The sequence below is a fragment of the Salvelinus fontinalis genome, chromosome 25 (assembly GCF_029448725.1).
Source record: "Salvelinus fontinalis isolate EN_2023a chromosome 25, ASM2944872v1, whole genome shotgun sequence".
NCBI classification, from domain to species: Eukaryota; Metazoa; Chordata; class Actinopteri; order Salmoniformes; family Salmonidae; genus Salvelinus; species Salvelinus fontinalis.
In genome coordinates this window covers 33628399-33700487 of record NC_074689.1, presented here as the reverse complement: position 1 = coordinate 33700487, position 72089 = coordinate 33628399, and the positions used below count along the sequence as shown (strand labels likewise).

At 45.9% G+C, this 72089-nt stretch overlaps 2 protein-coding genes, 1 long non-coding RNA gene and 1 pseudogene across 4 annotated transcripts; 1 reads left to right on the top strand and 3 right to left on the bottom strand.

Moving 5' to 3' along the window:
• Positions 1–19226: 19226 nt before the first annotated feature.
• On the bottom strand, positions 19227–25254 carry chrnd (cholinergic receptor, nicotinic, delta (muscle)). Of its 2 annotated transcripts, XM_055882051.1 has the most exons (12): positions 25129–25254; positions 24300–24445; positions 22500–22544; positions 22264–22373; positions 21997–22152; positions 21692–21801; positions 21368–21568; positions 21150–21261; positions 20866–20980; positions 20487–20697; positions 20249–20367; positions 19227–19985 (listed from the first exon to the last, which is right to left on the bottom strand). In XM_055882051.1, the coding sequence occupies exons 1-12, from the start codon at positions 25184–25186 to the stop codon at positions 19803–19805; spliced, it is 1566 nt and encodes a 521-aa protein (XP_055738026.1). In that variant the 5' UTR covers positions 25187–25254; the 3' UTR covers positions 19227–19802. The 2 variants fall into 2 exon arrangements, with proteins under 2 accessions (XP_055738026.1, XP_055738027.1); XM_055882052.1 differs by lacking the exon at positions 22500–22544.
• Positions 25255–33503: 8249 nt separating this feature from the next.
• LOC129823347 (protein CIP2A-like) lies at positions 33504–37018 on the bottom strand (annotated as a pseudogene).
• Positions 37019–43586: 6568 nt separating this feature from the next.
• LOC129823201 (uncharacterized) lies at positions 43587–50341 on the top strand. Its single transcript, XR_008754581.1, has 2 exons — positions 43587–44036; positions 48781–50341. It is a non-coding gene; the product is annotated as an uncharacterized LOC129823201 (long non-coding RNA).
• A 1629-nt stretch (positions 50342–51970) lies between these two features.
• On the bottom strand, positions 51971–63001 carry LOC129823200 (SH2 domain-containing protein 1B-like). Its single transcript, XM_055882049.1, has 4 exons — positions 62526–63001; positions 53640–53703; positions 53344–53512; positions 51971–53206 (listed from the first exon to the last, which is right to left on the bottom strand). Exons 1-4 carry the CDS (start codon positions 62663–62665, stop codon positions 53166–53168), a joined length of 414 nt encoding a protein of 137 aa, XP_055738024.1. The 5' UTR covers positions 62666–63001; the 3' UTR covers positions 51971–53165.
• Between the last annotated feature and the right edge of the window lie 9088 nt (positions 63002–72089).

Here is a 72089-nt window from a genome sequence, read left to right as displayed (position 1 = left end):
GTGTTGGTGCGTGAGGCACAAGATCCGCCCGACAGAGCGTGTGCGGGATGTGAGGTTACCTGAGTCAGCTCTCCATGCTCGTCCTGATGTGCGTGCTACCCGTCTGGAAAGGACAGTCCCACGAACCAGGCCTCCTGTACGCCTCCCTAGTCCTGCACCTCCTATATTAGCCCTATGTACTAACTCTCCTGTGACGGTCCCCAGCCCAGTACAACCAGTGCCTCCTCCACGCACTAGCCTTATGGTGCGTGTCTCCAGCCCTTTACCACCAGTGCCTAAATTACGCACCAAGCCTCCTGTGTATACCCAGAGTCCTGTGCGTCCTGTTGCTGCTCCCCGCATTAGCCCTGAGATGCGTGTCCCCAGTCCGGTACCACCAGTTCCGGCCCCACGCACTAGGCCTAATGTGCGTCCCCAGGGTCCAGTATGCCCTGTTCCTGCTCCCCGCACTAGCCCTGAGATGCGTGTCCCCAGCCCGGTGCCACCAGTCCCGGCACCACGCACCAGGCCTACAGTGCGCCTCAGCCGGCAGGAGTCTGCCGTCTGCACAGCGATGACTGAACTGCCCGTCTCCCCAGCGCCATCTGAGCCATCCGTCTCCCCAGCGCCATCTGAGCCATCCGTCTCCCCAGCGCCATCTGAGCCATCCGTCTCCACAGCGCCATCTGAGCCATCCGTCTCCCCAGCGCCATCTGAGCCATCCGTCTGCCATGAGCCTGCAAAGCCGCCCGTCTGCCATGAGCCTGCAAAGCCGCCCGTCTGCCATGAGCCTACTGAGCCGTCCGCCAGACAGGAGCCGCTAGAGCCGCCAGCCAGACAGGAGCCGCCAGAGCCGTCCGTCAGACAGGATCTGCCAGAGCCGCCAACCAGACAGGATCTGCCAGAGCCGCCAACCAGACAGGATCTGCCAGAGCCGCCAACCAGACAGGATCTGCCAGAGCCGCCAACCAGACAGGATCTGCCAGAGCCGCCAACCAGACAGGAGCAGCCAGATCAGTCAGTCAGTCATGAGCAGCCAGATCCGTCAGCTAGCCATGAGCAGCCAGATCCGTCAGCTAGCCATGAGCAGCCAGATCCGTCAGCTAGCCATGAGCAGCCAGATCCGTCAGCTAGCCATGAGCAGCCAGATCCGTCAGCTAGCCATGAGCAGCCAGATCCGTCAGCTAGCCATGAGCAGCCAGATCCGTCAGCTAGCCATGAGCAGCCAGATCCGTCAGCTAGCCATGAGCAGCCAGATCCGTCAGCTAGCCATGAGCAGCCAGATCCGTCAGCCAGCCATGAGCAGCCAGATCCGTCAGCCAGCCATGAGCAGCCAGATCAGTTAGCCAGCCATGAGCAGCCAGATCCGTTAGCCAGCCATGAGCAGCCAGATCTGTCAGCCAGCCATGGGCCGTCCCTCAGTCCGGAGCTGCAGTCCCTCAGTCCGGAGCTGCAGTCCCTCAGTCCGGAGCTGCCATTCCTCAGTCCGGAGCTGCCCCTTACCCTGGAGCTGCCCCTTACCCTGGAGCTGCCCCTTACCCTGGTGCTGCCCCTTACCCTGGTGCTGCCCCTTACCCTGGTGCTGCCCCTTACCCTGGTGCTGCCCCTTACCCTGGTGCTGCCCCTTATCCTGGTACTGCCCCTGACCCTGGTACTGCCCCTTACTCTGGTACTGGTCCTTAGTCCGGAGCTGTCCCTTAGTCCGGAACTCCCCCTTAATGCAATGGGGTTAATGTGGAGGGGGGTCGTTTGGAGGAAGCCTAGGAGGTGGTTAGGTACTGTGGTGACGTGGGGACTACGACCAGAGCCGGAGCCGCCACCGTGGAGGGGAGCCTACCCAGACCCTCCCCTAGACTGTGTATGGTGCGCCCGGAGTTCGCGCCTCAAGGGGGGGGTTATGTCACGCCCTGGCCTTATTATTCTTTGTTTTCTTTATTATTTTAGTTAGGTCAGGGTGTGACATGGGGAATGTTTATGCTTTGTTGGTTTTGGGTGTTTATTTGGTAAAGGGGTTATGGGGTGTAGTATATGGTTTTGTGTTGAGTGTAGATGTCTAGTGTTGTCTATGTTGGTTAGTTATCTAGGAGAGTCTATGGTTACCTGAATGAGTTCCCAATTAGAGACAGCTGATTTCGGTTGTCTCTGATTGGGAGCCTTATTTAGGGTAGCCATAGGCTCTCATTGGTTGTGGGTAATTGTCTATGTAAGAACGTTAGTAGCCTGTATGTTTGTGCACAACGTTTGTAGCTTCACGGTCGTTTTGTTGTTTTGTTGTTTTGTTAAAGTGTTTTTGTGTCGTGTTCATCTTCGTGTTATAATAAAAGAAGATGGCTTATTTTCCAAAAGCTGCATTTTGGTCCATTAATCCGCCACACGATCGTGACAATAAAGGACAAACAATACAGCATCAAGACACTATCAAACATGTATCAGTCTTTCCGCAACAGAACCATCCTTATGTGTGAGGGTGCGTGTGCATGATAGTGACATAAAATATATGTCATAGTTTCCTTTTTCATGGTCACAATCTTGTGAAACCCGAACCCTCCAAGATCCCCCCACAGTTCCCCAATAGCTGTCCCTCAACCATTCGAGACCCCTCCCACAGCCCCTGCAGAAGAAAAAAAAATAATAATTCCAATCCCCCAAGAACCCCCCAATGTACCAACAACCAAGAGAATGAACTAAAGAGAAAAAAGGAAAAGACAGAAGAAAACAGCAAACAACAATGCAATTTTTTTTACAAAATAATATATTTAAAAAACAAAGGACAACTGAAATCATAACAGCGATGCCTACTGTATATGTTTGGGTGCATGTCTGGCACTATTACATGTATGTGTGAGTTCTTGTATGTGTTTATTTGAATGAGAGTGTGTGTATATACATGTGTACAAACACCTGCATCGCATTAGCCTCAGGCAAACAGGCATTAGTTGTAAAAACACTGCCACTTAGTGTCATTCAAATGTACTTTTATTATGTTTAATTTGGACTTTCCCCAACCCCCTTTATCTTAGGCTCTGTGTCATGTAATTAATGAGTACAAGGTACAAGGAGTGGAATGCAGCTGAACTGAGGGTAGCAACCAAGCTATCAGTTCTTGTCCAAGAGTTTGAAATGACTCCTGGCATGACTCTTGCCACACTGGATGGGCAACATTGTTTTACTTGGTAAACACCCAGATAAAAAAATACTATAGTATACTATGGTATAAATACAATAGTGTTCACTGTAGTATTTTTGCGAACTTTACTGTCTTATTCAATGTAGTGTTTTTGCGCACTAAATTCGGACAGGACTCACCCTGGCCCAGCCACACTCTGAGCTGAAGAAAGACTACTGCACCTTATTCCTCCCTCTTACTCACTCCCCTTGTCACGATTGACCATGGGAGAGAGAGAGGACCAAGGCGCAGCATGTAAAAAAGACGTCTTCTCTTTATTTAGGAGAAAACGAACGAAGCAAAACAACAAATAGACTACCGTGAAGCTAGAACCGAACGAAATGCAAACATGCAACCTAGACACAGACACAGACCTAGACAATGACCCGACAAAAACATGATGCCTATGGCCGCCTAAAATATGGCTCCCAATCAGAGACAAATGAAAGACATCTGTCTCTAATTGGGAACCACTCAGGCAACCATAGACATACCTAGAACATTCACTCAACCATAGACATACCTAGAAACATTCACTCAACACAAACCCATAAACTAAACCCAACACCCCCTTTTCCATATAACCACCAAAAACGAGACAAAACACAAACATTCCCCATGTCACACCCTGACCTAACTAAAATAATAAAGAAAACAAAGAATACTAAGGCCAGGGCGTGACATAACCCCCCCATTAAGGTGCGAACTCCGGGCGCACCAGCACACAGTCTAGGGGAGGGTCTGGGTGAGCTTCCTTCCACGGTGGCGGCTCCGGCACTGGTCGGGGTCCCCACCCCACCATAGTCACTACCCGCCTCCGTAGCCTCCTCCCAATGGCCATCCTTCCCCTTAACCCCACTGGATTAAGGGACAGCACCGGACTAAGGGGCAGCACCGGACTAAGGGGCAGCACCGGACTAAGGGGCAGCACCGGACTAAAGGGCAGCACCGGACTAAAGGGCAGCACCGGACTAAAGGGCAGCACCGGACTAAAGGGCAGCACCAGGATAAGGGGCAGCTCCGGACTGAGGGACGGCAGCTCCGGACTGAGGGACGGCAGCTCCGGACTGAGGGACGGCAGCTCCGGACTGAGGGACGGCAGCTCCGGACTGAGGGACGGCAGCTCCGGACTGAGGGACGGCAGCTCCGGACTGAGGGACGGCAGCTCCGGACTGAGGGACGGCAGCTCCGGACTGAGGTACGGATCCTGGCTGGATGACTCATGGTTGGCTGACGGATCCGGCTGATCCGGGCTGGCGGAAGGCTCTGGCTGATCCGGGCTGGCGGAAGGCTCTGGCTGATCCGGGCTGGCGGAAGGCTCTGGCTGCTCATGGCTGGCGGAAGGCTCTGGCTGCTCATGGCTGGCGGAAGGCTCTGGCTGCTCATGGCTGGCGGAAGGCTCTGGCTGCTCATGGCTGGCGGAAGGCTCTGGCTGCTCATGGCTGGCGGAAGGCTCTGGCTGCTCATGGCTGGCGGAAGGCTCTGGCTGCTCATGGCTGGCGGAAGGCTCTGGCTGCTCATGGCTGGCGGAAGGCTCTGGCTGCTCATGGCTGGCGGAAGGCTCTGGCTGCTCATGGCTGGCGGAAGGCTCTGGCTGCTCTTGGCTGGCGGAAGGCTCTGGCTGCTCATGGCTGGCGGAAGGCTCTGGCTGCTCATGGCTGGCGGAAGGCTCTGGCTGCTCATGGCTGGCGGAAGGCTCTGGCTGCTCATGGCTGGCGGAAGGCTCTGGCTGCTCATGGCTGGCGGAAGGCTCTGGCTGCTCATGGCTGGCGGAAGGCTCTGGCTGCTCATGGCTGGCGGAAGGCTCTGGCTGGTCCTGGCTGGCGGAAGGCTCTGGCTGCTCATGGCTGGCGGGCGACTCTGGCTGGTCCTGGCTGGCGGGCGACTCTGGCTGGTCCTGGCTGGCGGGCGACTCTGGCTGGTCCTGGCTGGCGGGCGACTCTGGCTGGTCCTGGCTGGCGGGCGACTCTGGCTGGTCCTGGCTGGCGGGCGACTCTGGCTGGTCCTGGCTGGCGGGCGACTCTGGCTGGTCCTGGCTGGCGGGCGACTCTGGCTGGTCCTGGCTGGCGGGCGACTCTGGCTGGTCCTGGCTGGCGGGCGACTCTGGCTGGTCCTGGCTGGCGGGCGACTCTGGCTGGTCCTGGCTGGCGGGCGACTCTGGCTGGTCCTGGCTGGCGGGCGACTCTGGCTGGTCCTGGCTGGCGGGCGACTCTGGCTGGTCCTGGCTGGCGGGCGACTCTGGCTGGTCCTGGCTGGCGGGCGACTCTGGCTGGTCCTGGCTGGCGGGCGACTCTGGCTGGTCCTGGCTGGCGGGCGACTCTGGCTGGTCCAGGCTGGCGGGCGACTCTGGCTGGTCCAGGCTGGCGGGCGACTCTGGCTGGTCCTGGCTGGCGGGCGACTCTGGCTGGTCCTGGCTGGCGGGCGACTCTGGCTGGTCCTGGCTGGCGGGCGACTCTGGCTGGTCCTGGCTGGCGGGCGACTCTGGCTGGTCCTGGCTGGCGGGCGACTCTGGCTGGTCCTGGCTGGCGGGCGACTCTGGCTGGTCCTGGCTGGCGGGCGACTCTGGCTGGTCCTGGCTGGCGGGCGACTCTGGCTGGTCCTGGCTGGCGGGCGACTCTGGCTGGTCCTGGCTGGCGGGCGACTCTGGCTGGTCCTGGCTGGCGGGCGACTCTGGCTGGTCCTGGCTGGCGGGCGACTCTGGCTGGTCCTGGCTGGCGGGCGACTCCGGCTGGTCCTGGCTGGCGGGCGACTCCGGCTGGTCCAGGCTGGCGGGCGACTCCGGCTGGTCCTGGCTGAGGGACTCCGGCAGGTCCTGGCTGAGGAACTCCGGCAGGTCCTGGCTGAGGAACTCCGGCAGGTCCTGGCTGAGGAACTCCGGCAGGTCCTGGCTGAGGAACTCCGGCAGGTCCTGGGCGTAGGGACTCCGGCAGGTCCGGGCGTAGGGACTCCGGCAGGTCCGGGCGTAGGGACTCCGGCAGGTCCGGGCGTAGGGACTCCGGCAGGTCCGGGCGTAGGGACTCCGGCAGGTCCGGGCGTAGGGACTCCGGCAGGTCCGGGCGTAGGGACTCCGGCAGGTCCGGGCGTAGGGACTCCGGCAGGTCCGGGCGTAGGGACTCCGGCAGGTCCGGGCGTAGGGACTCCGGCAGGTCCTGGCGTAGGGACTCCGGCAGGTCCGGGCGTAGGGACTCCGGCAGGTCCGGGCGTAGGGACTCCGGCAGGTCCGGGCGTAGGGACTCCGGCAGGTCCGGGCGTAGGGACTCCGGCAGGTCCGGGCTGAGGGACTCCGGCAGGTCCGGGCTGAGGGACTCCGGCAGGTCCGGGCTGAGGGACTCCGGCAGGTCCGGACTGGGTGGCAGCTCATGACTGGGTGGCAGCTCATGACTGGGTGGCAGCTCATGACTGTAGGGCAGCTCATGACTGTAGGGCAGCTCATGACTGTAGGGCAGCTCATGACTGTAGGGCAGCTCATGACTGTAGGGCAGCTCATGACTGTAGGGCAGCTCATGACTGTAGGGCAGCTCTGGCAGCTCCTGACTGGCTGGCGGCTCTGGCAGCTCCTGACTGGCTGGCGGCTCTGGCAGCTCCTGACTGATGGACGGCTCTAATGGCTCGGGACAGACAGATGGCTCAGAAAGCGCTGGGCAGACAGATAGCTCAGATGGCGCCGGGTAGACGGATGGCTCAGATGGAGCTGGGTAGACGGATGGCTCACATGGCACTGGGTAGACGGATGACTCACATGGCACTGGGTAGACGGATGACTCACATGGCACTGGGTAGACGGATGACTCACATGGCACTGGGTAGACGGATGACTCACATGGCACTGGGTAGACGGATGACTCACATGGCACTGGGTAGACGGATGACTCACATGGCACTGGGTAGACGGATGACTCACATGGCACTGGGTAGACGGATGACTCACATGGCACTGGGTAGACGGATGACTCACATGGCACTGGATAGACAGATGACTCACATGGCACTGGATAGACGGATGACTCAGATGGCACTGGACAGACGGACAGCTCTGGCCGGCTGAGGCGCACTATAGGCCTGGTGCATGGTGCCGGAACTGGTGGTACCGGGCTGGGAACATGCACCTGAAGGCTAGTGCGGGGAGAAGGAACAGGGCATACTGGACCCTGGATACGCACATTAGGCCTCGTGCGTGGTGCCGGAACTGGTGGTACCGGGCTGGGGACACACATCTCAGGGCTAGTGCGTAGAGCAGCAACAGGACACACTGGGCTCTCAAAGCGCACTATAGGCTTAGTGCGTGGTACCGGCACAGGTGGTACCGGGATGAGGGCACGCATCTCAGGGCGAGTGCGGGGAGAAGCAACAATGCGAACAGGGCTCTGGAGACACCCTGGAATCCTGGGGCGTGGTGCCGGAACTGGTGGTACCGGGCTGGGACGGGAAGGTGTTACAGGAGGTGTAGGACTAGGAATGCACACAGGAGGCCTGGTTCGTGGAACTGTCATTCCCAGACGGTTAGCACGCAACTCAGGACGAGCATGAAGAGCTGACTCAGGTAACATCACATCCCGCACACGCTCTGTCGGGTGGATGTCGTGCCTCACGCACCAACACAGCAGCTCCCTCTTTTCACTCTCCTCCAAACTCAATAAATCCTTAACAGTCTCTATATCCTTCCCATTGCTCACCTCCAGTATCTGCACAACGGGCTCTGGCTCCCTCCTTTCACGCTGCTTGGTCCTGAATGGTCGGGTCATTCTGTCACGATTGACCATGGGAGAGAGAGAGGACCAAGGCGCAGCATGTAAAAAAGACATCTTCTCTTTATTTAGGAGAAAACGAACGAAGCAAAACAACAAATAGACGACCGTGAAGCTAGAACCGAACGAAATGCAAACATGCAACCTAGACACAGACACAGACCTAGACAATGACCCGACAAAAACATGATGCCTATGGCCGCCTAAAATATGGCTGCCAATCAGAGACAAATGAAAGACATCTGTCTCTAATTGGGAACCACTCAGGCAACCATAGACATACCTAGAACATTCACTCAACCATAGACATACCTAGAAACATTCACTCAACACAAACCCATAAACTAAACCCAACACCCCCTTTTCCATATAACCACCAAAAACGAGACAAAACACAAACATTCCCCATGTCACACCCTGACCTAACTAAAATAATAAAGAAAACAAAGAATACTAAGGCCAGGGCGTGACACCCCTACTCACAGCACCACCTATTCCAGGAAACCCAAGCTGTATTTACTTGTATTGGATACTAAATAGCTGTGCTAAGTTCCTTGGCTATGAAGAGAATGTGACCATTCAGACTGTGCACTCACTCAGTATAACTTGTTCCTTTACCATGCTCCTTTTCCGAACGTCACAAACATTTTCACATTAATTAGAATAATGCAGTCTCCACCACACTGATTCAACTTACAATTGTGAGAACACACATACACACACACCTAATCCTACTGTATAAAGGTCATGTTACAGCCAATCAAAAACACTTGTTTTTCCTATGAAGATCGGTCACTCTGGGTGGATGGCCTGGCTTTGATATGTGTGATGTTCAGTCTATTGGTAATTTGGACTAACTACCGATTTCTGACATTTACATCTAAACGTTTGTTTTTAATAAATATTTACAACTGACGCACTTGTGTGTTTGAATACAGATACCGTAGGCAAATCCTGTGGTGTGTTTGAATAAAGATACCATAGGCAAATCCTGTGGTGTGTTTGAATACAGATACCATAGGCAAATCCTGTGGTGTGGTTGAATACAGATACCATAGGCAAATCCTGTGGTGTGTTTGAATACAGATACCGTAGGCAAATCCTGTGGTGTGGTTGAATACAGATACCATAGGCAAATCCTGTGGTGTGTTTGAATACAGATACCGTAGGCAAATCCTGTGGTGTGGTTGAATAAAGATACCATAGGCAAATCCTGTGGTGTGTTTGAATACAGATACCGTAGGCAAATCCTGTGGTGTGTTTGAATAAAGATACCGTAGGCAAATCCTGTGACGTGTTTGAATACAGATACTAAAGGCAAATCCAGTGTTTTGTGTGTGGTACTGTCATGATGAGAAAGATGGGGCCACTAGAGGGTGATGTTCAATTGTCTTTGACCAGAGACATCTTTGGGTTGGAGTTCCTATTAGACACAGATCTAGGGTCAGGACTGGTTTCCTTACCTAAAGTCTAATCTAAACCATGAAGGAGATACAAAACTGATCTCAGATTATTGTCGAGCAGAACCTTCATTTTACGCCAAATTTAGTACACATGGCCCATAAGGATGCAAGCCCCCTCCCAGAATTCAGGTTTCACTGACCAGTCTCAAGCAGGACAAAGGGTATTAGATTAGACTCAAGACAACACCAGTGGCTACTGGTTACTGGCAGGTTGCTATGGACCCAAGAGATCAGGAAAAGACTGCATTCACCTTGCCCTGTGGGCTCTGTAGGCTGGTGCAGTGGTCAATTGATTGTTTCAAGGACACACTTACATGATATTTAACTCTGTCTTTGTTAGTATTCTCAAAAAAGTATACTTTAGGAAAATGTTTAAATATATTTTTATGTTCAGTTCACATAAAAATAATTTAATACTATGCATTAAGGTGTTTGTAATATAATATTTCAAAACAGCGCCTATTATCTGTCATCTAGGGTATATTATTCACATCACATTTGTCATTTAGAAGACTACATCTTTTCACTCCAATATAATAAAATCCTGTAAAAACATCCTGTAAACATCCACAGATAATAAATACATCTAGAAAGTAAAACACAAGCGTTTAATATAGATCAATAAAAATTAAGGCTATTAAAATACCTATTTCTTGTACTTATATTTGTATTCGGTTTCAAGCATAGGTTTATAGTTCAGTAATTCATCATAGAGGTAGTGGAAAAATCATTATCAGCATCTTCATTATGATTGTCCAGCTCCCCGACCCATTCCCAACCACTGCAGAATGAATGTCAGTACTATGTGTCTGTGCTATGTGCAGTCAACAAACCAGTATACAACAAACCAGATAACTATACAATTAAGCAACAAAAGGAAATAAAATAATTTCAAAAAAGAAATACACAGTCATCAAATGTATCATATGTATAGGTTGCTTCGAGACTAATGAATCTTACAGTATGTCTACACAATATTTTTTACTAGGAACGGTTCCCATTTTTTTCACATACATCTGTAAGCGGTTTAATTTTATTGGTGATATTTATAATAAAATACATTTATTTCACTCTACAAGCCCACTCTTCCATAGCAGGAATGTCCTTATTAACCAATATGCTGTAGTACATGCCTTTGCTGCAGTTGCGTGTATTCATGAACGCTAAGGGAAGCCAGGCTTCCCCAAAAAATTGACTTTTTGTGGGTAAAATCACTAGGGAAGCCAAGCCAGAAAAAAAGGGGTATTACAACCTGTATTGCGATAGTTGCGTTGTTTGCTCTATAATGTTAGTTCATATACCTTGCCACCATGATATATAGGCCTAAAGCCGAGACAAGAAAACACAAGCTAGTTTTCCATCCAATTGGCGACAGATTTTCATGCGAATATTCATAAATACGCATAAAAACTGTATGCGCATTTTCCCACCAGAGATGTTTCCATCAAATTTACTTGTTGCAGATAAAACGCTGTACTTGATGATGTAGTACACATAAAAATCCCTTTTGTAGTAAAATGGGTTAAAAGTTCAATGGATTTCTATCACATTTTTTACTCTACTGATGTGTGTTATATAGCGAGTGTGCCCAGTCTGGTGTTGGCATGTGTGCTCTAGCCAACAGCGCACAGGTATCTATCTACACGCTGTTGGCTAGAGCACACATACGGCCTACGTGATGAGATTGCTATTATTATAACTATTATTATTTGTCAAAAAGCAGCCAAGCATTGATGATCATGTCACCAGAATAAGACGCTATACGCTCCAAAATGCAATGTGGTTTGAGGGGAACACTGACATTTTTCCTAGGTAGAGAGGAGTGGCCGAGGCACGCACACAGCAGGGGAGGCATTCATTCTGGCCTAATGACAATCACCAAATGTCTTTACAGTTGTTGGTGTTTTGTGTAACAGGTATCTCTTTCCATTCACCACTGTTTGAAGGCTGGAAATATGCTGCAAGTGGATGAACGTGCCCAGGTGTAACGTTTGTCTTGTGGTGCATGAACGGACCAAGGCGCAGCGGGTGATGAATACATACTGAATTTATTTAAATGACAGACGAAACACGAAAACACGAGAACAAACTACAAAACAATAAACGAAGGCAACAGACCTGAAACAAACGAACTTACATATAGACGAAGAACGCATGAACAGACTACCTAAAACGAACGAACAAACGAAACAGTCCCATGTGGAATACACTGACACAGGAACAATCACCCACAAACAAACAGTGAGAACAACCTACCTTAATATGGCTCTCAATCAGAGGAAACGTCAAACACCTGCCTCTAATTGAGAGCCATACCAGGCAACCCATTAATCCAACATAGAAAACACAATACATAGACTACCCACCCCAACTCACGCCCTGACCAATTAAACACATACCAAACAACAGAAAACAGGTCAGGAACGTGACAGAACCCCCCCCCTCAAGGTGCGAACTCCGGGCGCACCCCTAAAACTCAAGGGGAGGGTCTGGGTGGGCATCTGTCCACGGTGGCAGCTCCGGCGGTGGACGAGGACACCACTCCACCACTGTCTTTGTCCCCCTCCTTAGCGTCCTTTGAGTGGCGACCCTCGCCCCCGACCATGGTCCAGGAACCTTCACTAAGGCCCCTCCTACATAGAGGAGACAACTCAGGAACGAGAGGTAGCTCAGGCCAGAGAGGTAGCTAAGGACAGAGAGGTAGCTCAGGACAGAGAGGTAGCTCAGGACAGAGAGGTAGATCAGGACAGAGAGGTAGCTTAGGACAGAGGGACAACTCTGTACTAATGGCAGCTCCGGACTGAGTGGCAGCTCCGGACTGGGTGGCAGCTCCGGACTGGGTGGCAGCTCCGGACTGGGTGGCAGCTCCGGACTGGGTGGCAGCTCCGGACTGGGTGGCAGCTCCGGACTGGGTGGCAGCTCCGGACTGAGTGGCAGCTCCGGACTGTGGCAGCTCCGGACTGAGTGGCAGCTCATGACTGGAGGGCAGCTCATGACTGGAGGGCAGCTCTGGCAGCTCCTGACTGGCTGGCGGCTCTGGCAGCTCCTGACTGGCTGGCGGCTCTGGCAGCTCCTGACTGGCTGGCGGCTCTGGCAGCTCCTGACTGGCTGGCGGCTCTGGCAGCTCCTGACTGGCTGGTGGCTCTGGCGGCTCCTGACTGGCTGGCGGCTCTGGCGGCTCCTGACTGACGGACGGCTCTAGCGGCTCCTGACTGACGGACGGCTCTAATGGCTCGGGACAGACGGGCGGCTCTAATGGCTCGTGGCAGACGGATGGCTCAGAAGGCGCTGGGCAGACGGATGGCTCAGAAGGTGCTGGGCAGACGGATGGCTCAGACGGCGCTGGGCAGACGGATGGCTCAGACGGCGCTGGGCAGACGAATGGCTCAGACGGCGCTGGGCAGACGGATGGCTCAGACGGCGCTGGGCAGACGGATGGCTCAGACGGCGCTGGGCAGACGGATGGCTCAGACGGCGCTGGGCAGACAGATGGCTCAGACGGCGCTGGGCAGACAGATGGCTCAGACGGCGCTGGGCAGACAGATGGCTCAGACGGCGCTGGGCAGACAGATGGCTTAGACGGTGCTGGGCATACGAGCAGTGCAGGCGGCGTTGGGCAGACAGCCAACTCTGACCTGCTGAGGCGCACAGTAGGCCTGGTGCGTGGTGCCGGAACTGGTGGTACCGGACTGGAGACACGCACCTCAAGGCTAGTGCGGGGAGCAGGAACAGGGCACACTGGACTCTCGATGCGCACTATAGGCCTGGTGCGTGGTACCGGAACTGGAGGTACCGGGCTGAGGGCACGCACCTCAGGGCGAGTGCGGGGAGAAGGAACAGTGCGTACAGGGCTCTGGAGACGCACAGGAGGCTTGGTGCGTAATGCCGGAACTGGAGGTACTGGGCTGGAGACTCGCACCCCAGGGAGAGTGCGTGGAGGAGGAACAGGGCTCTGGAGACGCACTGGAAGCCTGGTGCGTAGTGTAGGCACTGGTGGTACTGAGCTGGGGCGGGAAGGTGGCGCCGGATATACCGGACCGTGCAGGCGTACTGGCTCCCTTGAGCACTGAGCCTGCCCAACCTTACCTGGTTGCATGCTCCCCGTAGCCCGTCCAGTGCGGGGAGGTGGAATAACCCGCACTGGGCTGTGTTGGCGAACCAGGGACACCATGCGTAAGGCTGGTGCCATGTACACCGGCCCGAGGAGACGTACTGGAGGCCAGATATGTTGAGCCGGCTTCATGGCACTTGGCTCAATGCTCACTCTAGCCCGGCTAGTGCGGGGAGGTGGAATAACCCGCACCGGGCTATGAACACGTACAGGAGACACCATGCTCTCTACTGCGTAACACGGTGTCTGCCCGTACTCTCGCTCTTCACGGCAAGCCCGGTAAGTTGGTGCAGGTCTCCTACCTGACTTCGCCACACTACCCTTTAGCCCCCCCCCCCCAATACATTTTTGGGTGAGCCTCTCGGGCTTCCAGCCGCTCTGCCTTGCTAGCGCCTCATAATGCTGCCTCTCCGCTTTAGATGCCTCCAGCTCCGCTTTGGGGCGGCGACACTCCTCTGGCTCTGCCCAGGGTCCTTCTCCGTCCAGAATCTCTTCCCATGTCCATTCCTCCTTGACCCACTGCTGCTGTCGCTGCTGCCCGTTAACCCGCTGCTTGATCCGGGTTTGGTGGGTGATTCTGTAGCTTTGGATTTCGGGAGTGGTTTATTGTATTGTACTGGGTTTGTCTCCCGTGTTTGTGGACAGGTGTTTATGACACCCAGTAAGTCCGTGTTGGACATTTTGTTTGCCGGTTGGGCATTAAAGAATCACCGTATTGAAGCTCTGCTGTTCCTAGTCTGATTTCACACCCCTCGACACCCAGGTCGTTACACCAGGTAGCCTACTAAAGGAGCCCGTTGAAGTGATTGTTTGATAATCAGATGAAAACATCATGACTGGTAATGTTTATGCCACAATAAAAGGTAAATCTTTATGAATAGGCCCACACAGACGCCGGCCCAGCCATCAGGATAACATACTGACCACATTGCCCACGTTGAGCCCACGAGCGTTGCAAAATAAATGTACACATACATGTTATTTAAATAATTTCATCCAAACTGCTCGCGCTAGTCAATGAGCGTCTGTGTAGCCAGGCGCTAAAATAGAACATGGATCAGAACACGCAGGTTGAAATATGAAAACAAACCTGGAGGGCGGGCTGGCAGCACCTAGCTGGTCGTGTCGGCCGGCTGGCCAGAGAGGTAGGTCTGGCTGGCCTGCCAGATAGGTAGTTCCAGCCTAGCTATGTGGCAGGCCGGAACTACCTATCTGGCCGGCCAGATAGGTAGGCCAGCCAGACCTACCAGACCTACCTTGTCCGGCTGCCACATAGCTAGGCCGGAACTACCTATCTGTCCAGCCGGGCAAGACCAATCTGGCCAGCCGGACAAGACATATCTGAACAAGACCTATCTGGCCAGGCAGGCTGGATCTAGCATTAATTAGGTCCGGCTGGACCTACCTATCTGGCCAGGCAGGCTGGATCTAGCATTAATTAGGTCCGGCTGGACCTACCTATCTGGCCGGCCGGACCTAATTAATCGAGCCGGTCTGGTCGGCCAGGTAGGTCTGACAGGCCAGATAGGTAGATCCGGCAAGACAGTTGGGTCCAAACTCAGCCGGACAATACCAATCTGGCTCTGTGCAGGCAAGTCAAGTTCTTCCAAACCGATCTCGGCAAACCATTTCTGTATAGACCTCGCTTTGTGCACAGGGCCATTGTCATGCTGAAACAGGAAAGGACCGACCTATCTGGCCACTGGGCCCACTGGTGTAACTACTAAACTGCTTGCTAACTGTACACTGTACTACATGATTGTAGCGGGTTTACTAACGCATAAGTTCTAGTAGCTATTTTGCCTTGACGTTAGCTAATATGGTGACAATGATGTAGGCTGTTATATGATATTAAAGTTTGGCTTGGAAAGATTTTTTTTACCTGGTCACAGACAGCAGATGTGTTGTACACTGAAGTCCACTAGCGAAGGGAAAAGGTGAGAGAAGGAGGGCGCATAGATATGATAAGGAATTATCCAACAATCAAAGGGATCATGCTGTTTTTATGTGGCTGCTTTGCAAGTGAACTGTGCTTGTGTGTGATCAGGGGTGTATTTATTGAATGTGTCACTGTCTGTCACCTTGACTACTAAAATTTCTCTCTACCGGTGCACCTACGTTGTAAAAATTCATTCATTCATGATGGGTATAGGGAAAATTCTAGTATCATGTAGTAGCCTAAACCTATCAATGTTACATTGAGCTGGGTGAATGAAATATGAATGACAGTCATCAATCAATCAATCAAGTTTATTTTATATAGCCCTTCGTACCTCAATATCTCGAAGTGCTGTACAGAGACCCAGCCTAAAACCCCAAACAGCTAGAATGCAGGTGTAGAAGCACGGTGGCTAGGAAAAACTCCCTAGAAAGGCCAAAACCTAGGAAGAAACCTAGAGAGGAACCAGGCTATGAGGGGTGGCCAGTCCTCTTCTGGCTGTGCCGGGTGGAGATTATAACAGAACTATGCCAAGATGTTCAAAAATGTTCATAAGTGACAAGCATGGTCAAATAATAATCATGAATAATATTCAGTTGGCTTTTCATAGCCGATCATTAAGAGTTGAAAAACAACAGGTCTGGGACAGGTGGCGGTTCCATAACCGCAGGCAGAACAGCAGCAAGGCCAGGCGGACTGGGGACATTAAGGAGCCACCACGCCCGGCAGTCCCGACGTATGGTCCCAGGGCTCAGGTCCTCCGAGAGAAAGAAAGAGAGAAGGAGAAAATTAGAGAGAGCCAAGATTTTCAAAATGTTCATAAATGACAAGCATGGTCAAATAATAATCAGGAATAAATCTGTTGGCTTTTCATAGCCGATCATTAAGAGTTGAAAACAGCAGGTCTGGGACAGGTAGGGGTTCCGTAACCGCAGGCAGAACAGTTGAAACTGGAATAGCAGCAAGGCCAGGTGGACTGGGGACAGCAGGGAGTCGTCATGCCCGGTAGTCCTGATGTATGGTCCTAGGGCTCAGGTTCTCAGAGAGAGAGAAAGAAAGAGAGAACGAGAGAATTAGAGAAAGCATACTTAAATTCACACAGGACACTGGATAAGACAGGAGAAGTACTCCAGGTATAACCAACTGACCCTAGCCCCCCGACACAAACTACTGCAGCATAAATACTGGAGGCTGAGACAGGAGCGGTCAGGAGACACTGTGGCCCCATCCGAAGATACCCCCGGACAGGGGGGTCATCCAATATGCTGTAATAGAAATAAGGCCATGCTCATAATAAAACGGCTCATCTTAAACGGCACCGACAGCCACTAACATGTGCTTTGCGGAGACTAGTTCATCCAGGAGGGTATTACTATGAAATGCATAAGATTGCCTATTTCACTTTTTTCTGTGTCAACTCCGCACAGACTTAACGTAAATCAAATCAAATCAAATGTTATTGGTCACACACACATGGTTAGCAGATGTTAATGCGAGTGTAGTGAAATGCTTATGCTTCTAGTTCCGACCATGCAGTAATATCTAACAAGTAATCTAACAATTTCACAACAACTACCTTATACACACAAGTGTAAAGGAATGAATAAGAATATGTACATATAAATATAGGGATGAGCGATGGACGAACGGCATAGGCAAGATGCAGTAGATGGTATAGAGTACAGTATATACATATGAGATGAGTAATGTAGGGTATGTAAACATTATATAAAGTGGCATTGTTTAAAGTGACATTTATTACATCCAATTTGTAATTATTAAAGTGGCTAGAGATTTGAATCAGTATGTTGGCAGCAGCCACTCAATGTTAGTGATGGCTGTTTAACAGTCTGATGGCCTTGAGATAGAAGCTGTTTTTCAGTCTCTCGGTCCCAGCTTTGATGCACCTGTACTGACCTCGCCTTCTGGATGATAGCGGGGTGAACAGGCAGTGGCTCGGGTGGTTGTTGTCCTTGATGATCTTTTTGGCCTTCCTGTGACATCGGGTGCTGTAGTTGTCTTGGAGGGCAGGTAGTTTGCCCACGATGATGCGTTGTGCAGACCTCACTACCCTCTGGAGAGCCTTGCGGTTGTGGGCGGAGCAGTTGCCGTACCAGGTGGTGATGCAGCCCAACAGGATGCTTTCGATTGTGCATCTGTAAAAGTTTGTGAGTGTTTTTGGTGACAAGTCAAATTTCTTCAGCCTCCTGAGGTTGAAGAGGCGCATTCTTCACCACGCTGTCTGTGTGGGTGGACCATTTCAGTTTGTCTGTGATGTGTACGCCGAGGAACTTAAAACTTTCCACCTTTTCTACTACTGTCCCGTCGATGTGGATAGGGGGGATGCTCCCTCTGCTGTTTCCTGAAGTCCACGATCATCTCCTTTGATTTGTTGAGGTTGTGAGGTTGTTTTCCTGACACCACACTCCGAGTGCCCTCACCTCCTCCCTGTAGGCTGTCTCGTTGTTGCTGATAATCAAGCCTACCACTGTAGTGTCGTCTGCAAACTTGATGATTGAGTTATAGGCGTGCATGGCCACGTAGTCATGGGTGAACAGGGAGTACAGGAGAGGGCTGAGAACGCACCCTTGTGTGGCCCCAGTGTTAAAGATCAGCGGGGTGGAGATGTTGTTTCCTACCCTCACCACCTGGGGGCGGCCCGTCAGAAAGTCCAGGACCCAGTTGCACAGGACGGGCTCGAGACCCAGGGTCTCGAGCTTAATGAGTTTGGAGGGTACTATGGTGTTAAATGCTGAGCTGTAGTCGATGAACAGCATTCTTACATAGGAAGAAAAAAGGGTTGGCTTAAGTAAACCCATTTTTATTGAAGACCCTGAGGACCCAAACCTTTTTACTTGAGGGGTTGGTATTGGTTTAATCACTGTGAAACCAAGAGGTGACAGATGAGAGGAAGTTATGGTGAGAGGAAATATGAGTTTTCTAACAATGTTAATTTACTGTAGTTGGCTAGTTGTGATTCAAATGATTTGCGCTACTATTATTCCTCTTAATTATTTTGGATATAATGTCAACATATGACATGGCCTAGTGGACTTCACACTATGATCTGGTAATGAAATAACATGACTAGTACATTTTGGTTTCCATGTTACACCTGCAATTTTAAACAATTTCAAGGTCTTGAAGTAGTTTACTTAAACTTGAATTTGGAGCTCAGAAATTCAAGTACTGCAATAGGCCTACCTTGAAAATCAGACTTTTCCTCAATTTGGTACTTGAAAAGTCCTTGTAATTATTTTAGCCAATGTATAAGTTCTCCTGTTTCCTGTTTTTGTGACAGATGTGCCCACACTTGTAGGTATTTTGAAAAATGTCTGTGTTATCACAATCACACCATGATGTGATTTGGACTATAAGTCCACTCTGAATACCTCTTCTCCGCCGGTGGTATTTTGGAGCAGCCTCTGGAATAAGTTCAATTGCTCTGGTGGTATAAACAAAGGATCCAATTCGGGAAAGTCGTATTCCTTGTCGTAATGCTGGTAAGTTACTGCCGCTCTGATATCCTAAAATTATTTCTGTCTGTATGTAAAAAAAATATTGGCTAATAATGTAAGAAATAACACACAAAAAACGAAATACCGCAAAGTTGCTTAGGAGCTAGAAGCAGAGCTGCCATATCTGTCGGCGCCATCTTTGAGACCTGTCTTTCACCTGTCTTTTTACAACCTCTCCTTCACATGATAAATACCACACTGAACACAGATACAATAGGCAAATTGCTTTTTAAACACACAACAGTGTAAATATTTATTAAAAACGCACACGTATCTATGCTATATGCATCCAAGCCGAACTGAAATCTTATCAAAAACATGTTGGGTCTTTTTAATAGATAAAAAAAAAAAAATGAAACAGTCAAACTGATGTCATTAGGAAATTTTCACAAAAAATCTTTCCAGTTTTTTTATGTTGTTATAGAATTTTCTCCCCGGGCCCTACATGTCTTTGCTGCGAAAGAAGCAGAGATGAAAGAGAAAACAAACTTTACCGATGTCAAGTAGATTGAAACATTCATTCTATGGATTTATTACATTTTGGTAAAGGGTTTACTTAGTCTTCTAGGTCAACTAGTAATGACAATAGAGAAGCTACATATAGGCCTATCTAATTACAAGCAAGTTGACTAACAAATAACCTACCAAAATGTTGGAAATGACAAGCAGAAACATAGGCCTATATAAAAAGGCCTGTCCAAAAATAGTTCTGCCATCTGACTGTAGGCCCACAATGCATTTTCTATATTTGTGGGTTAGGGTCGGGGGCAGGCCTCAGATTTTATATTTGGGCGGTTGCGGATGTGTTAGTGAAGGTGAAGGTGAACAAACAGCAGAACCGTGCTTCACGTTGTGCGAAAGTGTGTAAGCGTTGGTGTGTATCAGACAAAGCGTTTGTTCTCCTCCAGGTAGTTGTAGGGGTCTCCCTCGAAGGGCAGGGGCGGAGGGTGGTTGTAGATACCCATGAGGAAGATGACGACGGTGCCTGCTGTCATGACTGGGGTGACCAGAAACAGACACAGACGGTCCACCGTACGAGCTATACCACTCCAGTTATCCTTCTCCTACGGGGCGAGCAGAGAGAAGGCGAGAGGAGGGGGGGTCAGCAAGCAGTGCATTCATGTATGTCATGATCACCTTTGTTGAGCCGTAATGACACACTAACACACTAGTGACTGAAGCCTTTGTTACAGACCCAAGTCCCACTGGGGAGTTTAACATGAATAGGATAATGTATTGTATTTTATCTAATGTTCTGTGCCTCCCTCCTCCTTTCCCCCTGCCCCTCCCCCTCTTTCTCTCCATCTCCCCCTTCCTCCTCTCTTACCTCATTGTAGTCATTCTTGTCATGCATGTGTTTGACAATGTAGTTGGCTCCATCCACACCAGGCTTCATCTCAGAGTACAGCTGCTCTGTCACCTCTCCATCTGACTGGGGCTTCACAGCTACACGCACACAAAGTAAGGAATCATATACCTTCCTGTACATATCATTCACTATAGAAGATTGTGCATGTTCATGTGTCTGTTCTCTGTGCCTATATATGTGTGTCTGCTCTGTGTACCTGCCGCAGGTGTAGCCCGTGTGGCCAGCCCATGTCTCTCAGACTGTTTCTCAAACATCAGCTCGCTGCGTGACTTCACACTGTAGTACTCCTCCGCCTTAGCAATGTAACCAACGGAGCTAGATCGCCTTGGCAACGCCCCCTCCCAGCTAGACTCTGACTCTGCAGGGCGGGACATCCGCAGCAGGCGGGGCAACCTCTCCAGGAAGAACTAGTGGAGGAGAGGACACAGACACACACAGACAAAAACACAGAGAGACACACAGAGACACACACACAGACACACAAAACCATGTCACATTTTAGTTTAAATTGCAGTTGCAGGCCTTCATGGAGTAACGATTAGGCCTGCTCTACTCCTTGTGTAGTCTGTGTGTACCTCTCTAGTCCACTCTGTCATGATGTGTGTACTGGGGCTCCTGAAGTGCAGGTTGAGGACCACCACACAGTGCAACACCACCACCGTAACCAGAACCATGATGAACATCAGATACCTACACGCATGCACGCACACACAGACAAAAGACACACACACAAACACCATGATCATCATGGGGATTCTTCTCAAAATCAAACAACTGGTACCTGACAGTCTGCAACACAAACACACAAACAGTGTGTCTATGAAACACAAACACATACAAAAGGGTGTGTGTGTCCTACTTGACAATAAGTGGTATAGCCATGGAGGTCTCCGGCAGTCTCTGTGAGATCAGCAGCAGGAACACAGACTGAGCCAGCAGCACCGAGATAGACAGAGTCATCTTCTCCCCACCTAGACACACACACACAGTAATCACTGTGGACGTAGTGTGGTAGTTAGGTAGTAAGGTCAGGGTTCATGGTAGAGGTAAGGGATAAGAGGTTAAGGGTATACTTACTGTCAGCTGGTAGGTAGTAGACCAGTGTAGCCATGAAGGAGATGAGGACAGAGGGGATTATGATGTTGATGATATAGAACAGAGGTTTGCGTTTGATGATGAGATAGAAGGTGATGTCCTGGTGCTTGTTGCTCTCTATAGGGATATTCTTATAGGTGTTCCTACGGGCCGGTTTATGAATGATCTCCCACTCTCCATTCTCTATAGGGGGAGGGAGGGATGAGAGTGAGCGAGTAGTGAAGGAGAGGTTTATATACTGGCATTTCTATGGGCTTGTTTATAGATGATTCAGCAGTGTGTGTGTGTGTGTGTGTGTGTGTGTACCTGTGAACCCTGCAGGGTCTATGATGATCCACTCCACCTTGTAGGACTTGTCATTTTCCAGCTCCTCTTTCAGCTGCATGGTGATCTCCTTAGCATTGTAGGTCAGGGAGCTGCATCATGGGAAACAGAGTTTTACGTGTGTGTGTGTGTGTGTGTGTGTGTGTGTGTGTGTGTGTGTGTGTGTGTGTGTGTGTGTGTGTGTGTGTGTGTGTGTGTGTGTGTGTGTGTGTGTGTGTGTGTGTGTGTGTGTGTGCCTGCGTTTGTGTGTATGTGTGTGGGGGGGGGGGGATCAGACCCTTCCTTACGTGAACTTGAGAGTGCAGTTCTGCCAGTCGAAGGGGAAGTAGTTGACGTTGATGGCACAGGAGGATCTGAAGATGGCCGGCGGCAGCCAGTACACATAGCCATCCGGATAGATCAACACGTTACAGTAGTACGCCACCTGGAACTGGGCATCGTTACTGACACACACCCACAGCAATATATTACAGTAGGAAACCGTCTGGAACTGGGCATTGTAAGACAGGGGAGAAAAGGATAACAGACCCAGAGAAGATGAGGGTGTATGTTACTTGTTCTCTAGGACGATCTCCGGCAGCCACACCATGCTGGGCGGGAGGCGCAGAACATCGATATCATCAAACTCAGTGGTGTTCCAAGACAGCCTGGTATCATACCAGCCCTGGACACACACAGTGAATAATGTGAGCGTGTATGTGAATAGGAAACTGTTATAGATGTATTATATTTATAAAGATACACAGTGATAAGACCAACTGGTTGAATTAAAGCAGAAGAATATACCTACATGTTCCATCCACACATTGGTCAGCAGAGTCTCAGTTACCTCTTTCTAAGGAGCGAGAGCAAGAGAGAGAGAGAGAGAGAGACCAGGCAGGGTCTGTTTTTCTACATTCTCCAGGTTGTTCAGGCTGACTGGATCATGGTCCTCTTAGTGACATACAGTACCAGTCATAAGTTTGGACACACACACAGGGTTTTTCTTTATTTTCACTATTTTCTACATTGTAGAATAATAGTGAAGACATCAAAGCTATGAAATAACACATATGGAATCATGTAGTAACCAAGAAAGTGTTAAACAAATCTAAATATATTTATTTGTGAGATTCCTAAAAGTAGCCACCCTTTGCCTTGATGACAGTTTTGGCATTCTCTCAACCAGCTTCATGAGGTAGTCACCTGGAATGCATTTCAAATAACTTGCTAAAAGTTAATTTGTGAAATTTATTTCCTTCTCAATGCGTTCGAGCCAATCAATTGTGTTGTGACAGGGTAGGGGTAGTATACAGAAGATAGCCCTAATAGGTAAAAGACCAAGTCCATATTATGGCAAGAACAGCTCAAATAGGCAAAGAGAAACGACAGTCCATCATGACTTTAAGACATAAAGGTTAGTCAATCCAGAAAATGTCAAGAACTTTGAATGTTTCTTCAAGTGCAGTCGCAAAAACCATCAAGCGCTATGTTGAAACTGGCTCTCATGAACACCTCCACAGGAAAGGAAGACCCAGAGTTACCTCTGCTGCAGAGGATAAGTTCATTAGAGTTACCAGCCTCAGAAATTGCAGCCAAAATAAAACAGACATCTCAACATCAACTGTCCAGAGGAGACTGTGTGAATCAGGCCTTCATGGTCAAATTTATGCAAAGAAACCACTGCTAAAGGACACCAAAAAGAAGAAGAGACTTGATTGCTCCAAGAAACACGAGCAATGGACATTAGACCAGTGGAAATCTCTCCTTTGGTCTGATGAGTCCAAATTTGAGATTTTTGGTTCCAACCGCCGTGTCTTTGTGAGACGCAAAGTAGGTGAACGGATGATCTTCGCACTTGTGGTTCGCACCGTGAAGCATGGAGGAGGTGGTGTGATGGTGCTTCGCTGGTGACACTGTCTGTGGTTTATTTAGAATTCAAGGCATACTGAACTAGCATGGCTACCACAGCATTCTGCAGCGATACGCCATCCCATCTGGATTGGGCTTAGTGGGACTATCATTTGTTTTTCAACGGGACAATGACCCAACACACCTCCAGGCCGTGTAATGGCTATTTGACCAAGAAGGAGAGTGATGGAGTGCTGCATCAGATGACCTGGCCTCCACAATCCCCCAAGCTCAACCCAATTGAGATGGTTTGGGATGAGTTGGACCACCGAGTGAAGGAAAAGTAACCAACAAGTGCTCAGCATAAGTGGGAACTCCTTCAAGACTGTTGGAAAAGCATTCTGGGTGTAGCTGGTTGAGAGAATGCCAAGAGTGTGCCAAAGCTGTCATCAAGTCAAAGGGTGGCTATTAGAAAATATATTTTGATTTGTTTAAGACTGTTTTGGTTACTACATGATTCCATATGTGTTATTTCATAGTTGTAATGTCTTCACTATTATTCTACAATGTAGAAAATAGTAAAAAATAAAGAAAAAAACCTTGAATGAGTAGGTGTGTCCAAACTTTTGACTGGTACTGTACATCCATGAGGATCAGACTGTGCTATTAATAACACACACACACACACAGGGGGGGGGGGCAGAGGACCCAGAAACGGATACCAGTCACAAACACATCGACACACACAGAGTGGTCATACCAGAGAGATGAGGTTAGAGAGTGTGAGGGCGATGTACACAACGACAGCGTCGCCCTGTTTTTCTACGGGCCGGAGGTCCTTGTTGTAAGCCTTCTCCTTGAACAGGTGTTGAATCAACCGCTCTTCCTCATTCCTGGCCAAACACTCTGACACACACACACAGGAGTCAATGCACAGATACATTCATTATAGGCATCGAACAGCAATATTAAATAGCCCACATAGTAGCCTCAATCCAATGGAGAGTAGCCCTTTCCTGCAGTCAAATGACCTAGTGGCCTCATGGGTTGAATGTTATTCATACTTTTCATAATTAATAAACATAAATAAATCAAATAAACAATGAAAATAAAGTGTTTCGATGTTAGTTTTGTTATATTTCAGTCTTATGTGACATACAGTATATAAAGTGTAATATTGGGATGCAAACTCAAAATGTAATACATTTCAACTAGAAATCTGACATGGTACAGGCGTCTTCTTTTTTTAAGCCCATAACCTTGTGTTAGAGGTGTATACTTTTGTTTCATGGTAGATTTGTTTAAGACTGCCAAGAAACACTGACTCTGATTTAGCCCACTGCAGTAAAAGGTTTTAAGAAGTCTTGGACATTGAACCAGTGTGTGTAGTAAATCACAGGCCTAATAATGGTCATAACTCACTTTTAGGCTACAATTAGGCATCGGCTACAAAAAATATAGTCTACTTTCAATAGAACATGTTGAAGGATAAACGTTATTTTGGGAATAAATAGTCCTAATTGAACAAAAACAATATATCCAAAATGCTCACAAGAAAAAAATAAAACTTTACACTTCAACGGACTTACCGGTTACAAGGACCGCGAACAGAACCAGGGCTCCTGGTCCCAATAAACGGCGGGTCATGGCTGTTCGGCACCGGACAGACTCTGGAAATTAAAAAAAGTTATCCATTCTCTCCTTGTGCTCCTGACGTGACCCCCGGAGCCGTGAGTGGCGGGAACAGGTGGAGACACAGGCCGGGGTAGGCACGCAATCCCCCACTTCCGCCACAGAGATACAGGATAGGGGGTAGGGTGTGTGAGAGACAGAAAGTATGTAAGGGGACACAGGACACTTATGAGCTTTGCTTCACTAATGTGTGGCCTTCCAGGCAATGAATTTACAGAAATGGTTCCTGCATTACAGATACATTCATTGAGGACTGCAGAATATAAAGAGCAATAACAGGCCAACTGAGTCACTATACAGTACTGTAGGTTTTGGATGGGTAAGTTGGATGTGTATAAAACTCCTTCATTTTAATGTACCTCCCTGTGAGCTTTGTCTACTACAGACTCTGCTAAGAGGTTTTGACTTGTATAACAGGTCAGGTTCTGGTTGCTGGTTCAAACAGCACACACTGGTTGAATCAATGTTATTTCCACGTAATTCCAATGAAATTACATTGAACCAAAGTGGAATAGACATAGAATTTATGTCCGTGCCCAGTGGGAGGACTTGACATGAACTTCTTTAGACGCTTGTCCCTCTGACATGCAGGACAGATTTTTACTTGGCCGAAAGCTGAAGTCACTTGTCCCAACAAGAAAAAAAGGTATGTAACACCATTGGCTAAAAGGGTGACTGAAAATGAGTGAAGTACATAGGAGGGACCTGAAAAATCTGTGCTTGCCCATAGACGATGTTAAAAATTAAATAAATAGAAAGACAGCTACATATTTGGGGAGGGATGTGTCACGATCGTCTTCTTGAGAGAGAGGACCAAGGCGCAGCGCGTGAAAAATACATCTTCTTTAATGAAGGAAAAAACAAACACTTACAAAATGAACAAAACAAACGATCGTGAAGCTAAACAGAACTAAGTGCACACATGCAACATAGAACATAGACAACACCCCACAAAAGCCTACTGCCTATGGCTGCCTTAAATATGGCTCCCAATCAGAGACAATGAATGACAGCTGTCTCTGATTGAGAACCAATCTAGGCAGCCATAGACATAACTAGACAACATTACTCTACTCTGCCCCATACACATACAACACCCCTAGACACTACAAACACATACATTCCCCATGTCACACCCTGACCTAACTAAAAAACATAAAGAAAACAAAGAATACTAAGGCCAGGGCGTGACAGGATGAGAGGAATCATGACATTGAACAAAGATTCAGGGAGTGGTTGAAATTTACATAATTGTTACCCAGAGGAAAATGTATGTTTTTTAAATTTCAGTCAGGGGAGGGTTTAGTATTTTTTATTTAGTCCACAGGAGGGTCATGTAATTTGTAATCGATTAACAATCCTAACGCAATGGTAAATCTAGCTCTGGCAGTAGTGCTAGGGGTGTGTCAGAAATATGTTGAGCTATGTTCACAACCAATAATGATCAGTGCAGTGCTGGTGTAACCGGTGCTGCACTGCGGTAGCTCTGCTTGTCAATAAGATAAAGAGAGAAAAATTCGAATCAAATTCTAAACAACACAACTTGTTTTAAATAGGCTATGCCTAAATACACTTACAGGCACCATAATTGCTCCCTGTGGGCAATCATGGATGATTTTAAACACATCTAAACTTTTCACAGTAGCTGGACAGATCCAAGTCTAGTCTAGTTTAGGGTGTGTGTATTGTTTAAGGGGTTTTTAGTATGTATGGGGTTGTGTTCAGTGTAGGTGTTTAGGAAAGTCTATGGTTGCCTGGTTTGGTTCTCAATCAGAGACAGCTGTTTATTGTTGTCTCTGATTGGGAGCCATATTTAAGGCAGCCAAAGGCTTTAGGTGTTTGTGGGTAATTGTCTATGTTGAACGTTTGTAGCTTGTGTATGCACTTACGTTTGTAGCTTCACGGTCGTTTGTTGTTTTGTTTTGTTTTGTAAAAGTGTTCGTTTCGTGTTTCGTCATCTTTAATAAAAGAAGATGTCTTCATATCCCGCTGTGCCATGGTCCGCTTATTATGACGATCGTGACAGAATTACCCACCAACAAAGGACCAAGCGGTGGAATAAAAAGCAAGAGCAGCGATCGCAGGATTTTTGGACATGGGAGGAAATCCTAGACGGGAGAGGACCCTGGGCACAGCCAGGGGAATATCACCGCCCCAAGGCAGAGATGGAGGCAGCACGGCGACACGGTAGAAAGCCCGAGAGACAGCCCCAAAAAATTATTGGGGAGGGGGGGCACTTGGAGCAGTCGGCAAAGTTGAGGGGTGAGTCTGAGATTGTCGAGGAGTTATTGGACAGATTGGAGGAGAGTGAACGAAGGGGAGATTATGAGACATTTGAGGAGTTGTTGACGAAATTGGAGGAGAGTGAAGAGAGAGAGCTGTTGATTTGGCAGAGTATGCATGGCATTTTCCCTGAGGAGCGTGTTAGCTGTCCGATGCCACCTGTGTCATATCCTCGTACTCAGCCTGAAACTTGTGTTAAAGTTCCGGAAGATTTGATGCCGGCTATGCACACCAGGTCTCCAGTACACCTTCACAACCCGGTGTGTCCTGTTCCTGCTTCTTGCACTCATCCTGAGATGCGTGTCCCCAGCCCCGTACCACCAGTTCTGGCACCACGCACTAGGTCTAATGTGCGTCTCCAGAGCCCTCTCCGCACTGTTCCTGCTCCCCGCACTAGCCTTGAGGTGCGTGTCTCCAGCCCATTACCACCAGTGCCTACATCACGCACCAAGCCTCCTGTGCGCCTCCAGAGTCCTGTGTGTCCTGTTGCTGCTCCCCGCACTAGCCCTGAGATGCGTGTCCCCAGCCCGGTACCACCAGTGCCGGCACCACGCACTAGGCCTAATGTGCGTCTCCAGGGTCCAGTGCCCTGTTCCTGCTCCCCGCACTAGCCTTGAGGTGCGTGTCTCCAGTCCGGTACCACCAGTTCCGGCACCACGCACCAAGCCTCATGTGCGTCTCCAGAGCCCTGTACGCACTGATCCTTCTCCCCGCACTCGCCCTGAGGTGCGTGCCCTCAGCCCGGTACCACCAGTCCCGGTACCACGCACCAGTCCTATAGTGCGCCTCGAGAACTCAGTGTGCCTTGTTCCTGCTCCCCGCACTAGCCTTGAGGTGCGTGTCTCCAGTCCGGTACCACCAGTTCCGGCACCACGCACCAGGCCTACTGTGCGCCTCAGCAGGTCAGAGTCGGCCGTCTGCCCAACGCCGCCTGCACTGCTCGTCTGCCCAGCGCCGTCTGAGCTGCCTGCCTGCCCAACGCCATCTGAGCCATCCGTCTGCCCAACGCCGTCTGAGCCATCCGTCTGCCCAACGTCGTCTGAGCCATCCGTCTGCCCAACGCCGTCTGAGCCGTCCGTCTGCCCAACGCCGTCTGAGCCGTCCGTCTGCCCAACGCCGTCTGAGCCGTCCGTCTGCCCAACGCCGTCTGAGCCGTCCGTCTGCCCAACGCCGTCTGAGCCGTCCGTCTGCCCCGGGCCGTCAGAACCGCCAGTCAGCCAGGATCTGCCAGAGCCGCCAGGATCTGCCAGAGCCGCCAGGATCTGCCAGAGCCGCCAGTCAGCCAGGATCTGCCAGAGCCGCCAGCCAGCCATGACCAGCCAGAGCCGTCAGCCAGCCATGACCAGCCAGAGCCGTCAGCCAGCCATGACCAGCCAGAGCCGTCAGCCAGCCATGACCAGCCAGAGCCGTCAGCCAGCCATGACCAGCCAGAGCCGTCAGCCAGCCATGACCAGCCAGAGCCGTCAGCCAGCCATGACCAGCCAGAGCCGTCAGCCAGCCATGACCAGCCAGAGCCGTCAGCCAGCCATGACCAGCCAGAGCCGTCAGCCAGCCATGACCAGCCAGAGCCGTCAGCCAGCCATGACCAGCCAGAGCCGTCAGCCAGCCATGACCCGCCAGAGCCGTCTGTCAGCCAGGATCCGCCAGAGCCATCTGTCAGTCCGGAGCCGCCCCTCAGTCCAGAGCTGCCCCTCAGTCCGGAGCTGCCCCTCAGTCCGGAGCTGCCCCTCAGTCCGGAGCTGCCCCTCAGTCCGGAGCTGCCCCTCAGTCCGGAGCTGCCCCTCAGTCCGGAGCTGCCCCTCCGTCCAGTGGCGCCCTCTGGGATGGTATTCAGTCCGGGACTCGCCGTTCCAAAGGCGCCACCAAAGCGGTTAGTGACTATGGTGGAGGGGGGTCCACGTCTCGCACCCGAGCCGCCACCATAGGAAGGCCCACCCGGACCCTCCCCTTCTGTGTCAGGTTTTGCGGCCGGAGTCCACACCTTTGGGGGGGGGGGGGTACTGTCACACCCTGGCCTCTGTTATATTGATTTTCTTTATTAGTTTAGTTAGGTCAGGGTGTGACATGGGGGATGTTTGTGTGTTTTGTCTAGTTTAGGGTGTGTGTATTGTTTAAGGGGTTTTTAGTATGGGGTTGTGTTCAGTGTAGGTGTTTAGGAAAGTCTATGGTTGCCTGATTTTGTTCTCAGAGACAGCTGTTTATTGTTGTCTCTGATTGGGAGCCATATTTAAGGCAGCCATAGGCTTTAGGTGTTTGTGGGTAATTGTCTATGTTGAACGTTTGTAGCTTGTGTATGCACTTACGTTTGTAGCTTCACGGTCGTTTGTTGTTTTGTTTTGTAAAAGTGTTCGTTTCGTCATCTTTAATAAAAGAAGATGTCTTCATATCCCGCTGCGCCATGGTCCGCTTATTATGACGATCGTGACAGACGTATTGCTGTTGAACTAGACTTCATTATAGTAGGACTAGTGTAAGGGAAGCCTATGGAGGGATTTGGGTTTTAAAAATGTGAAAGGAAAAACAAGCAATTGTTACAGGGAAAATAACTTCTAAATAAGAGGTTTACCGGTATTCACCGAGGTTCTCATCTGACGTCATCTATTTTTTTGATGGGCATATGTAGACTACAGGAGTACACCACATCAGTCACTGGTTTCATCAAAAAGTGCATTGACGACGTCGTCCCCACAGTGACACTACGTACCCCAAACAGAAGCCATGGATTACAGGCAACATCCGCACTGAGCTAAAGGGTAGAGCTGCCACTTTCAATGAGCGGGACTCTAACCCGGAAGCTTAAAAGAAATCCAGCTATGCCTGCCGACGAACCATCAAGCTTGGCATCCAACCGCAAGGCGCTACAGAGGGTAGTGCGGACGGACCACTACATCACTGGGATCGAGCTCCTTGCCTTCTAGGTGTATACCAGGTGGTGTCAGAGGAAGACCCTCAAAATTGTCAGACTCCAGCCACCCAAGTCCATCCTGCTAAATAGTTAGTTAAATAGTTAGCAAAATAGCTACCAGGACAATCTGCATTGATCCTTTTTGAACAAACCTTGACTCGTCACATACGCTGCTGCTACTGTTTACTTTCTGTCACTTTATTCCTAGTTTTATGTACATATCTACCTCAATTACCTCGTACCCCTGCACATCGACTCGACTCTTACTGTTCACAGTGTGAAAACGGCACACTTCTGCATTGTTGTGCTGCTTGTTGCCACTTGGCTACCTACCACACTTTTCGTTTTTTTACTTTAAATAACCGTTTAAATCAAAACTCTGCATTTAACACATCTTCCAAAATCTTAGTTTTTTCCTCGCTCCACTTTTTCACCCCGGACGCTTTAGTACATGGACACCTTTAGTACATGGACACCGACAACCGAGCCAGGCTACCAAGAGCTCAACATACAACGCTCTCTATAGAACTACTAAAGGAAATAGCTTATTTCCAGTGTGTGAGTGTGACTCCAGTTGTTGGATAGTACATGCTGTAACTGTATGTTGTGTATTCCCCACGACTACAGACACTGGGGATACACCCGACACAGCTCTGAGGCTACACCAAACGCTAACACGCAGCCAGGCAGGTGCGTAGCAAGGAACAGCCGGCGACCTGCCACTGACAACCGACCCAGCCATCACCCGCCTCCCTGCGCTTCTCTCTCGCTCTTCACATTCAACGAGACAGACAACACAGTTGTGCCAGGCGCGGCCATGGAGGGTGCATCTAAGTCCCCGGCGGCGTGGCAAATGTTTGTTCCCTTGGACTGTCAGCTTTCAGCAGTGAAAACTGCTTTGAATCTGATGGGGACTCGCGGACTATTAAGTGTATAATCTGCGACATGTTCCCCCGATTCATGAAATCCATAAATTGCTAGATGACAGATGACATTCATATTCGGACAATTTCTGAAACTCACTTAGATAATACCTTTGATGATACAGTGGTAGCAATACATGGTTATAAGATCTACAGTAAAGACAGAAATGCCCAAGGTGGAGATGTGGCTGTTTATATTCAGAACCACATTCCTGTAAAGCTTGGAGAGTATCTCATGTTAAATACTGTTGAAGTAATATGACTACAGGTTAATCTGCCTCACCTAAAGCCCATTCTGGTGGGAAGCTGCTATAGACCACCAAGTGCTAACAGTCAGTATCTGGATAACGTGTGAAATGCTTGATAATGTATGTGATATCAACAGAGAGGTACATTTTCTGAGTGATTTAAATATTGACTGGCTTTCATCAGGCTGCCCACTCAAGAGAAAGCGTCAAACTGTAACTAATGCCTGCAAGCTGGTCCAGGTTATCAATCAACCTACCAGGGTAGTTACAAACAGCACAGAAATTAAATCATCAATTGATCACATCTTTACTAATGCTGCAGACATTTGTTTGAAAGCAATATCCAAATCCATCAGATGTAGTGATCACAATATAGTAGCCATATCTAGGAAAACCAAAGTTCTGAAGGATGGGCCTAATTTAGTGTATAAGAGGTCATACAAGAAGCTTTGCAGCGATTCCCATTGTTGATGTGAAGAATGTGTTGTTCTGTGGTGTGTAATGAGGAGCAACCAGACGCTGCACTTACCACATTTATGGAATTGCTTATCCCAGTTACTAATAAGCATGCACACATTGAGAAAATTATTGTAGAAACTTAAATCCCTGTGGATTGATGAGGAATTTAAAAATGGTGTGGTTGAGAGGGATGACGCGAAAGAAATGGCAAATAGGTCTGGCTGTACAACCGATTGGCAAGCGTACTGCAAACTCAGAAATCATGTGACTAAACTGAATAAAAAGAAGAAGAAACTACACTATGAAACAAAGATAAATGACAAAGAATGATAGTAAAAAGCTTTGGAGCACCTTAAATGAAATTATGGGCAAAAAGGCAAACTCCGCTCCATCATTCATTGAATCAGATTGCTCATTTATCACAAAACCCACTGATATTACCAACTACTTTAATAATTTTTGGTAAGATTAGCTAAATTTAGGCATGACATGCCAGCAACAAACGCTGACACTACACATCCAAGTATATCTGACCAAATTATGAAAGACAAGCATTGTAATATTGAATTCCGTAAAGTAAGTGTGGAAGAGGTGAAAAATTGTTGTCTATCAACAATGACAAGCCACCGGAGTCTGACAACTTGGATGGAAAATTGCTGAGGATAATAGTGGACGATATTGTCACTCACATTTGCCATATCTTGCATTTAAGTCTACTAGAAAGTATGTGCCCTCAGGCCTGGAGGGAAGCAAAAGTTATTCCCCTCTTTACTGGCTCAAATAGCCAACCAATCAGCATGTTACCAACCCTTTGTAAACTTTTGGAAAGAATTGTGTTTTACCAGATACAATGCTATTTTACAGTAAACAAGTTGACAACAGACTTTCAGCACGCGTATAGGGAAGGACATTCAACAAGCACAGCACTTACACAAATGACTGATTGGCTGACAGAAATTGATGATAAAAAGATTGTGGGGGCCATTTTGTTAGACTTCAGTGCAGCTTTTGACATTATCGATCATAGTCTTGAGTTAAGCCAGCGTGTCTATGTATGCGGATGACTCAACACTATACAAGTCAGCTACCACAGCGACTGAAATGACTGCAACACTTAACAAAGAGCTGCAGTTAGTTTCAGAATGGGTGGCAAGCAATAAGTTAGTAGGTACACATGGATTTTGTGTTGTAGATATGTGGTAGTAGAGTAGGGGCCTTGGCAGCAGCTAATGGGGATCCATAATAAATTCAAATAGCCAAGTTATCATTACTCATTGTGTATTTATTATTACTTTTATCATTGCATGTTATTACTTTTTTTATATTTTCTTTCTCTCAGAATTGTTGGGAAGGGCCCGTAAGTAAGCATTTCACTGTTAGTCTACACCTGTTGTTAACAAAGCATGTGACAAATAACATTTGATTTAATTGTGCTTGTTTATGTTTGTGTTCAGTCAGAAGTCTGGGAGAGGCGTGGCCTCAAACAGTAGACGAAGCCCAGTCTGAACATGTTCTTAGTGATTGAACGTGAGAGCCAGAGAGAGGAATGTGACCATCCTCTGTGTCACGTTCCTGACCTATTTATGTTAGTTGTTATGTGTGTTAGTTGGTCAGGACGTGAGGTTGGGTGGGCATTCTATGTTTTCTGTTTCTGTGTTGGTTTTGGGTTGCCTGGTATGGCTCTTAATTAGAGGCAGGTGTTTGGCGTTCCTCTAATTAAGAGTCATATTTAGGTAGGTGTTGTCACAGTGTTCGTTGTGGGTGATTGTCTTCCGTGTTTGTGTATGTCGTTGCACCACACGGGACTGTTTTCGGTTTGTTTTGTTCATCGTTGTTTTTGTGTAGCCTGTTTTCTCTATTCGTGCGTTCTTCTTGTTTCATGTAAGTTCGTCGTCTAGGTCTGTCTACACCGTTTGTTGTTTTGTTAGTTTATTCAAGTTCGTGTTTTTTCGTTAATAAATATGTGTTCAAACTCCACTGCGCCTTGGTTCGATCAATACTCCTCCTTTTCGACCGAAGAGAAGGAGGACCATCGTTACACTCTGGTCCTATAGGGAGAGAGATTTAACATGTCAATCATTCAGCTCAGCTCCAAAGGTGTGTGTGTACCTGTAGTATTCTGTAGAAGCTGGTCTCCATGTCTTTCACCTTCTGTCTCAGTTTACTCATCAACTCCAGAGTCTTCAACACCGCCTCACCACACACTTGACTGAAATACACATACACATAATTTTGAGACCATCTCTTTGGTATGAGAATGCTTGATGCCTGTGTTGATGCAGTTGCTGTATGTGTGTTATCTTAATATGTGTCTGTTAAGCGGTCACTGACCTGAGGCTGCAGTCGTGGCTGGTGAGGGGGTCATTGTTATGGCAACAGGAGAGCAGTATTTGAACCTGAGAGAGACAGACCTGGGAGCTCACCTGACGAGACACCATGCTACACACTGTCCTCATTACACAGCAGTGGAAGAATTAAGGCTGATCTCTCTCACACACACACACACACACACACACTTTTAGTTCTGTACGTCCACGCTGGGTTGCCGTACCTCCAGTAGTTCAGTCAGCAGCTGCAGCGCCTGTAGACAGCATGACTCCTCCCCGTCAGCTGGAGAGCTGTAGCCATTGGATGAGAGCTAAGCCAGGCTCTGTTTTCTGGCCTGCGTCTAGGCCCGCCCCCTGTCTGCAGCTTGCAGCTCGCAGCCGTGGGGCGACGGGACGGAACACGACCTCACACAGCAGAGACCTTAGGCCTGACCAACCACACAGAGCCAGGAGCAGCTCCAACACCTTGGCAGCCGAGTCCGGGTCTTTGACATGTAGCAGACCCAACACCTGGGACACGCACACTGAGAAGTGTTCATACCTACAAAAAGGAGGGAGAGACATACACAACATCACTTTTATTGTTTTATAAGTGTGTGAATGTGTGTGTTTGTGTGTGTACCTGGTCAGGTAGTCAGCTATCTGCGGTTCCTCAGTAGGTCAACAGAGTAGTTCCTGGTTAGGGTTCCGTCGCCGTTGACGATGACGTTGAAGATCAGCTGGAACGTCAGGTGGATGTTCTTAGCATGGAACAGCTGACACAGACACACACACAAACCAGAGAGATAGTAGTCACAACCAGAACCAAAGATAGAGAAAACATTGGTGTGTATGTGTGTGTTGCCTACTCCCCCACCTCCTCATTGAGAGTGAGGCTGGTCAGTATGGAAAGCGAACACCACCACCGTCAAAACTGTTGTCGGCCAGGAAGGTAATCAGGGTACAGTAGAACGGCTTGACATTACTCCGTAGGACCCACCCACCCACAGGTTAATCAACGTACAGTAGAACTCCTTCACATTACAACAACCTGTTACATCAAAGAGTAGCGAGAAAAAGAGAAGGAAGAAGAGAGGATGAGTACTACAAAAAAGAGAGAGAAAGGGTGGACAGACAGTGGTAGAGAAGATGAAGGATGTTCCTCACCAGAGCTTTGATGTGAGTCTGTACCGACGGGTTGTAGTGACACAGGTTAGCCTTCAGACCCAGGCACAGCATGGTGATGTCATCATTGTGCAACTGGCTGGAAGGGGGGGACATAGGAGACTAAATTAATACTTACATGTACACATTCATCTCTGCTATACTATAAAATATCCCAATGCCCCAGGGCAGTGATTGGGGACACTGTCCTGTATAGGGTGCCGTCTTTCGGATGGGACGTTAAACGGGTGTCCTGACTCTCTGAGGTCATTAAAGATCCCATGGCACTTATCGTAAGAGTAGGGGTGTTAACCCCGGTGTCCTGGCTAAATTCCCAATCTGGCCCTCAAACCATCATGGTCACCTAATAATCCCCAGTTTACAATTGGCTCATTCATCCCCCTCCTCTCCCCTGTAACTATTCCCCAGGTCGTTGCTGCAAATGAGAACGTGTTCTCAGTCAACTTACCTGGTAAAATAACGGTAAAATAAAAAAATAAAAAAAATACTGTAGAGTGGAAAAAGAGAGGAGGAGGAGGAGGGAAAAGAGGAGAGGAGTCGAGAGGTATCTTACATGTTGGTCATGAGAAAGTCTGCGTTCATAGATTTAGTTGGCACAGTGGATTATCCGGGTGTTGTACGTGAGCCTCTGTAGCACCTGTACACACACACACACACACACACACACACACACACACACAGAGAGAGAAAGAGAGTTACTACAGCATTAGCTGAACAGATCAGATCTTACAGCCATGTTCCTCACCAGAGCTTTAGCTTTGTGTAGCTCCATCGTTCTCCAGGACCAGGGTTCATGACCACTGGTTTAGTCTCTTCATGTCATTTCAGTGACTGTTGTCTTACCTGTATTACCAACAGCTCCCTGGGGGTGCCGCTGTGGTAGTGGATGATGGAGGCCAGAATGCTGGTCAGGTTATAACTGCTCTGGAGAACCTCTCTGCTTTCATCAACACAGGCTGGGAGAGAGAACACACACACTGTGACGTCCCTGAATTTTTCTGAACCGTCTCAGTGCTTCTCCTTTAATTCCCCATTAAATTCCCCATTAAATAGCCAGCATCAGCTGCGCAAAGGAAAAGTTGTGATTGAGACATGAATGAGGATGTGTACTACCTTCAGTTCATGAAGCTTCGCTATTCCGTATATACATGGCAGAGCTCTCTAAATAAACATTCCTGACAATTGTAGCTGGGCCTCCGCCTGATTCATTTCAACCAGTTTCTTACAAATTCTGTGTTTCAGGCTGAGTAATTAATTCAACTGGGTATTATGAACAACTGAGAACAAAATTCTCGTAACAATTAGTCCTTCGAAGCCGGATCTCAATATCTGCCTGTCGTCCCAGGGAACTGCTGAAACCTGTGCATGGGCGGATCTAAGATCCGTAAGAGAAAGACCTGACCTCTGAGTTGAGGATTAATTTCAGGCCAGTGGCGAACTGGTACACGACAGAGGTGGTGACGAGATCCAACATACATTGCTTTTCCCAGTCTTCAAGAGAAGGTCAGTAATCTTTATTTACGAATTTTGGGGAATTGACATTCAGACTGCATTTAGATAAATATTTATTATGATTCTTGTATGGTTTGGATATTGATCTTTGGAATTCTGTCGGCATTCTTACCTGGTGACCTATCTTTAGAATTTTGTGTAGAGAAAAGTTTTAAAGGGAATGAAGTATCTATACAATTGGAAGATAGGAATCGGGTGTAGAGCCACCTAGGAGAGAAGAAGTCCTCAGCGACTTAGGTCCGAAACGACTTAGGGTATCTGCATGACAACGACCCGAAACACACAGCCAGGGCAACTAAGGAGTGGCTCTGTAAGAAGCATCTCAAGGTCCTGGAGTGGCCTAGCCAGTCTCCAGACCTGAACCCAATAGAAAATCTTTGGAGGGAGCTGAAAGTCCGTATTGCCCAGCAACAGCCCCGAAACCTGAAGGATCTGGAGAAGGTCGGTATGGAGGAGTGGGCCAAAATCCCTGCTGCAGTGTGTGCAAACCTGGTCAAGAACTACAGGAAACGTATGATCTCTGTAATTGCAAACAAACGTTTCGGTACCAAATATTGAGTTCTGCTTTTCTGATGTATCAAATACTTATGTCATGCAATAAAATGCTAATTAATTCCTCAAAAATCATACAATGTGATTTTCTGGATTTTTGTTTTAGATTCCGTCTCTCACAGTTGAAGTGCACCTATGATAAACATTACAGACCTCTACATGCTTTGTAAGTAGGAAAACCTGCAAAATTGTATCAAATACTTGTTCTCCCCACTGTATATTAATCAGACGAGAGTCGCAAAAACGAGAATTCGCTCACGTGTGAGACATAATAACTTATCAAAGTCAAAATAGTAACTATTCATAAATTCAAAGTAGGAGATAGAGAAAAAAAAGTCAAGAGAGGAAAGGAAGAGAGAGAGAGTAAGGAGAATCATCGTTGGAGAAACGCTTGGACCTTAAAATTAGGGCAAGTTTCTGGGAATTGTCTCGGTAGAACGTGACTGATTTTCCGACTAATTAGACAATTATAAATAGGATTATTCGCGAGGAGTTTTCGTCATTTCAATAGTGTTGGTGGTGCAGCGTTAGAACTCTTGCCTATAACGCGGGAGACTCGGGATCGCATCTCAGACTATGCACCAATAGACTAAAATTCATTCGGATTGTAATTCAACTATTGATATTTTTTGCCTGGAAAGATACGGTCACTAGTGTTTGGATAGGATATAAATTGAATGTTTTAATAGCTTGTTCAGGTTAAATTGACAGACTCATCCATTTAAAATAATAGCGAGTCGATTTAGATGGAATAAGTTGTCTTGCCTAAATGGTCCTCTGGAATAACGTATTGGGAATGGAATCGTATTTAAATGACGGAATCATAAAAGAGACAGTTGCCTAAATCCAATGAATTCTAAATTATAACAGAGAGATAATTACGATAGAGTCCATTGAAATGTTTTTATCCTTATGGATTGACTGACATACGTTATAAACTTAGCGAAGTACATGGTACTTTTACATTTTGGAGTAGAGAGAGTTGGAACGTTTGGTTTTACTCTTACAATAGAATTAAAGCAGAACTCAGTTTGAGTAGGGGGTATATTTTTGCCTAGAGGCAGGAATAAGAGAGTTGGTTGCAGTGTTGCCGACTAATTTTCAGGGTAAGTGCTGGAGGCAGGTTGAGTTGTTGCTAGATGACGTTGTGATATCATTGCGTGATAACGTAAAACTGTCATTACGTAGATGTCACGATCGTGTTGACATGAATGAGAGGACCAAGGCGCAACATGATTTGAATACATCTTCTTTTAATAACAACGACGAAGATGAACACGACACACTTATACAACACTAACGAAAACAACAAACGATCGTGAAAACTTCAAACGTAAGTGCACACACAAACTACTTACGTCGAACTATACATATACACAAACAATGACCCACAAACAGCTAAAGCCTATGGCAGCCTTAAATATGGCTCCCAATTAGAGACAACCGAAATCAGCTGTCTATAATTGAGAACCCATTACGGCCACCATAGACTTTCCTAGAACTACACCCAACATAGACACAGCTAGACACATACACTCAACACAAAACCATAAACTACAACAAACACCCCCTCTACCATATAATACCCCAAAATACACACATACCCCATGTCACACCCTGACCTAACTAAAATCATAAATAAAACAAATAATACTAAGGCCAGGGCGTGACATAACCCCGCCCTTAAGGTGCGAACTCCGGACGCACCAGCACATAGTCTAGGGGAGGGTCTGGGTGGGCTTCCTTCCACGGCGGCGGCTCCGGCACCGGTCGTGGTCCCCACCCCACCATAGTCATAAGGGGCAGCACCGGGATAAGGGGCAGCACCGGGATAAGGGGAAGCACCGGGATAAGGGGCAGCACCGGGATAAGGGGCAGCACCAGGATAATGGGCAGATCCTGGCTGGACGGCTCATGGCTGGCTGACAGATCTGGCTGCTCATGGCTAGCTGACGGATCCGGCTTCTCATGGCTGGCAGACGGATCTGGACGCTCATGGCTGGCAGACGGATTTGGACGCTCATGGCTGGCTGACGGCTCTGGCAGATCCTGTCTGGTTGGTGGCTCTGGCAGATCCTGTCTGGTTGGCGGCTCTGGCAGATCCTGTCTGGTTGGCGGCTCTGGCAGATCCTGTCTGGTTGGCGGCTCTGGCAGATCCTGTCTGGTTGGCGGCTCTGGCAGATCCTGTCTGGTTGGCGGCTCTGGCAGATCCTGTCTGGTTGGCGGCTCTGGCAGATCCTGACTGACGAATGGCTCTAGCGGCTCCTGACTGACTAATGGCTCTGACGGCTCGGGACAGACGGGCGGCTCTAATGGCTCTGGACAGACGGATGGCTCAGACGGCGCTGGGGAGACGGATGGCTCAGACGGCGCTGGGGAGACGGATGGCTCAGACGGCGCTGGGGAGACGGATGGCTCAGACGGCGCTGGGGAGACGGATGGCTCAGACGGCGCTGGGGAGACGGATGGCTCAGACGGCGCTGGGGAGACGGATGGCTCAGACGGCGCTGGGGAGACGGATGGCTCAGACGGCGCTGGGGAGACGGATGGCTCAGACGGCGCTGGGGAGACGGATGGCTCAGACGGCGCTGGGGAGACGGATGGCTCTGGCCGGATGAGGCGCACTGTAGGCCTGGTGCGTGGTGCCGGAACTGGAGGCACCGGGCTAAAGGCACGCACTTTCAGGCTAGTGCGGGGAGAAGGAACAGGGCATACTGGACCCTGGGGACGCACATTAGGCCTAGTGCGTGGGGCCGGAACTGGTGGTACCGGACTGGGGACACGCATCTCAGGGCTAGTGCGGGGAGCAACAACAGGATGCACAGGACTCTGGAGACGCACAGGAGGCTTAGTGCGTGGTGCCGGAATTGGTGGTACCGGGCTGGAGACACGCACCATAGGACGAGTGCGTGGAGGAGGAACAGGGCTCTGGAGACACACTGGAAGCATGTTACGTGGTGTAGGCACTGGTGGAACTGAACTGGGGCGGGAAGGTGGCGCCGGAAATACCGGACCGTGCAGGCGTACTGGTTCCCTTGAACACCGAGCCTGCCCAACCTTACCTGGTTGAATGCTCCCCGTCGCCCGACCAGTGCGGGAAGGTGGAATAACCCGCACCGGGCTATGTAGGCGAACCGGGAACACCATGCGTAAGGCTGGTGCCATGTATACCGGCCCGAGGAGACGCACTGGAGACCAGACGCGTTGAGCCGGTATCATGGCACCTGGCTCAATGTCCAATCTAGCCCTACCAGTGCAGGAAGGTGGAATAACCCGCACTGGGCTATGAACACGTACAGGAGACACCGTGCGCTCTACTGCGTAACACGGTGTCCGCCCGTACTCCCGCTCTCCACGGTTAGCCTGGGAAGTGGGCGCAGGTCTCCTACCTGCCCTCGGCCCACTACCTCTTAGCCCCCCCCCCAGGACATTTTTTGGGCTGACTCACAGGCTTCCTACCGCGTCGTCGTGCTGCCTCCATTCGCCGGTATCCCTCCTCACACTGCGCCAGAGAATCCCAGGCTGGCTCCGGCACTCGCCCTGGGTCGATCGCCCACCTGTTGATCTCCTCCCACGTAGTGTAGTCCAGATTACGCTCCCATTTCCATTCATCTTTGCGCTGCTCCTGTTGCCGCTGGTCATGTTGCTTGATCCGGTATTGGTGGGTCATTCTGTCACGATCGTGTTGACATGAACGAGAGGACCAAGGCGCAACATGATTTGAATACATCTTCTTTTAATAACAACGACGAAGATGAACACGACACACTTATACAACACTAACGAAAACAACAAACGATCGTGAAAACTTCAAACGTAAGTGCACACACAAACTACTTACGTCGAACTATACATATACACAAACAATGACCCACAAACAGCTAAAGCCTATGGCAGCCTTAAATATGGCTCCCAATTAGAGACAACCGAAATCAGCTGTCTCTAATTGAGAACCCATTCCGGCCACCATAGACTTTCCTAGAACTACACCCAACATAGACACAGCTAGACACATACACTCAACACAAAACCATAAACTACAACAAACACCCCCTCTACCATATAATACCCCAAAATACACACATACCCCATGTCACACCCTGACCTAACTAAAATAATAAATAAAACAAATAATACTAAGGCCAGGGCGTGACAGTAGAATACACAATAACGTTACTCAAATTGATTTGACATTTGTTCAGGGACAGACTCCCACTCTTTTCTGTACTCTGGCAGTACAATTTTGATTGGGAGATGTTGATTGTTGTAAGTTCTGTTCAAGATCAAACATTCGTGACCAACAATATTAATTGGGTTTGGCTTGTCGAACCCGTAGAACTGCTGCTGCAGTCAGACAATAATGATTTGCAATTCGCTGAAATTGCGCCTGCTGCTGACGTCACTCACAATGCACTTTTGCAGCCAGGCAATGATGTTGTGACTGAGAGTGTGACAGAGAAAATTGTTTGTGTCATTTAGAGGGAAAATGTGTGCATTATAGCTTTGAGACACTTTTCAAAAGTTGTTAAAAGTTCCAAATACATTTTTAAAAGTAGCACAATTTGTCAGGGTAGTCTGAAAAGATGTTAAATCTAGCAACAAAGTTGCTAGGTGAGCATCACTGGTTGGTGGCGCTCACTGGGATATATTTGGCTGTAAGAGATTCAGGTCTGAATAGTTGAATCGTAAAAGTTTTGTGATAGTTTCTGGTGATTTGATTCTTGGGTTGATTGTTTAGGTAACACCAGTGAATGGGAACAGAAAGTTCATGTATTCAAACATTATCATCTGTTTCCATTATGTGGAACCTTGTCAAGTCAGTAAAGTGAATTGTAGGTTAAGTGACTATTATTTTAAAGGGGTACACATACATATGGAATATTAGAAGTTTTAATTACTTTGTCTAATAGAGTAAGAAATACTTCTTTGAAGAGGTAGAATGACTTATGACCTCTATCGTAGCTTTCATTTGTGGTCTGATCAGCCTCATGGGAAAGCTATTTGGATGGAGAATTTAAGGTCATTTGCAATACTGATTTCAAGGTAACTCGTGATAAGGAAAGATGGATAAGGAAAGTTATGTGTTAAAAATGGGGGAGAATATGGTCCTTTGAGGGTTGGACAGGACATATTTTAAGCAAGTAGGGCAGGCAAATAGATTGAGATGGAAAAATAGTGATTTTATAAGCAAAAAAAAATATTATTAAAATAAATATGTTGCTGTTCTTAGGAATGGTAAATTACTGTAGATAATGGATCCCACACTATGCAACATACATAAAATTATTGATGAGACTGATTTAAGATTAGCCCACGTTATTGTTAGAAAAAATACAGTGGACTCCCGAAGGAGAGATTTCATTAGTACAGAAAACACATGCTATGCTTAGCATTCGTTTTGGCTTTATTTAATCATTATACTTTTTCATTTAAATAAGTAGAAAGTTGACGGGGATATATGGCATCTGTGTTGATCCAGAATCATTGAGGGTACTTGGAATGATTAACTATTGTCGAGCATCGGTACCATACTTTTCCTTGCATGCAGAACAACTTAGTGAGTTGATTTATGATAAAGCTATGGCAGCAAAAGATAAGATCGAGTGGACGGAAGTAGCTGAGAAACAGTTTGTAGACATAAAAAAGTTATTGACATCTAGCTCTGTTCTAGGGGTTCCCCAGATATGATGGTCCCTTCACCCAGACAGGAGACTGTAGGGAGGGGTTCAGGACGTCAGTACTGAGGAACACGGGGGGGAAAGCAAACCTATTGCTGCCTACTCCTCCCGTTTAGATGAAGTAGCCCAAGCCATACCACTATGTTTGTAGACTGTGGTGGCTGCCACACGGGCTGTGGAGGATTCAGCCTCTGTAGTACTGTATCATGAATTGACGTGAAGGGTACCGCATGCCGTATCGATTTTATTATTGGAACATAAGATGGCTTACATGTCACCAGCGAGAAATTTGATTAATGACATCTATTATAAGCAACAGAGATTCGTGAATGAGACTGGGGATGCAGTAAAGGGGTTCTCTGACCAATTATCCGCCACCTCCCTCATGGCCTGGTAAAATAGACTGACTCTCGATATGTAAATTGGCAGAAAAGGGCAGGGTATGTAGAATGATTGGGGTTCATTGCTGTACGTTTATTATTTAAATAACACCGCTCCAGATGGATCAGTGACCAAGGCTCTGGCAGAGAACTATGGGGTGGATAATTCTCTTACAAATTGATTTGACAGTATGTTTGGGAAATGGAAAATTGTCATAATCACTGTGTTGTGGGCCACTTTCACCTGTATGAGTGCTTTGGTTCCGTGTGAATGCTGTTTGATTCTGGGTGTGAAAGGTCTCATTTCCAGGACTCTGGAGAAATCGATGACGCAACAGACGGTGAGATACGGACCGATTCAGAGCTCTGAGAAAGTAAGAAAGCCGCCAATAGTCTGCTAGCATCTGAGCATGAAGTCAGTGTGTTGTATACTGGAAAGGGGTCTATAGAGTGTCACATTATGAGTCATAATACCCATAAAACCTAGCGGTCAATCAGGGAAATAGTTCCAATCATCTTTCCACCTTTCATTTTTCCCATAGGGGATTTTAGAAACACTTAATATAAGGGCTGGGTTTTGTGTAGGCTTACCCTGATATGACATTTTGATAACTGTGTAAATCTCTCTAGGACAAGGTGACTTTTAGCAATATATTTGCCTGTATTTACCCCCAAAAATGAAACGCTAATTATCTGCTAATGTGGCAATCATATGTAACTACTAATGCCATGATGATCTGGACGAGATTGTCGAATCGAGGTAAAGGTAAGAATCTCTGGATTAACGATCTAATATTAGCTAAATGTAGTAATTAATAAATTTGCTATATTTCTTTAAATGGACAACTCTGTGAATTGTCTTGTGCAAGTTTTAAATGGACACAATACATGTCAGAAAATCAAATCAAATCAAATGTATTTATATAGCCCTTCTTACATCAGCTGATATCTCAAAGTGCTGTACAGAAACCCAGCCTAAAACACAAAACAGCAAGCAATGCAGGTGTAGAAGCACGGTGGCTAGGAAAAACTCACTAGAAAGGCCAAAACCTAGGAAGAAACGTAGAGAGAAACCAGGCTATGAGGGGTGGCCAGTCCTCTTCTGGCTCTGCCGGGTGGAGATTATAACAGAACATGGCCAAGATGTTCAAATGTTCATAAATGACCAGCAGGGTCAAATAATAATAATAATCACAGTAGTTGTCGAGGGTGCTGCAAGTCAGCACCTCAGGAGTAAATGTCAGTTGGTTTTTCATAGCCGATCAGTAAGAGTATCTCTACCGCTCCTGCGTTCTCTAGAGAGTTGAAAACAGCAGGTCTGGGACAAGTAGCACGTCCGGTGAACAGGTCAGGGTTCCATAGCCGCAGGCAGAACAGTTGAAACTGGAGCAGCAGCACGGCCAGGTGGACTGGGGACAGCAAGGAGTCATCGTGCCAGGTAGTCCTGAGGCATGGTCCTAGGACTCAGGTCCTCCGAGAAAGAGAGAATTAGAGAGAGCATACTTGAATTCACACAGGACACCGGATAAGACAGGAGAAGTACTCCAGATATAACAAACTGACCCTAGCCCCCCGACACATACACTACTGCAGCATAAATACTGGAGGCTGAGACAGGAGGGGTCAGGAGACACTGGCCCCATCCGATGATACCCCCGGACAGGGCCAAACAGGAAGGATATAACCTACCCACTTTGCCAAAGCACAGCCCCCACACCACTAGAGGGATATCTTCAACCACCAACTTACCATCCTGAGACAAGGCCGAGTATAGCCCACAAAGATCTCCGCCACGGCACAACCAAAGGGGATGGGGGGGGGGGGCAACCCAGACAGGAAGATCACGTTAGTGACTCAACCCACTCAAGTGGTTTTGTGAGTTTCTGGTGATTTGATTCTTGGGTTGATTGACTCAACCAGTAAGCCAGTGACTCAGCCCCTGTAATAGGGTTAGAGGCAGAGAATCCAAGTGGAGAGAGGGGAACCGGCCAGGCAGAGACAGCAAGGGCAGTTCGTTGCTCCAGAGCCTTTCCGTTCACCTTCACACTCCTGGGCCAGACTACACTCAATCATATGACCCACTGAAGAGATGAGTCTTCAGTAAAGACCTAAGTTGAGACCGAGTCTGCGTCTCTCACATGGGTAGGCAGACCATTCCATAAAAATGGAGCTCTATAGGAGAAAGCCCTGCCTCCAGCTGTTTGCTTAGAAATTCTAGGGACAATTAGGGGGCCTGCGTCTTGCGACCATAGCGTACGATTAGGTATGTACGGCAGAACCAAATCAGAAAGATAGGTAGGAGCAAGCTCATGTAATGCTTTGTAGGTTTGCAGTAAAATCTTGAAATCAGCCCTTGCCTTAACAGGAAGCCAGTGTAGGGAGGCTAGCACTGGAGTAATATGATCAAATATTTTGGTTCTAGTCATGATTCTAGCAGCCGTATTTAGCACTAACTGGAGTTTATTTAGTGCTTTATCCGGGTAGCCGGAAAGTAGAGCATTGCAGTAGTCTAACCTAGAAGTAACAAAAGCATGGATTAATTTTTCTGCATCATTTTTGGACAGAAAGTTTCTGATTTTTGCAATGTTACGTAGATGGGAAAAAGCTGTCCTTGAAACAGTCTTGATATGTTCGTCAAAAGAGAGATCAGGGTCCAGAGTAACGCCGAGGTCCTTCACAGTTTTATTTGAGACGACTTTACAACCATCAAGATTAATTGTCAGATTCAACAGAATATCTCTTTGTTTCTTGGGACCTAGAACAAGCATCTCTGTTTTTTCCGAGTTTAAAAGTAGAAAGTTTGCAGCCTTCCACTTCCTTATGTCTGAAACACAGGCTAGAAGCGAAGGCAATTTTGGGGCTTCACCATGTTTCATTGAAATGTACAGCTGTGTGTCATCCGCATAGCAGTGAAAGTTAACATTATGTTTTCGAATGACATCCCCAAGAGGTAAAATATATAGTGAAAAAAATAGTTGTCCTAAAACGGAACCTTGAGGAACACCGAAATGTACAGTTGATTTGTCAGAGGACGAACCATTCAGAGACAAACTGATATCTTTCCGACAGATAAGATCTAAACCAGGCCAGAACTTGTCCGTGTAGACCAATTTGGGTTTTCAATCTCTCCAAAAGAATGTGGTGATCGATGGTATCAAAGGCAGCATCAAAGGTGTCAGCTAGAGATGATGTGCAGCAGCTTGCAGGGATTTGTAGTTTTGCATGACGTCTACTTTAAAAGAGACTTACGTGGTTATCAAAACGTCACGCCAGGGTAAGCCTACACTAAACACAGCACTTATTTGAAGTGTTTCTAATTCCTATATGGGAAAAATGAATGATGTAAAAATTATTGGAACCATTTCCCTGTTTGACCGCTATGTTTAATGGGTATCATGACACCTCCACTGTGGGGCTCTATGGCTTGAGCAAAGACCGTACAATATGAAGAAAGGCTAAAACTGCTTCTCCAATAGCAATCCCCAATCACGCATGCAGCCGTTGTCATGGCGACGTTGGCTAGCTAATGCTGCATTCAAAACAACTGGGAACTAGGAAATCTCCGACCTCCGACTTCAGTGAGTTCAAGACTACTGGGAACTTGCAAAGAAAAGAGCTCAGACTGGAAAAAAATGTATTGAACTGTCATCTAACTCGTGCCTCTTTCTAGATCTCAGACTTTCCAACCTGAAGATCACTGACGTCATGATTTGACCACGTATTTTTCCGAGTTCCTAGTTGTCTTGAACGCACCATAAGCTCATGCATAGAAAAACGTTATGGGGTCCAACAGTCGTCTTGCGCCGAACTGTCCATGTGCAGCCTGTCAATTCCAAAGGCAGTCCTTCGTTATCCTTTTTTGACAAAAGTTAACACTCCACAGCATTTATGCAAGTAAAGTCATAATTGTTTAATTTTTTTATCATGAAAGCTGTGATGGAAACAGGTATCCATAATAATTTCATTATGTATACTAGCCTACCAGCACAGCACACCTGCATTGTTTCCGCAAGCTGTTGGCTAGAGCGCACGTGCCAAGTCCAGAGTAGAGATATTTGCTATGCAATAACAGTTTTTGTGACAATCTATAGGTTGAGTTGAAAATGTGATGGAAACACATTGAACTTCAGAACTGTATCCGGTACATGAAAACTTAAGTGAGAAGGTACATTTTGTGTGCACTATGTCATCGCACAGTGACTTTTATCTGCAACAAGCCTGTTGGGTGGAAACACACCACTGGTGGAAAAATGTGCATATATTCTTTATGCAGATATTAGATTATTTGCATGAAAATCTGTCGCCAATTGGATGGAAACCTAGTTTGTCACTTTCACAAAGTTGGAGTAATAACATGTTCAACTACTTATGACGATAGCTATGTTAACATTAATGTGCACAAAGAATTTTAGGTCAACATTTCGAAAGTTCGCATAGAAAATAGATGCAACAATTGCTTGCTAGGGTACGTCTCCATTTAACTATATTGTGTCAATAAATACAGCTGAAAGTCATGGCACTTGGCACAAAAATCTCAAAAACCTACAGAGTCAATTAAAAATGTAGTGATTGAAGTGTTTCCATTACCCATTTAGACAAATTGTGCATTAATAAATTGGCGACAGCCTGATACGCCCTTCCACCGATCTGTTTTATGTCTCAGGTAGCCCACAAAAGCCAGCATGGATGGAATGCAATAATTGACTAATATTTGCCATATTCAAATAATTGTTGAGTACCAATGTATCGCCAAGGTCCATGGTGCCATGGTGAAACTTGCACTCCTGTAGAGCTGAAACAATTTGAAGATGAAACTTGCCAGACAACCAGAACAGCAAGGCAAAGCAATTCAGGCATTCAGAAAGTCAGGACAAAAATAGATTTAGCAAAGAAGTGGGCATTAGAATGAAATGTGGAGTGGAGCTTATAGTTACGCGATGACATTAAGTGCCCCGCGTACCTTCAAAAGTATTTGGCAATCATAATTTATTCAAATAAACAAAAACAGTTTCCATCACAAATTGGTCGCAATAACAAAAGTTAGACAAAAGAAAATCCACTCGTCTAACAGATCATTTTTGTCGAGCTTTATAAAATGTATCAAATGTGTGCCTTCAGGTCTCTCCAGAGATGTTCGATCGGGTTCAAGTCTGGGCTCTGGCTGGGCCACTCAAGGACATTCAGTGACCACTCCTGCGTTGTCTTGGCTGTGTGATTAGGGTTGTTGTCCTGTTGGAAGGTGAACCTTCACCCCAGTCTGAGATCCTGAGCAGTCTGGAGCAGGTTTTCATCAAGGATCTCTCTGTACTTTGCTCCGTTCATCTTTGCCTTGATCCTGATTAGTCTCCCAGTCCCTGCCGCTGATAAACATCCCCACAACATGATGATGCCACCACCATCCTTCACCGTAGGGATGGTGCCATGTTTCCTCCAGACATGACGCTTTGCATTCAGGCCAAAGAGTTCAATCTTGGTTTCATCAGACCAGAGAATCTTGTTTCTCATGGTCTGAGAGTTCTTTAGGTGCCTTTTGGCAAACTCCAAGCGGGCTGTCATGTGCCTTTTACTGAGGAGTGGCTTCTGTCGGTCCACTACCATTAACACCTGATTGGTGGAGTGCTGCAGAGATGGTTGTCCTTCTGGAAGGTTCTCCCATCTCCACAGAGGAGTTCTAGAGCTCTCTCAGAATGACCATTGGGTTCTTTGTCACCTACGTGACCAAGGCTCTTCTCCACCGATTGCTCAGTTAGGCTGGGCGACAAGCTCTAGGAAGAGTATTGGTGGTTCCAAACTTCTTCCATTTAAGAATGATGGAGGCCACCGTGTTCTTATGGATCTTCAATGCCACAGACATTTTTTGGTACCCTTCCCCAGATCTGTGCCTCGACACAATCCTGTCTAGGAGCTCTACAGACAATTCCTTCGACTTCATGGCTTGGTTTTTGCTCTGACATGCACTGTCAACTGTGGGACCTTATATAGACAGGGGAGTGCCTTTCCAAATCATGTCCAATCAATTGAATTTAACACAGGTGAACTCCAATCAAGTTGTAGAAACATCTCAAGGATGATCAATGGAAACAGGATGCACCTAAGCTCAATTTTGAGTCTTATAGTAAAAGGTCTGAATACTTATGTAAATAAGGTATTTCTCAAAACCTGTTTTTGCTATGTCATTATGGGGTATTGTGCGTAGATTGCTGAGGGAAATGTTTTATTTAATACATTTACAGTAAGGCTGTAACGTAACAAAATGTGGAAAAAGTCAAGGGGTCTGAATACTTTCTGAAGGCACTGTATATCTGCCGTTTCCATTATCCATGTCGCAATTAATTTCTTTGCTACATTTCTTTTGTAGAACAAACCTGGGTCAATGGAATCTTGCCTAATGGCTTGAATCTAGGTTGTGCCTTTAGAAAAATGAACAACTAAGGAAGAATTCTTCACTTCTTTCATTGACTTCTCAAACCCCAAACCCTTTGGTCTTTTTGGTCTGTTTGCATGCATTCCCTGAAGTCTTGTGTTGGTGCTTACTTAGAAACTCTGTGGTTTGTGCATTTCAGTTGGTCATGACATGCGTGGCCCGATTAGCCTACAGGGGGTGGAAACTGTGGTTGGACAGCATTGGAGCATTGTCGTGTCAGCAGGCCTATAAATATCACTTATTTGGTCAACCACATGCAGACATTTTCTTCTAATGCTATTTTAATGTTTCCATTCTCAGTAGATAAAACAGGCAAGACACATTATCAGTGAGACATTTTATGTTTCACACAAAAAGTTCCTATTGGCTTGGCAATATTTACACAGAAGTAGATCATTTCCATTAAGAAAACTTGGTGGCAATTGCTTTAACTCTTTACAAGTATTTTTGTGGTAGTGGCAGAAGTTTAAACTGTTTTACTTAAGCCAAGCAGTTAAATATAGTAAAAGTTAAATGTAATAAAATAATTGGTTTGATTACTTTGATACACTACCCTATCAACCTTATTGCTTTGGATTGTGGGGCAGTTAGAGCACAAATTCATCACAAATAACTACACTTTGACTACTACACTTTCAGACAGTCTCCTACTAAAATACCACAGTATAGGCAAACTGTAATAGTAGAGTACAGAAGACAAGGAGGCATTGTTGAAGTTTCAAAGAAATAAATCAACTTCATCTCAAGCATTTATCCCTTACTTCAAACATATGTTAATTGTTAATCAAATGATAAATCTGTTAAAAAATAGTTATTACTGGATAGATAAATAAATGGATAGATGAAGTAAGGATGGAGGGGTGAGATGAAAGGAGGTTGGACTGATTGGTATGATAAAGGAATGAATGTATGGTTGTAGGTGAGGATGGTGTGTTTGTCTGTCTTTATCTACGACACATTGTTGGGAAAAGTGCTTAAGGTAGCTGATTGATGTCAAAAGTCACAATGTTTACTCATTGTCTCATGCTTAGAATGTGCTCTCCCATTGTTATCATTTGAAAGTTCCATGGCAGTTAATTCAACAGTGGGAAGTTAGCTAAATTAGTTAGAAGTAGACCAAGATGTCATACCCTCAAACTTTTTGTCTAACTTATGAGGAAATTGGTCAAAGTAGCTGATTTGTTTTAAAAACTACATTGTTTACAGTGAATGTTGAAGTCATGAGTTTTAGAATGTTGAGGAAATGCCATGGAAGTGGATGGAGGACAAAAAGAAGCCCAAAAAGTTCAATAGTTTAAAAAGTATAAAATATTTCTAAAAGTCAAATAATGTAAGCAACTCAATGCAGACAAGTCCGCATGTTTTAAAGTTTGAATGGCGTTTCTAGCTTAAACTGCGTAAGAGGAGTAAAGTGCAGAAGAATTATAAGAAGAAGAAGTCGCAAGTCCCACCTAATTAATTAATAGATATTTGGTGATCAGGGGTGTTTTCATTACGCATATTCTCTTGCAAAATGTTTTGTGTTTTGCAACAGAAACTGTTTCTCAACACAGAAACCATTTTGCAACGATAAAAGAGGTTGGACAAATTCAGGTAGGTCTATTCCAGTTTTGTTCCATTTGCTCCATTTGCTTCCATTTAGTTTTTAGACGGTAAATGGTTTCCATTGCAAGACGTAATGGTTACTGGTCCTCTGGTTCAGTGAAAGTGAAACACACTATCTACAGCAGGGGACCTTGCAGAGAGGTGAGAAAACAAGTGTGACAAAAACAAGTGGATGTGTGTGAGCATGAGTGTGTATGTCTGTGTAGCCCAGACTGAGTCAGGTGGGGGGGGGGTGTTGGTTCATGTTACAACAACACACAGTTGGTTACATAACAGCATTTTAATTTAGTTAGGGAAAAATAGATAAAAAATGGTGTTTACAAACTTTTTAAAATTTAAGCTAGGAACATTTACACATTACAGCTTAGTCTTATCCAGAGTAGGCCTAAATCTTTACAAGTAAATAAACTCTATTCAGCATGCCATAATGACAAAAAGATATTCATGTTTCTAAATTCATACGATGAATGACAACAGTCAATTATATTGGATGTTTCTATGGAGTGTGTGTGCACTGATACTATTCAGTCACAAGATGATATATACATATTATACATACACTGACTCTCACAAACCCACATACATTTAGATACACTACATACGCACACACACACACACACACACAGACAACACATACACGCATACTGACGCCACACACACATATGCTCCTCTGTTCTTTATTTCACTCTTATTATTATCTATCCTGATGCCTAGTCACTTTACCCTGCCTTTATGCACATACAGTATCTACCTCAAAAACCTCGTACTTCTACACATTGATATGGTACTGATACTAGTACTCCCTATTACCCCACTCTCTGAAGGTGTCTCCGAGAGAGTGGAATATGCAATAAACTCATTTCTAATTCACACATGCGTATTAATACACACTTGTAGATGTGTAAGATAGGACAAATATATGCACCCACCAAAATAAAAAAAATTATGATATAGCTTCATTCTTGTTTTTTTCTTCCTTTTGTGTTACTATATATTTTATAGTATATAAATATATATATATATTTTTAACTCAGCATAGTTGGGAAGGGCTCGTAAGCAAGCATTTCACAGTAAAGTCTACACCCATTGTGTATGTGACAAATAAAATTAGATTTTAACTTCCACTTCAACAACCAGACAAACACTATTCTCTCTGACAATAGTATCCCTGGCACACAGAACAGCACACAACACATTGCATAAGGCAGGAGCGGACTGAGACCAAAAATCAGCCCTGGCATTTCTAACACCAGCCCATTTTTTCCCTTTTGAGGCCCCAATTATTAGCCAGATAATGATAATTTAGCTAAAAAATATATATGAATTAGACAGGCCTTATGGGCTAAAATTTAACCAGCTCATCTGGCATTTGCCCCTGTCATCAGGATAAAAATGTTAAAAAACCTGCCTGAAGGCACCACACCTAGATATTTACAGGCTCATAGATGATGTAGGTCAGGGGTGTGCTGCTGAATCAAGAGGGCAGGACAACAACGTAGTCTGATGCATCCACATCTAGACAAGAGAGGGACAGAGAAAGGACACATGTAGTGAGTGGCTATTTAAGGATGATAACAATCTGGACATCTGATAAAGGTCTGAAAAAAAGTCAGTGACAGATGGAAGTGAAACTAACAGACAATGTTACTTACTTTCATAATCAGGCACCTCGTCGATGACATTGGGGGCGGGAAGTTGTAGCAGTGTCTTCCTCTTGACTGAGTGGCGCAGATGCTGAGCCAATCCCTGCCCCCGACGCTTATAATGGCGGACCAGCTCCTCTAACGTCTTAAAGAATTTCTCCTCTACACCAGACGCTGTCTACACACAGACAGACAGACCATCAGAAACACACACAAACGCAAGCGCGCGCGCGCGCGCACACACACACACACACACACACACACACACACACACACACACACACACACACACACACAGGGTGTACCTGCAGGGTGTAGCTTCCAGTGTGGGTCTGGAGGATTCTGTAGGTATACACCACCTTCTTTTTACTGCAGAAACACAACACAAATACAGCACCAGTCAAATGTTTGAACACACCTACTCATTCAAGGGTTTTTATTTTGACTTTTCTACATTGTAGAATAATGGTGAAGACATCAAAACTATGAAATAACACATATGGAATCATATTGTAACCAAAAAAGTGCGAAACAAATCAAAATATATTTTTTAGATTTGAGATTCTTCAAAGTAGCCACCCTTTGCCTTGATGACAGCTTTGCACATGCTTTTTATTTATTTATTTATTTCACCTTTATTTAACCAGGTAGGCAAATTGAGAACACGTTCTCATTTACAATTGCGACCTGGCAAACAATTGCGACCTACAATTGCGAATGCTTGGCATTCTAACAACCAGCTTAATAATCTGGAATGCTTTTCCAACAGTCTTGAAGGAGTTCCCACATATGCTGAGCACTTGTTGGCTGCTTTTCGTTCACTCTGCAGTCCAACTCATCCCAAACCATCTCAATTGGTTTGAGATCGGGTGATTGATGGTGGAGGCCAGGTCATCTGATGCGGCACTCCATCACGCTCCTTCTTGGTCAAATAGCCCTTACACAGCCTGGAGGTGTGTTGGGTCATTGTCCTGTTGAAAAACAAATTGTAGTTCCACTAAACGCAAACCAGATGGGATGGCGTATCGCTGCAGAATGTGCCTTGAATTCTAAATAAATCCCAGACAGTGTCACCAGCAAAGCGCCATCACACTTCCTACTACATGCTTCATGGTGAAAACCACACATGCGGAGATCATCTGTTCACGTACTCTGCATATCAAAGACACGGTGGTTGGAACCAAAAATCAAAAATTTGGACTCATCAGACCAAAGAACAGATTTCCACCGATATAATATCCATTGCTTGTGTTTCTTGGCCCAAGCAAGTCTTCTTATTGGTGTCCTTTAGTAGTGTTTTCTTTGCAGCAATTCGACCATGAAGGCCTGATTCACGCAGTCTCCTCTGAACAGTTGATTGTTGACATGTGTTTGTTACCTGAACTCTGTGAAGCATTTATTATGGACTGCAATTTCTGAGGCTGGTAAATCTAATGAACTTTTCCTCTGCAGCAGAAGTACCTCTGGGTCTTCCTATCCTGTGGCGGTCCTCGTTAGAGCCAGTTTCATCATAGAGCTTGATGGTTTTTGCGTAATGACTGACCTTCATGTCTTAAAGTAAGGATGGACTGTCATTTCTCTTTGCTTATTTTAGCTGTTCTTGCCATAATATGGACAGGAAGCAAGTACAGTGAGTGAATATTTAATAAAGTAACAGAACATAATACAAAACAAGAAACACTAACAGCATACAGACATGAAACAGAAACAACATCTGGGGAATGAACCAAAGGGAGTGACACAAATAGGGCAGGTAATCAAGGAGGTGATGGAGTCCAGGTGAGTGTCATTAGGCGCTGATGCACGTGACAGGTGTGCGCAATAAACAGCAGCCTGGAGACCTAGAGGCCATAGAGGGAGCACGCGTGACACTTGGTCTTTTACCAAATAGAGCTATCTTCTGTATACCAACCCTGACTTGTCACAACACAACTGATTGGCTCAAACGCATTAATAAGGAAAGAAATTCCACAAATTAACTTTTAACAAGGCACACCTGATAATTGAAATGCATTCCATGTGACTACCTCATGAAGCTGGCTGTCACGTTCCTGACCGGTTTTCTGTTATTTTGTATGTGTTTGACGGTCAGGGCGTGAGTTTGGGTGGGTAGTCTATGTTATGTGTTTCTATGTTTGTTAAGGGTGACCTGATATGGCTCTCAATTAGAGGCAGGTAGTTTTCATTTCCTCTGATTGAGAGCCATATTAAGGTAGGTGTTTTCACACTGTTTGTTTGTGGGTGGTTGTCTCCTGTGTCAGTGTCAGTATGTTACGCCACACGGGACTGTTTCGGTATCGTTCGTTCGGTTTGTATGTAGTCTGTTTCCTGTTCATGCGTTCTTCGTGTTATATGTAAGTTCGTGTCCAGGTCTGTCTACATCGTTTATTTGTTTTTGTAGATTATCAAGTATAGTTCGTTTTGTGTCTTGTTTAATAAATCATTATGTCACATAACCACGCTGCATTTTGGTCGAATCACTACTCCTCCTTTTCGGATGAAGAGGAGGAGGAACGCCATTACACTGGCTGAGAGAATGCCAAGAGTGGGCAACGCTGTCATCAAGGCAAAGTGTGGCTACTTTGAAGAATCTCAAATATAAAATATATTTTGATTTGTTTAACACTTTTTTGGTTACTACATGATTCCATATTTGTTATTTCAGAGTTTTGATGTCTTCACTATTATTCTACAATGTAGAAAATATTACAAATAAAGAAAAATCCTGGAATGAGTAGGTGTGTCCAACATTTTTTATGTAATAATTTCAGATTCAAGTAATTTGTATTTCCTGAGAGGGAATTTCTGTGTGGTGACATGTTGATACATACAAGATCCATGACATTATAGCAACATAGAACACAAAAACATGTACAGTATAATAGATTAGATTATAAGCAATCTATGCAATCACAGGATATACACTGAGTGTACAAAATATTAGGAACATCTGCTCTTTCCATGACATAGACTGACCAGGTGAAAGCTACGATCCCTTATTGATGTCACCTGTTAAATCCACTTCAATCTGTGTAGATGAAAGGGAGGAGACAGGTTAAATAAGGTTTTTTAAGCCTTGAGACAATTGAAACATGGATTGTGTATGTGTGCTATTCAGGGGGTAAATTGGCAAAACAAAATATTCAAGTTCGACACCTTGTAGAATCCATCCCCTGACGAATTGAGGCTGTTCTGAGGGCAAAAGGGGGAGCAACTCAATATTAGGAAGGTGTTCCTAATGTTTTGTGCACTCAGTGTATACATATTATATACAAATAAAAACTTCAATGTTTGATAGATGGTAGCACAAAACTCTGTAGAAGCTGCTCTCAGACTTATATGCCAGAGATCTACCGGTATACACTACAGTCGTGGCCAAAAGTTTTGAGAATGACAGAAATATTAATTTTCACAAAGTCTGCTGCCTCAGTTTGTATGATGGCAATTTGCATATACTACAGAATGTTATGACGAGTGATCAGATGAATTGCAATTAATTGCGAAGTCCCTCTTTGCCATGCAAATGAACTGAATCCCCCCAAAAATATTTCCCCTGCATTTCAGCCCTGCCACAAAAGGACCAGCTGACATCATGTCAGTGATTCTCTCGTTAACACAGGTGTGAGTGTTGACGAGGACAAGGCTGGATATCACTCTGTCATGCTGATTAAGTTTGAATAACAGACTGGAAGCTTCAAAAGGAGGGTGGTGCTTGGAATCATTGTTCTTCCTCTGTCAACTATGGTTACCTGGAAGGAAACATGTGCAGTCATCATTGCTTTACACAAAAAGGGCTTCACAGGCAAGGAAATTGCTGCCAGTAAGATTGCACCTAAATCAACCATTTATCGGATCATCAAGAACTTCAAGGAGAGCGGTTCAATTGTTGTGAAGAAGGCTTCAGGGCGCCCAAGAAAGTCCAGCCAGCACCAGGACCGTCTCCTAAAGTTGATTCAGCTGCGGGATCAGGGCACCACCAGTACAGAGCTTGCTCAGGAATGGCAGCAGGCAGGTGTGAGTGCATCTGCACGCACAGTGAGGAGAAGACTTTTGGAGGATGACCTGGTGTCAAGAAGGGCAGCAAAGAAGCCACTTCTCTCCAGGAAAAACATCAGGGACAGACTGATATTCTGATGAATCCCCTTTCCGATTGTTTGGAGCATCCGGAAAAAAGCTTGTCCGGAGAAGACAAGGTGAGCGCTACCATCAGTCCTGTGTCATGCCTACAGTAAAGCATCCTGAGACTATTCATGTGTGGGGTTGCTTCTCAGCAAAGGGAGTGGGCTCACTCACAATTTTGCCTAAGAACACAGCCATGAATAAAGAATGGTACCAACACATCCTCCGAGAGCAACTTCTCCCAACCATCCAGGAACAGTTTAGTGACGAACATTGCCCTTTCCAGCATGATGGAGCACCTTGCTATAAGGCAAAAGTGATAACTCAGTGGCTCGGGGAACAAAACATCGATATTTTGGGTCCATGGCCAGGAAACTCCCCAGACCTTAATCCCATTGAGAACTTGTGGTCAATCCTCAAGAGGCGGGTGGACAAACAAAAACCCACAAATTCTGACAAACTCCAAGCATTGATTATGCAAGAATGGCCTGCCATCAGTCAGGATGTGGCCCAGAAGTTAATTGACAGCATGCCAGGGCGGATTGCAGAGGTCTTGAAAAAGAAGGGTCAACTCTGCAAATATTGACTCTTTGCATCAACTTCATGTAATTGTCAATAAAAGCCTTTGACACTTATGAAATGCTTGTAATTATACTTCAGTATTCCATAGTAACATCTGACAAAAATATCTAAAGACACTGAAGCAGCAAACTTTGTGGAAATTAAAATTTGTGTCATTATCAAAACTTTTGGCCACGACTGTACATGGCCAAAAGCATGTGGAAATCCCTTCAAATTTCAGCCACACCCATTGCTGACAAGTGTACGAAATCAAGCACACAGCCATACAATCTCCAGAGACAAACATTGGCAGTAGATATATAGCAATAAAATCTGTACCATAGAATAAGAATACATTAGAGGAAAAACAAAAAGAAATGGAGGTACTTATTCAAGAAAGAATATATTATAACAATAAAGCGAAGAGGACTGGCCACCCCCTCATAGCCTGGTTCCTCTAGGTTTCTTCCTAGGTTTTGGCCTTTCTAGGGAGTTTTTCCTAGCCACCGTGCTTCTACACCTGCATTGCTTGCTGTTATGGGTTTTAGGCTGGGTTTCTGTACAGCACTTTGAGATATCAGCTGATGTACGAAGGGCTATATAAATACATTTGATTTGATTTGAAAGTGAACTGGATGGAATATGGGGAAAATGCACCAAAAAATGTTTTATTCTTCAACATTATTCTTCAACATTCTTCAACTCACAAAAAGAATTGACTGAAACTTGTTACAAATTACGGAGTCACCCATGTTCACGAAATTATATTTTGAAAGAAGCAAAGTACTTTAAGCATATGTTTTCCTTTCATCTCCACTAACAAGTTAATTGTAAAGATTTTTTTTTATAATGTAAAATGAACAGCTGTACAGAATGAAAAATGTGAATGTCAAATTACAGAGGAGGAACTTCTTGATGCAATTAAAGCCTTTAAGTCTGGGAAAAGTCTAAGGCTAGATGGCATACCAGTTGAGGGATACCAAACCTTTTTTGATGTACTCAGAGGACCATTATTAGCATGTTTTAACCACTCCTATAAAAATGGTAGATTATTAGATACTCAACAAGGTCTAATTTCATTATAACTGAAACGGGACCCAAGTGGTAAATATGAAGATCCAGTCCATTTAAAAAATTGGAGGCCCCTTACACTTCAGTGTTGTGATGCAAAAAAAAATTGAAAAATTCATAGCGCATAGAATTAAAAAGGTATTGTCGTATATTATTCATCCTAATCAGACAGGTTTTTGACATGGACAATAAATTGGAGATAATATAAGACAAGTACTGGAAACAATAGAACACTATGAAGAATCAGTGAAACATTGCCTGGTATTCATAGCTGACTTTAAAAAGGATTTTGATAAAGTACGACTAGAATATTTCAATTTTGGAAAATCTCATATACAATAGGTTAAAGTTATATATATAGTAACCCTAGGTGTAAAATAGTAAATAATGTATATTTCTCAGAAAGTATTAAACTGTCAAGAGGAGTAAAACAAGGTTGTCCACTATCGGCATATCTATTTATTATGGCATCAAAATGTTATCTATTAAAATCAGATCCAATAATACTATCAAGGGCCTAGAAATCCAGTGCTTAACAACAAAGGTGTCATTGTAAGCTGATGATTCATGTTTTCTTTTAAATCGACAATTTGGATCCCTCCACAGCCTCATAGAGGACCTATATACATTTTCTAACCTTTCTGGATTACAATCAAATTATGATAAATGTACCATATTACGTATTGGATCACAAAAGAATATCTAACTTTTACATTACCATATAGTTTACCAATAAAATGGTCTGATGGTGAAGTGCACATACTCCGTGTTCATATCCCGAAATAAAAAAATGCTCTCACTACAATTTTTTTTTTTATAGTAAGTTAGCAAAATAAATAAGATCTTGCTACCGTGGAAAGGAAAATACCTGCCTATTAGTGGAAAAATCACCCTGATAACTCTTTAGTCGTATCCCAATTTACCTATTTGCTTATGGCCTTGCCCACACCTAGCGAAAAGTTTTTTGAATTATATGAGCAAAAAAGATTCAATTTTATTTGGAATGGCAAGGCAGACAAAATTAAACGGGACTATTGATATAATATGTCACACATGCAGCTAACAAAAATATATGTAAATATATGCTCTATTGTAAATATATGTATCTATGTCTATGTAAATATATGCTCTATTCAAATTACAACCAACTAATTGCAGCATTACTCCAAAAATGGAAGAGGCAAGTGGAAGGGGGAGAAAGTAAGGAACTTGTCTGTCTGCCCTGCATTAGAGACCAAAATTGGCTAAAGAAAATTGTGAGAAATAAAAAGTATACCAGTTTCATTTAAGGACCAAAACATTTACAGCTGTGCCATATAGATAGTTGGGAAGAGATTTTCAATGTACCGATTCCATGGCACATGGTTTATGAACTGATACAGAAAACAACTCTGGATTCAAAACTTTGAGTTTTTCCATTTAAATTATTATACAAAATTATTGCAACCAATAGAATGTTATATATATGGGAGATACAACCATGCCAGTTCTGCAGATTTAGCTGCGAAGAGACAGAATCATTAGATCATTTTCAGTTTTTGGTCGCAGTTTCAGGAATGGCTGAAGAATTGCAACATTTACCTGGAGCTAACTCTGCAAATAGCACTGCTGGGTGATTTAAAAAGTCATAGTCAATCAATCAATACTATAATAGTACTCTTAGCAAAAATGTTTATCTTTAATTTAAAATATGTAGAATCTGTAAGATTAGAAAGGTTCAGATCTTTTGTGAAGCATCATAGCACAGTTGAACATTTATGGCAAATAGAAACTGGATGGTGTTCAGAGATAGATGGGAGGGTTGAGGGGAGCTGAAGGATGGGACTAAAAACAAACAAAAGATAACTATTGTAATATATACTGTATCCGTAAAATGTATATAGTATGTATAAACTGGAAGTAGAAGCCTAAGTGTTGTTGTCCACTAGTTTACTCCAATTAGGGGAGGGGTGGCAGGGTTAGGGGAAAATAATATAGAACTTTATTTTTCTTAATTATTATTTTTTTTAAATATATTTACAGAAAAAATATATGGGGGATTGGAAATGATGGAGACAATTACATTGATGGAAGCCACAATCTATATGCAATAAAAAAATATATAATAATGAAAAATAGAATGACTTTCAACATGGCACCGTTATAGGATGCCACCTTTCCAACAAGTCAGTTCATCAAATTTCTGCCCTGCTTGAGCTGCCTGGTCAACTGTAAGTGCTGTTATTATGAAGTGGAAACGTGTAGGAGTAACAACGTCTCAGTCACGACGTGGTAGGCCACACAAGCGCACAGAATGGGACCGTCCAGAGTGCTGAAGCGCGTAGCTCGTAAAAATCGTCTGTCCTCAGTTGCAACACTCACTACCGAGTTCCAAACTGCCTCTGGAAGCAATGTCAGCACAATAACTGTTCATCGGGAGTTTCATGAAATGGGTTTCCATGGCCAATCAGCCGCACACAAGCCTAAGATCCCCATGAGCAATGCGAAGCGTTGGCTGGAGTGGTGTAAAGCTCACCGCCATTGGGATCTGGAGCAGTGGAAACGCATTCTCTGGAGTGATGAATCATGCTTCACTATCTGGCAGTCCGGTGGATGAATCTTGGTTTGGCAGATGCCAGGAGAACACTACCTGCCCGAATGCATAGTGCCAACTATAAAGTTTGATGGAGGAAGAATAATGGTCTGGGGCTGTTTTTCATGGTTCGGGCTAGGCCCCTTAGTTCCAGTGAAGGGAAATCTTAATGCTACAGCATACAATGACATTCTAGACAATTCTGTGCTTCCAACTCTGTGGCAACAGTTTGGGGAAGGTTCTTTCCTGTTTCAGCATGACAATGCACCGATGCACAAAGTGAGGTCCATACAGAAACGGTTTGTTGAGATCGATGTAGAAGAACTTGACTGACCTGCCCAGATCCCTGACCTCAACTCCATCGAACACCATTGGGATGAATTGGAATGCTGACTGCGAGACAGGCCTAAACGCCCAACATTAGTGCCCAACCTCAATAATGCTCTTCTGTATGAATGGAAGCAAGTCCCTGCAGCAAAGTTTCAACATCAAGTGGAAAGCCTTCCAAGAAGAGTGGACGCTGTTATAGCAGCAAAGGGGGGAACAACTCTATATTAATGCCCATGTTTGACGAGCAAGTGTCCACATACAATTAACCATGGAGGGTAGGGGGCTGTACTGATCTTGGAGTGTGTGATGTGTAAGGTTATTTGTTACCCTTCTTCCTCACTCATTTTCTTTTATAGATGTCACAGGGGTTCCTGGCTTTCTCCAATGAGTACTGACTAGTGTTCCCTAGAGCACCAAACCACCCTACAATATTAAAACTATGGATTCTATAAAGCATTTATAAAATGCTTGGACGATGGATTGTTGTGCATTAAACGTCCTACATTTCTGTAAAAAGAACAAGGAGTGTAATACTCACTAGACACACAGACACATGGCTCCTTGGATGGTTTCGCTGTCTCTGAGGAGGTAGGCTCCATCCTTCCCCTTCTTCCCCAGCAGACCCTCACAGTCCAGTTTACTGATCGCCCCGTGGTACATCAATAGAGGCGATGCCATTGTAACCAGCCCAACAGCGGGGCAACGGGGTCAACACCCTTCCTCTCTACCTCTCTTCCTGTATCAGTCCACTCAGAGGCCTGGTCCTCCCACTCTCATCAGTCAGTCCTCACCTCTTCTTTTGATACTCTCCCTTGCTTCTTCACTCCACTCTTCTCTTTCTCGCCTGTCCTCTCCTCTCCCTGTGTTCTCTGTCTCCTCACCCCAGAGAGAAGCTAGCAGCGGTAGCGTTGGTAAAGTTACTCTCTGATAATCAATCAACCAATCTCTCCATAATCTGCAGTGAGATCAGAGACAGACACAGACAGAGAACACTCCACAAAGGTTCAATATCACACAGACCCTCTTTCAAAAGCCACAAGATCACAGGAAGTGTGTGTGTGTGTGTGTGAGAGAGAGAGAGAGAGAGAGAGAGAGAGAGAGAGGCAACCAGTGAAGAACAAACACCATTGTGAATTCAACCATATTTATGTTTATTTATTTTCCCTTTTGTACTTTAACTATTTGCACATAATATGACATTTCAAATGTCTTTATTGTTTTGGAAATGTTGTGACTGTAATGTTTACTGTTAATTTTTATTGTTTATTCCACTTTTGTTTATTATCTACTTCACTTGTTTTGGCAATGTTAACATATGTTTTAAATGCCAATAAAGCCCCTTGAATTGAATTCAAAATTGAATTGAGAAAGAGAGAGAGAGCATGCGCTTGGTGGGTTCTAAACGAATTAGCTATTGAGAGGAAGACAGTTTCCCCCTTGTGGGGGAAGGCATGTATGAAGGCATGTAAGTGTAGGCCAGTTTACCAGTTCTGACGAGAAGCAGCCTAGCTACCCTGGGCTGACCTTTCTGAGCTCCGTGCTCCCGCTTCCATTCCCTGCTCAAGTTCAAGCCTTCGGACAAGATTTTATTTGTGAAGTGGACATGAGCACTGAGCAGTCAAAGCAGGAAAATGAGGTCGGGGGAGGGTAAGAAAGATTGTCAGTAGATGGAGTACACCTACAACTGGTCTGGAAGTTACTTTTCCTAGCCGGTTAGGAGAACATAACCTAACCCTCTTCCTAACCTTAACTTAATTCTTCTAACCTGTTATGTTAATTCTCCTAACCTACCACCAGGTTAGATAATCAGTGTTGCTGCTAGTCACTCTCAAAATAACTCAGTTGCTGGACAGTAGCTCATACTTCGTTTTCCAATGTTTACAGACTGATTAACCTACTTCTATTCAACCAGAGTCAGAATGCCCCGTAACCAGTGTTGGGGGTAACACGTTACTTTTATGAGTAACAGAGTAAAGTAACAAGTAATATTATTACAGTTAATTTTGTGTGTGTTGAATACAACAGGTGTAGACCTTACAGTGAAATACTTACTTACAAGCCCTTAACCAACAATGCAGTTAACAAAAATACCTAAAAAAAAATAAGAAATAAAAGTAACAAATAATTAAAGAGCAGCAGTAAAATAACAATCGTGAGACTATATACAGGGGGTACCGGTACAGAGGCAATGTGCAGGGGCACCGGTTAGTCGGGGTAATTGTGGTAATATGTACATGTAGGTAGAGTTATTAAAGTGACTATGCATAGATAATAAACAGAGTAGCAACAGCATAAAAGATGGGGGCAATGCAAATAGTCTGGGTAGCCATTTGATTAGATGTTCAGGAGTCTTATGGCTTGGGGGTAGAATCTGTTTAAAAGCCTCTTGGTCCTAGACTAGGCGCTCCGGTACCAATTGCCATACGGTAGCAGAGAGAATCAATCAATCAATCAATCAAATGAATTTATAAAGCCCTTTATACATCAGCCGAAGTCACAAAGTGCTATACAGAAACCCAGCCTAAAACCCCGAACTGTCACGCTGGAGAGACGAAGCAGGTACGGGGAGTCAAACATTTAATATAGAACGGACATGGAACCAGACAGGAACAGCGTCAGCAAACGAGTAACACAGAGAAAAAACAATTAATGCAGCAGCGGGGAACAGAGCAGGGGAACTGACAAATATAGGGGAGGTAATAAACAGGTGATGAGTGAGTCTAGGGGAGTCCAATAACGCTGATGCGCGTAACGAGGGAAGGCAGGTGTGCGTAATAGTTGGCAGGAGTGCATGATGCAGGGCAGCCTGGCGCCCTCAAGCGCCAGATGGGGGAAGAGCGGGAGCAGACGTGACAGTACCCCCCCCCCTCTAGGGGCGCCAGGCTCTAGAACCGGCCGAGACATGGGCGCTGGGCAAGCCGGTTGGGGCGTAGAATCCCAACGAACCGACAGGAGCGTGGGAGCCTGGCAAGCCGGCTGAGGCATGGAAGCCCGACAATCTGGCTGAGGCAAGACGCTTGTCAATCCCGCTGCAGAGAGGGAACCCGAAGATCCGGTGGAGTGTGACGTGGGATGGAAACCTGCCAAGCCAACTGAGGCAAGGAAACCTCTCGAGCCAGCCAGGGCTTGGAAACCCGACGGGCTGGCTTAGGCATCCCCGGCAGAATCCACCCTGACGTCATCGCTGGGCGAACAAGAACTGACAATCCGGCTGAGGCCCAACGTGGGATGGGCGCCATCAGAGCCAACCGGGGCAAGGAAACCTCTCGAGCCAAATAAGGCGTGGAAGCCCGACGAGCTGGCTAGGCACCCCCGGGGGCGACCCAGAGCCGATGTCACCACCAACCGGAACGCCAGTACTCCCCGATGCTTTGTATGTTGGCTGCTGCATTCTGTTACATGGGATGACGAAGCAGGTACGGGGAGTCAAACATTTAGTATAGAACGGACATAGAACGAGACAGGAACAGTGTCAGCAAACGAGTAACACAGATTTTTTTTTAAATAATGCAGCAGCAGGGAACAGAGCAGGGGAACTGACAAATATAGGGAAGTCCAATATCGTTGATGCGTGTGACGAGGGAAGGCAGGTGTGCGTAACAGATGGCAGGAGTGAGTGATGCCGGGCAGCCTGGCGCCCTCAAGTGCCGGGGGGGGGGGGGGGGCAGACGTGACAGTACCTACCTCCCCCCCCAAGGGGCACCACCAGGCGTTCCACCTGGGCAAACCGGCCGAGACATGGGCGCTGGGCAAGCTGGTTGGGGCGTGGAAGCCCAACGAACCGGCAGGAGCCCTCAAGCGCCAGGGGGGGAAGAGCGGGAGCAGACGTGACACAAACAGCAAGCAATGCAGATGTAGAAGCACAGTGGCCAGGAAAACTCCCTAGAAAGGCAGGAATCTAGGAAGACAACTAGAGATAAACCAGGCTCTGAAGGGTGGCAAGCCCTCTTCTGGCTCTGCCGGGTGGAGATTGTAACAGTGCATGGCCAAAATGTTCAAACGTTCATAGATGACCAGCAGGATCAAATAATAATAATCACAGTGGTTGTAGAAGGTGCAACAGGTCAGCACCTCAGGAGTAAATGTCAGTTGGCTATTCATAGCCGAGCATTCAGAGTTCAAGACAGCAGGTTCAGTAGAGAGAGGGTTGAAAACAGTAGGTCCGGGACAGGGTATCACGTCCGGTGAACAGGTCAGGGTTCCATAGCCACCGGCAGAACAGTTGAAACTGGAGCAGCAGCACGCCCAGGTGGACTGCGGACAGCAAGGAGTCATCAGGCCAGGTAGTCCTGAGGCATGGTCCCAGGGCTCAGGGCCTCCAGGAGGAGAGGGAGAGAGAGAGAATTAGAGGGAGCATACTGAAATTCACACAGGACACCGGATAAGACAGGAGAAAAACTCCAGATATAACAGACTGACCCTAGCCCCCCGACACACAAACTATTGGAGCATAAATACTGGAGGCTGAGACAGGAGAGGTCGGGAGACACCGTGGCCCCTTCCGACGATGCCCCGGACAGGGCCAACGAGGCAGGATATAACCCCACCCACTTTGTCAAAGCACAGCCCCCACACCATTAGAGGGATACCTTCAAACCATCAATTTACTACCATGAGACAAGGCTGAGTATAGCGCATGAAGATCTCCCCCACGGCACGAACCTGAGGGGGCGCCAACACAGACAGGAAGATCACGTAAGTGACTCAACCCACTCAAGTGACGCCTTCACACCTCTGGGCCAGACTACACTCAATTATAGGACTTACTGAATAGATGAGTCTTTAATAAACACTTAAAGGTCGAGACTGAGTCTGTGTCTCTCACATGGATAGGCAGACCATTCCATAGAAATGGAGCTCTATAGGAGAAAATCCTGCCTCCAGCTGTTTGCTTAGAAATTCTAGGGGCAGTAAGGAGGCCTGCGTCTTGTGACCGTAGCGTACGTGTAGGTATGTATGGCAGGACCAAATCGGAGAGATAGGGAAAAGCAAGCCCATGTTATTCTTTATAGGTTAGCATTAAAACCTTGATATCAGCCCTAGCCTTAACAGGAAGCCAGTGTAGAGAGGCTAGCACTGGAGTAATATGATCATAGGCGGAAATCCCAGGGGGGACGGGGGGGACACGACCCCCCCATCTTGGGAAAAATATGATTTGTCCCCCCCAATATATCACTGTAAACATAACTATGTAATTTCAATAATATTAATAATACGCAATGAAAGCACTTGTGCTGATTATAGACACTTAATAGCGCATTTAAATTTCAAAAGATTGCGACCCCCCCCCGCCCTTTGCCTCACAATGGTTTGATCCACTGCCAGTTCTTTAGCTGGCAAGGTAATAGAGAGTTCGTATCTACTGTCCGAAAGGGACATGTACGTAACTGACGTGAGGTCAATTCAGTCAATCCATAGCAGGTCCATAGCAATGTTATTTATTTTTATGTTGGCAGGGTTCACACACTAGGGGAATTTGCAGAGCTAGCGCGCAAACTAAAGCAAACATTAACTATCAAGCTAGCTAGTACCTATTCCATTTATGTGGCGTCGTCAAAGATGGAATCTTTGCTATCGTCAGTTTATTCCAAGATCAGCATGCAGCTGTAGTGCTTCGACGTCCCTGTGATAAGGTTAGCAATAAACTGAAGTCCAAACTGAACAGAACAGAACTACACTCTCTTCTACCATTGTCTTAAATATATTTAATGGTCTCGTTGCAAAAGATAAATTGTCGCTAGTGAACTTTTTTTATTTTATTTTATTTCACCTTTATTTAACCAGGTAGCAAAGATTATAGCAAACACACAGAAACGGAATTGGTGCTCGCTAGCTTTACAAATTCAGCTATTGTTGGAAGCCAGCCAATATGAAACAAACTATTTAAATTACAAAAGGTTGCAGTATGTGTTGTGTAAATGTGTGTGTGTGCAGCTAGGCCAGCCAGCCAGCCAGCCAGGTAGAAGACGGACATCAGAGTATTTGTCAGTACACCAAAACGCATAGTAAGAACTCTAGTATCCTAATATCTCAAAGACTAGTTGATAAAATGTTCATAAGAAAGAAGTGAAATGCTAATGGAAATGTTTCACAATGATGTCATTAGGCAGAGCAGGCAACAGATGGCACACAGACAGCAGAGTTGGGGACAGATATGCAGGGACAGATTGGCAGACAGGGAGTCTCAGGTAAGTTTGTTGAGTCTTTGTTTGGCAACATTATGAAAGGTTCTCAATTTTTTTGACTTGTAAAATAGGGACATAATTGGAAAATGCCATGGATACCCCCACTCTCAACTTAATCTGGTGACTAAACTAAGATTTGTTTAAGGCAATGGTATTGCTGTTGTGATTAATTGTGTAGTTTTGGGTACCGGTAGTTAGGAGTACGGCAAACACCTTATTTATTTTCTAGGAGACAGACTGAGTCAGTTAGGGTGGTGAAAGGGAAAGAGCCAGGGAGAGAGACTTCAGAGGACAGTGTCACAGCCACGGCAGGACCAAGTGTCACCCTTGTTGCCAGCAGCACCAGTATAGGGGACAGTGGCACAGCATTGTCCAGTTACCACAGTGATGGCACAAAACCATATCAGCCACACCCACAATTTATAGAACCGCAAACTCTTGCCAACAGAGTGTTGACGTTTCAAGAGAGATGGTTTAAATATGATCACATTTTTTGGTTCTAGTCAAGATCCTAGCAGCAGTGTTTAGCACTAGCTGAAGTTTATTTAGTGCTTTATCTGGGTAGCCGGAAAGTAGATCATTGCAGTTGTAAGTCCTGACCAGAGTTCTTATGTGTTTTACTTGTTTAGTGTTGGTCAGGACGTGAGCTGGGTGGGAATTCTATGTTGTGTGTCTAGTTAGTCTGTTTCTGTGTCCAGCCTAATATGGTTCTCAATCAGAGACAGCTGTCAATCGTTGTCCCTGATTGAGAATCATATATAGGTGGCTTGTTTTGTGTTGGGGATTGTGGGTGGTTGTTTCCTGTCTTTGTGTTTTGTCTGCACCAGCTAGGACTGTGACGGTTAGTTTGTTTTGTCATTTTGTATAGTATCTTGTTTTGTGTTAATTAAATAATGGAAAATTACCACGCTGCACATTGGTCCTCAGATCCTTCTCGCCTCTCCTCGTCTGAGGAGGAGGACGACTTAGACTGCCGTTACAGCAGTAGTCTAATCTAGAAGTGACAAAAGCATGGATTAACTTTCCTGTATCATTTTTGGACAAAGTTTCTGATTTTTGCAATGTTACATAGACGGAAAAAAGCTGTCCTTGAAACAGTCTTGATGTGTTAGTCAAAAGAGAGATCAGGGTCCAGAGTAACAACGAGGTCCTTCACAGTTTATTTGAGACGACTGTACAACCATCAAGATTAATTGTCAGATCCAACAGAAGATATCTTTGTTTCTTGGGACCTAGAACTAGCATCTCCATTTTGTCAAAATTTAAAAGTAAAACATTTGCCGCCATCCACTTCCTTATGTCTGAAACACAGGCTTCCAGAGAGGGCCATTTTGGGTCTTCACCATGTTTCATCGAAATATACAGCTGTGTGTCGTCCACATAGCATTGAAAGTTAACATTATGTTTCTGAAGGACGTCACCAAGAGGTAAAATATATAGTGAAAACAATAGTGGTCCTAAAACAGAACCTTGAGGAACACCGAAATTTACAGTTGATTTGTCAGAGGACAAACATCCACAGAGACAAACTGATATCTTTCCAACAGATAAGATTTAAACCAGGCCAGAACTTGTCCGTGTGGACCAATTTGGGTTTCCAATCTCTCCAAAATAATGTGGTGATCGATTGTGTCAAAAGCAGCACTAAGGTCTAGGAGCACGAGGACAGATGCAGAGCCTTGGTCTGACGCCATTAAAAGACAACTTACCACATTCATGAGTGCAGTCTCAGTGCTATGATGGGGTCTAAAACCAGAATGAAGTGTTTCGTATACATTGTTTATTTTCAGGAAGGCAGTCAGTAGCTGCGAAACAGCTTTTTCTAACAGTTTTGATAGTAATGGGAGATTCAATATAGGCCGATAGTATTTTTATATTTTCTATGTCAAGGTTTGGCTTTTTCAAGGTTTTTTTTTTTTATTACTACCACTTTTAGTGAGTTTGGAACATATCCGGTGGATAGGGAGCCGTTTATTATGTTCAACACAGGAGGACCAAGCACAGAAAGCAGCTCTTTCGTTTAGTTGGAATAGGGTCCAGTATGCAGCTTGAAGGTTTAGAGGCGATGACTATTTTCATCAATGTGTCAAGAGATATAGTATTAAAAAACTTGAGTGTCTCCCTTGATCCTAGGTCCTGGCAGTGTTATGCAGACTCAGGACAACTGAGCTTTGGAGAAATACGCAGATTTAAAGAGGAGTCCATCATTTGCTTTCTAATAATGATAATCTTTTCGTCAGAGGTTCATGAATTCATCACTGCTGAATTGAAAGCCATCCTCTCTTGGGGAAAGCTGCTTTTTAGTAAGCTTTGCGACAGACTCATAGGCGGAAATCCCAGGGGGGACGGGGGGGACACGACCCCCCCATCCTGGGGAAAATATGATTTGTCCCCCCCAATATATCACTGTAAACATAACTATGTAATTTCAATAATATTAATAATACGCAATGAAAGCACTTGTACTGATTATAGACACTTAATAGCGCGTTTTTAAATTTCACAAGATTGCGACCCCCCCGCCGTTTGCCTCACAATGGTTTGATCCACTGCCAGTTCTTTAGCTGGCAAGGTAATAGAGGGCTCGTATCTACTGTCCGAAAGGCACTCAATGTACGTAACTGACGTGAGGTAATCCAGTCAATCGCGCCTTAGCAATGTATATATTTTTTTCATGTTGCAGGGTTCACACACTAGCTGAATTTGCAGAGCTAGCGCGCAAACTAAAGCAAACATTAACTATCAAGCTAGCTAGTACCTATTCCATTTATGTGGCGTCGTCAAAGATGGAATATTTGCTATCGTCAGTTTATTCCAAGATTAGCATGCAGCTGTAGTGCTTCAAAGTCCCTGTGATAAGGTTAGCGATAAACTGAAGTCCAAACTGAACAAAACTACACTCTCTTATACCATTGTCTTAAATATATTTAATGGTCTCGTTGCAAAAGCTAAATTGTCGCTAGTGAATTTTTTATTTTTTTCACCTTTAACCAGGTAGCAAAGATTATAGCAAACACCACAGAAACGGAATTGGTGCTCGCTAGCTTTGCAAATTCAGCTATTGTTGGAAGCCTGCCAATATGAAACAAACTATGTTAAAATTTCAAAACGTTGCAGCATGTGTTGTGTAAATGTGTGTGTGCAGCTAGACCGGTCAGCCAGCCAGCCAGGTAGAAAAATGTCAGAAAAAAGTAAAAAGACGGACATCAGAGTATTTTTCAGTACACCAAAACGCAAAGTAAGAACTCTAGTAGCCTAATATCTCAAAGACCAGTTGATAAAATGTTCATAAGAAAGAAGTGAAATGCTAATGGAAATATTTCACAATGATGTCATTAGGCAGAGCAGGCAACAGATGGCACACAGACAGCAGAGCTGGGGACAGATATGCAGGGACAGACGGGAAAGGGACAGACGGCAAAGGGAAAGAGCCAAGGAGAGAGACTTGAGGACAGTGTCACAGCCACGGCAGGACCAGGTGTCACCCTTGTTGCCAGCAGCACCAGTATAGGGGACAGTGGCACAGCATCGTCCAGTTACCTCAGTGATGACACAAAACCATATCAGCCACACCCACAATTTATAGAACCGCAAACTCTTGCAAACGTTTCAAGAGAGAGGAACACTGCACTGATAAGGAACATTGCTATAACTATTATTATTAGTAGTATTATAATGATTTAAACAAGTTGGGACAACCCTTCAGTTAACTACTGTACCTAACAATTATCCAGTAGTAGTGATTATGGTCCCTCAATATACATTTAACATATTACAACATAGTCTATGTGTTACAGCACTACTTTTGGTGTCCCCCTCAGGAATTGCTCCTGAGAAAATTTCATGTAATTGTCCCCTCCAAGGTTGATATCAGATTTTCGCCCCTGGCGACAGTATCAAAAATAATTTTCGGATTT

Excerpts from the sequence above, each read along its gene's own strand:
- LOC129823200 (XM_055882049.1), bottom strand. The coding sequence starts at position 62,665 with ATGGCATCGCCTCTATTGATGTACCACGGGGCGATCAGTAAACTGGAC. Across the intron at positions 53,513-53,639 it reads CTGGAAGCTACACCCTGCAG|ACAGCGTCTGGTGTAGAGGA; the intron begins GTACACCCTGTG and ends GTCTGTGTGTAG. Across the intron at positions 53,207-53,343 it reads CGAGGTGCCTGATTATGAAA|ATGTGGATGCATCAGACTAC; the intron begins GTAAGTAACATT and ends TCTCTTGTCTAG.
- chrnd (XM_055882051.1), bottom strand. The coding sequence starts at position 25,186 with ATGACCCGCCGTTTATTGGGACCAGGAGCCCTGGTTCTGTTCGCGGTC. Across the intron at positions 22,545-24,299 it reads TCTCTAACCTCATCTCTCTG|AAAGAGGTAACTGAGACTCT; the intron begins GTATGACCACTC and ends CTCGCTCCTTAG. Across the intron at positions 19,986-20,248 it reads ACAAGAATGACTACAATGAG|GAGAAGGATAACTGGAGTGG; the intron begins GTAAGAGAGGAG and ends CTCGCCCCGTAG.